General features: G+C 44.0%; 2 protein-coding genes across 2 annotated transcripts; both read right to left on the bottom strand.

Moving 5' to 3' along the window:
* Nucleotides 1–1,287: 1,287 nt before the first annotated feature.
* Nucleotides 1,288–33,562, bottom strand: CD244 (CD244 molecule). Its single transcript, XM_032161241.2, has 9 exons — nucleotides 33,332–33,562; nucleotides 12,889–13,206; nucleotides 12,515–12,790; nucleotides 9,952–10,062; nucleotides 9,463–9,530; nucleotides 7,215–7,280; nucleotides 5,111–5,176; nucleotides 3,622–3,678; nucleotides 1,288–2,540 (listed from the first exon to the last, which is right to left on the bottom strand). Exons 1-9 carry the CDS (start codon nucleotides 33,390–33,392, stop codon nucleotides 2,460–2,462), a joined length of 1,104 nt encoding a protein of 367 aa, XP_032017132.1. The 5' UTR covers nucleotides 33,393–33,562; the 3' UTR covers nucleotides 1,288–2,459.
* A 14,138-nt stretch (nucleotides 33,563–47,700) lies between these two features.
* On the bottom strand, nucleotides 47,701–56,296 carry ITLN1 (intelectin 1). Its single transcript, XM_032161239.2, has 8 exons — nucleotides 56,173–56,296; nucleotides 55,932–55,995; nucleotides 54,545–54,643; nucleotides 53,080–53,327; nucleotides 52,285–52,443; nucleotides 51,717–51,837; nucleotides 50,440–50,543; nucleotides 47,701–47,977 (listed from the first exon to the last, which is right to left on the bottom strand). The coding sequence occupies exons 2-8, from the start codon at nucleotides 55,987–55,989 to the stop codon at nucleotides 47,825–47,827; spliced, it is 942 nt and encodes a 313-aa protein (XP_032017130.1). The 5' UTR covers nucleotides 55,990–55,995; nucleotides 56,173–56,296; the 3' UTR covers nucleotides 47,701–47,824.
* Nucleotides 56,297–60,948: the final 4,652 nt, after the last annotated feature.

The raw sequence follows: 60,948 nt of genomic DNA, 5'->3' as shown, positions 1-60,948 counted from the left end.
AAAGAAAGAAAGAAAGAAAGAAAGAAAGAAAGAGAAAGAAAGAGAAAAAAGAAAATGTAAGTCTACATGCTTACATAGGCATAGAAAAGCTATGGAAAGAAATACAAAAAACATTAGTGGCTGCCTCTGGAGAGGAACTAGGAATCTCAAGTTGGGAAAGAGACATTTTTTACTACACAATTTTTTGTACTGCTGGATTTTTTTAAACCATATGTGTGTATTACTCTTTTGCTATTTTGTAAAGATGCTTAAAATGCCTGTTTCAAATAAGCCTCCCATATTTACCCAAAAGAACTTCCCTCCTTATTGTCCAGTCTGGACACAGAATACCCACAGTATCTCTCCCCAAGACTGTGGCCACAGCCCTCTCCTCTACCTGTAAGATGCACTATACTTGACTTATATTCATGATACTCTGGTGTACATTTCTGTTACCATCACCTTGCAGCCCATCTAGGTCTAATTGCAACCCATCTAGGTTTAATTGTGTGCTGCCTCTGTCATACTCTCCTGCACATGAGCCTGAACTCAGTACGACTTCTGTCACCTGCAGTGGGTACTCCCAGGAGTCCAGGCAGTGCTTCATACACAGCAGGAGCTCAATTACTGCTTGTTCATTGACTGGCTTGTTGCATGAATAATTATCTTTGTGAGGCATTATCATGGAAGCTCAACAATCAGACACATAACATGATGATGTTGTACATCTTTCTTTCTAGAATACAGCATCCTCAAAAGCCCTGACACCATAGGGTCTCTTCTGCTCCTTAAATAAATCTGGCCGGTTCAAGATCTATGCAGGACACATGAAAGGCCAGCAGCCGTCAATGGTCAGAGTCCCTGGTGTTCATCTGGACTATTTCTGAACCCCGTCATTTCCTACTCACTAAACTCCTTGACTCTGCAACTCAACTCCCAGTACCTGCCTTGGACCCCCAGGCTCTTTCTGAATATATTTCCCTGGGTTTTAAGCTTCTCACTTGCTTTAAGCTGTGGTCTGTTCACACTTCTCTCCAGGAGGAAACCAGCCTGGCCAGCAGCACAGTCTCAGGGGAAAGGGATCCTGCAGGGTGTGACCAAGTGTGTGCCTTGGCTCTCCTTCACAAGATGGAATAGCCCCTAGTGTCTGGTTCTCTGCTGTCCCAGTGTGAACAAGGCTGAAGGACCCTGCCAGCTCACCAGGAATTCAGACCCTCTTCAGCAGTATTCAAACAGACATATGTTTATGGATGGCTCACAAGTGCCCTTTGGCTGCTATAGAGAATAAAAATGCAGGGTATGGAGAGGATACATAAATTTAATTCAGGCAAGGAATTCAGACTTCATCTGTGTGATATCACAGTTTTATATGAAACTCCTATGTTAGATACAGGGGAGGACAATTGAAGAACCAGGCTTTGTGCAGTATCACCTGTTGGGGTCTCTGAGTAAGTCCTCTCCCAGTTGACCCTTGTCGCTTTCCTGGGCTCAGCCAGAGTCTCAGCCCTGCTCCCCACGGCCTTGTTGAAATGTCTGGCCTGACGACTCAGGGAACCCAGCATAGTGTCTAGATTCCAACTGCCTCGTTCTCAGCCCTCAGCTGCCTGAGCCCTCCCTTCAATGTGCATCCTGGGGAACCCTCATCAGGTCTCAGAACTTAAATAGAACATGGTTTCTGAGAGGCCTCTTCCTCTGGGAAGCCACTTCTATGAAGAAGCCAGATGGATTTCTAACAATATGTCTTCATCAATCAAACATCATATCATGGACAAAGCTGGTCTCAACACCCAGTTATCAGGTCAGCATGTGCTCTGGGTGATTTTTCTACTCAGAGATGGGCTTGCTTTGCACCATCTACTCTCCCTTCAGCCCACTCCCCCTGGTGGCCAACTGGCCAGAGGCAAAGGTGTGAGATGTAGGGGGAAAGTTTTTTCTCTGCAATTGAGTAAAGCCCAGGCCCTGGCCCCCATCCCTGTGCAGAACCCGCCAGCCAGTTCACAGCCAGACAGTCCAGGCTTCCAGAGGAGGGCTGTTTCTTCTTCCCCTGAGTCACCATTATCATTCCTTCCTCTTGCTTTGGAAGATGGGCCTGGGCCGGGGAGAGTCTAGAAATGCAGTCAACACAGATTGGGGAGAAAAGGAAACAAGTGACAGCTTGAAAATCAGGTGGAGGGAATCTCGATGCTAATAACATCACTTACATAACACTTTCTAGGTTACAAATACTTGGAATGTGGCCTTTTGTGAACAACCTAACCCCTCCACCCACTCATGTCTGATCTGTAAATTGGAAGATATTATTTAACAGCCTTGCTCTTATCATGGTTGTTAGACATCATTTTCAAAACAAAATATAGAACAAGAACAAATTTCCATATCCTCTCCAGACTAGGAACTGTTCTATAGAGACTCCTGTGCCATCATCCACTGTGCCGATTCCCGAAGCAGATGTGCAAGAAAGGTGAGAATTGCTGCAGCAACTAGGAATAAACATCAAAGTTCTCCAGCTCTTTGCGGCTCAATCGAGCAGGGTTCTGGGCTTTAGGTTGACTCTTTCCAATCTGCAAAAGAAAAGGAGAAACTTCAGACCCTTCCACTGGGAGGTCCTTATCACAATCCTGCGAGGTATGACTTGCCATCCCCATTTTACAGATTTCAAAAATGAAGCTCAGAGTGATAAAACAAATTACTCAGGATCCACGACTAGTGTGAAGTGCAGGAGGGACTTGAATCTAGTTCTTCTGGCTCCAATTCCAGTACTCTCTTAACGACATATGCTTTTTCATGACCTCACAAGCTACCTGGGTCTACACAGTGCCCTCTATGACCCTAGGTGGTCCAGTTGGCTTTAATGTTGGGTGATAGCTGAAGTGTCAGGAATTCCAGCAGGCAGCCACCCACCCCTCCCTTGTGACCAATGGCAGCATCTTTATTGGACCACAGGTGGGGAGGCTCAGGTGTAGTATCAGGCTAATGGGTAGGGGGAGAGGTTGGGGGATGCTCTCCATGCCTTAATTTCTCTGAGTATAAATGCAAAGTATAATTATACCTATCTTGTAGCATTCTGTGAGGATTAAATAAAATAATCCATATGGCAGGCTACCTTATCCATAATAAACCCCCAAGAACTGTTGAGTCCCTCCTTTCCAGTCCCTAAATGCTCTGATGGGAATCAATTCAACCACCAGGCTCAGTGGTCATCTTTGAATAGTGTTGACCCCTGCAGAAGATTAAGATCACCTGTGTCCTGGAGTGGCTCCCAAAGACTTGCTAATTTTAGAAAATCATTTAGAGTCCTTTATCTTCCCCTCTCTGATCCCTCCTCCAACCACTCTTGGAAAGGAGAGATGTCCAGTTTGTGGCCCACAGCCTGGGAACTAGCTTGGGGATGGCCCTAATTTAGAACCCAAGCTGCCCAGTAAGTATCATATCTAAACACGCAATATGATCTTGGGTCAGACCCTCACTCTCCTTGGCCTTCGATGTCTTCATCTCTAAAACAAAGACTTGCATTAGAAGATCTCTAAATTCCCTACAACTCTGAGACTGTGTGAATGACCTTTCCCTAAGCGTACCCTTTCGTGGCTAGATTTCAGGGCTATGCCACAGACACTAAACCCATGAGGAGTTCCAGAATCTTACCACTTCATAGATAGTGCTGTTGAAGGAAGAGCTGTGGTTCCTCTTCCTGGATCCAGACTAGAAATTCAGAAGGTAAAGAATGCTTAACTTCGAGATAAGCGCTCTCCCACTCCTAAATGATGTGAGAGGTCCCAAAAGAGACTCAGGGCCCAGAAAAATTCTGAGGCACTCTCAGCCGGAAAACGAATAGAATCTGTCACTCCAGGAGCAAATAATGATGTTTATGGTCTCCGGGGAAGACACAATATATAGAGTATTTGCCTATAATATGATATTTCTGAACCAAAATCAGAATTTACTGTTCCATACCCACATATACCTAAAACCCATACACATATATGTGTATATATATATATATATACACACACACACATACAGATTCCCAGAGCGCACACACACACACACACACATACACATACACATACACATACACACATATCCCTCAGGCAATCCTAATGCAAATACTGCCCCAAACCACATATCTCTTCAACGCATGGCATACACACACCCTTAATGTAAACAATCCAGGCATATAAATAATTGCCAACCCAAGGGCACTAGAATTCAGAGGCACGTTCAGTAGCATATAGAGTTTTCATATACCAAAGCACGTGAACATGGTGCCTGTGAACATCTATATGGCCTTATATTGTAGCGTATAATTAAAAATAAATCTCTCTCATGATGGGATCTAAGTAGGTTGAATGGCTTATTGGAAGGAGGTTGAATGAAAAGTCTGAAAATCTGTCCTAAACCCCTTCAGACCTGTGGTCCCCGACCTGCATGGACTTCCACAGTTGTGTGAACTCCCAGATTCCCATACTACCATGTTAAGGCTTTCTGGCTTCATACTGTGGCTCCAGCCTTGGGAACACCAGTCTTCCCATCCCCTTCCATACAAGAGAAAAACAATGACCACGTGTACCAGGATACCCAACTCTGTTTCCAAGTACACAAGAGAGCTAGAGCTCAGCTTGGAGAAGGATTTCAGTGCACAAGGATGGGTTGCCTCAGTCCGGAGGCCTCCACCAGCAGGTGACTGACTTGCCAGGACCTTTCTCTGGTCTCTGAAGGTCAAGATTGTGTCTCTCTAGATCCAATCTACTCCTCCAGCTCCAGGCAATACGCCCTGCCTTGCAAACCCCTCCAGTATTTCTCACCATAGCCTCAGCTGGCCTACTAAGTACCCCGTAGTCTCTCTGTGCAAAGCACCTCCTTTCTGTCTTTGATTGTCCTTTACCTCCCACAAAAACTCATCTAATCTACTGTTCTCTTAGTCTAGAAGCTGTTATTTTTCTCCAGACAGAACCAGAAAGGCATTTCTCATTGGCCCATTGACATTTAAATACAGTCATTTAACAGAAGCTACTCAGATACGCACAATAAAGAACAACTTGCCAGGATGTGCACACACACTCTCTCTGCAAACACATGCAAAATACACATCTACATCAACAACACCCCACCACCACCACAGGAAGAGGCTCACCTTCCTGGAAGGCTGAATTAATGAATATAATGTATATGCAGGTTCTTGTGACGTGGGAGCAGAAGACTAATGAGAAGAGAAATAAAATCATTTCAGAAGCACAGATCCAGCACAACCCTATGAAGTTTATCTCTTCCATTCCTCCTCCTCAACCCTGCCCAGATGGAAGCTTCAAGTGTTAGTGAAAAGAGCCCTGGACTAGCCAGGAGGTCAGACAACCTGAGTGCTAGTCTCGCCCTGTCATTAATGAAAGCTTCTATTTGTTGAGCATTTATCTTATATTCTTCTCTAACTGTTTTTTGTTTTTGAGAGAGAGTTTCACTCTATTGCCTGGGCTGGAGTGCAATGTCTCGGATCTCAGCTCACTGCAACCTCCGCCTCCTGGGTTCAAGCAATTCTCCTGTCTCAGCCTCCTGAGTAGCTGGCATTACCGGTGCCCGCCATCATGCTCAGCTAATTTTTGTATTTTTAGAGACAGGGTTTCACCATGTGGGCCAGGCTGGTCTCAAACCCCTGACCTCGTGATCCGCCTGCCTTGACCTCCCAAAGCATTGGGATTACAGGCGTGAGCCACCGTGCCTGGCCTCTTCGCTAACTCTTTTAACACTCCTATAAAATAGGAATGATCATAATTTGCCCCATGCCACAAATAAAGCTCCAAAAGGATAAATAGCCCAAGTCAGGCAGTGCATACACAGTAGAAGCAGGGCTCTTTCCTCAACACCTCAATGCCTCCCTTTGGCAACTTGCCTTCCTTCCCTGGACCGGAACCAGGTGTCCTCTAAATCAGGTAACCATTCTCCTTTTCAGATGCTCCAGAGGACGACTCTCATTCTCACCCAACACCATAGTTTGAGGGGAGCTCTTTGTTGCACTGATAGAAATTCCTCTCATTGGAGTTCAATGTGACTAAAACTAGAGAACTGCCAGATATCAACCACTCTTATAATCAGATTTTCTTTGCCCCACAGCTCAGCCACCAAACTGAAGATGGTGCTCAATTTTTTTTTCTTTTTTTAAAGCCATTTTTATCAGAAAGTCTTTTATTACTGGCCACCAAGAGGCAGTGTTTCCCTTGGGAGAGATGTCCCAGCCTGGGTTTTCAATGACATTTTAGCCGTCAATATTAAAGGATGCTTCTCCAGTTTATGAGTGAATTTCTGTAATCCCAGAATATAAGAGGTGGAGTATGAGGAGGTGCAATGGAGACTCAGAAACCCTTTGGCTCAGCTCTGCCACTACCTAGCTATGTAGCCTTGAGATACCAGTTGACCTGAGTCTCGGTTTCCTCATTGTGATATGGAATGTAGACCACCTCTAAAGTATTAGAACTGTTTTCATGAGGCTGTTATGTGAGATTTAGTAAGAAAATACAGCTGGGTGCAGTGGTACACACCTGCAGACCTAGCTACCCAGGAGGCTGAGGTGGGAGGATCCCTTGAGGCTGGGAATTCAAGGCTTCAGTAAGCTGTGATTCTACCATTGCACTCAGCCTGGTAGACAAAATGAGATCCTGTCTCATAATGGGTATACCAAAAATCTCACAAATTACCACTAAAGAACTTACTCATGACCCCAAATGCCACCTGTTCCCAAAAAAAACCTATGGAAATAAAAATAAATAAAGAGACCCTGGGTCTAAACAATAAAATTTTTTTAAAAGAAAAGAAAATGGACATTATTGCTAAGTCATAATAAAATAAAAGAGACCAATGCAGATTCATTCTTTCCTGAAAACGAATATAATAGGGAATAGGGATAAAAAGTGCAAGGGCCCCAAGTATTAGAAGAAGCAGCAGGGCAAGAAAGCAGAAGTTGAGTCCCCTAACCAGGTTTCTGCTCCTGTAGACTTTATCTGGGCCAGACCTTCTGCCAGACATGGAAGAAGAAGGAATGTCCACATCAGGCTTCCCAGCTGTGTTAAGATGCTCTAGAATCACATGGATCTTTTCAAATAATGTGTTAATACAACTGAAGCCAAGCTATCTTCTGGATTCTAGAAGCACCAAGATCTTATTCTGCCATTCAATGGTGTGAGTTTCAGGGGGGCATTAGGAAACCCCAGAGATAGGTATGGAATGGACTAGAGAAACTGGAGAGGTACCTGGGACTGGATCATAGAGTAGATGGTGGTCCCCCCTCCAGGAAAAGTCTGCTCCTGCTCCTGCTCCTGCACAAGAAATGGGGATGGGGTAACATAAGCAACAGTTGGGTCTGTCCAGATTTAGATTGAGTGGGGAAAAACAGCACAAAGAAGAGGGGTTTTCAGGAGCCTGGGAGGGAGGTGGCAGGACTGAGGAGAGTCATTGATCCTCCCAGGATGGGAAGAGACAGGAAGAAGAGCAGTTTGGAGTGGAGCCATTAGTATCAGGAGCAAGGAACCACCCAGGTGTGAGGGATTCCAGCAACCCTGCCCAAAGAGAATGCTGTCACTTTCTTTCCTTTAGTAACTTAGAAACCCTTATTTGCAGAGCTCTGAATAGGGCTGTTATCTGAGCCTTACCTCAGAGCACTGAAATTCAGAAAGTCTAAACATTTCAAAGACCAAACACAGTTAAGCCCTCTCTAGATCATCTTTGAGGCCACCTTGCCCTTGACCTCAAGCCAGCCCCCTGGGCAGCTACAGTGCTGGGTGCAGCCCTGAACCCAAGGGCCAAAGCAGGGAGCAGAGCTTCCTGCTTCCCTTTTCTTGTTCCTGCCCCTTAGGAAATCGGTGGTGGACGTATTTCATGCTACTGGCCACTGAAAGCATATTGCCAGTTTGGGTTTTAATGGGAGCCAGTGGATGCAGCAGGGTTCATTAGGCAAGGTGCAAGCAAAATTCCTGGAAGCAAGAAGAAGCTAAGACAAGCAGAGAACTGTCTCAGCTGTCCTTAGAGGCTGGGGAGTCATGGGCATCTGACAATGTCAACAACTTCATTTGTGTTTTAAAATACTGCAGGAGTTTGTTGCTTTTCTCTCCTGTCCAGACTCATGTGAAGTGTTTCTAGAAAGATTAGAGCTGGGTCTCAAAGTGAGACCACATGAAACTTGAGATTTAGGCCTTCAAATTGGAACCCTGAGACAACAGGGACAGGCCAGAGAGGGCTGAGGCCAGACGGGGAGGAGCTCTTGAGTCAGAAGAAGTAAGCTAATAGGTCTGAATCCCAAAGAGGTTTCCTTTGCTCTAAGTTGTTTTTCCCCCTGTGGTCTCCTAATCTCAAGTCATCTTCTTTTTGGAAAAATAGATTATTTTTAGCAAGCACCCGGGCATCACTGGCTGTGGGTAGATTCACGTGCTCTCAGGAATTTGTACCAGAGTCTGGTAGCAGTGAGAGAAACAAAGTCCCCTTTTATTTTTCACATTCCAATAGCCACTGCTGGGGCAAAAATAAATAAATAAATAAATAAATAATAAATAAATAAAAATTTAAAAACCAGGCATGGGGAGCTGCCCTAACTGCCTCTGAACCCAGAGGCATCTGGGAGAGGATGCTTGCCTGCTCTGCGAGGCTGCACAGGGCCTCACGTATTTGGCCAGCGCGGAAGAGCCCCACCACTTGTGCTTCCTGCGTGCTGCTGGGCCTCCACAGCCAAGCACCAGGGGGCAGTGGAAGGAAGGCACTTCTGCCCCACTTCACCCACCCACCCCACTTCCTGCCAGCAGTTTGCTAGGCTCCATCAGAGCTTTTCCCCTGGGCCTGTCACCACATCTGCCCTAAGCAAGACACAGCAGCGGGGGCATCTTCAGGCCCTCTGCAATTTCCTCCTCTTCTAATTCTTGGATGACAGGCAGAGTTGGCCATTGCCTGCTGCAGAGAGCAAGTGAGAGGCTCTTGGAGGGGCCCACTCAGGCTGGTGGGCTTTGTGCCAGGCTGGTTACTCTCTCTAGTACCTCAGCCACACTCAGGCCTCTTCTCCCAAAAGGCTGTGAATGCAGTCCATTGAGCCAGCTACAAAACTGTTACGCTTTGGTTGGTCACACTTCCCAGCCTGTGTCACCATTAAGGGACTCATGAATGTAAGCCCTGACTCATTAGGAAAAAGAATTTGTGGTCAGACAACAAATACCACAGCAGCACTCTGCCTCTGCCATTGATTTCTGTTGTGCTCCATCCCTTCTCAGCAGGTGCAATCCTGCACCAAGATGCCCCTTCAGCCTCCCTTTCGTCTTCTCTGCTCCTTTTGTTTCCTCTTTTCCTCCACCACCAGAAATAGGAAGCAGGTGGAGAAAAGATAGATGGGGAAGGGCTGAGGGTCACATCAAAAGGACAGTTGTTCAGTCCTTTTTGTCCCTCTGCTCTGAATAACCATCATTGAAAGAGCATTTTCCAAGCCAGTTGAGAGAGACCCCAGCCTCCGGGATGACATACTTGATTTCTCCTGGTTTTCAGATCCTTGACATCTTCATAAATTGTCAAAAATTCCTTGGGATTGGTCTCTGAGGGAGGAAGAAAACAAAGAGCAGAGCTGCAGAAACCTCCAGAAGGGCTTTTGCTTCTAACAGGTCCCACTTCCACCTCAAATGGCCAAACCTTAAAAAAGGTTCTAGAAAGGAGGCAGGTTAGTGCTCTTCCCAAGAACCCCAAAGAGCACAGAGGCAGCAACCAAACTGCCCCTCCCGCACCTCCTCCCAAACCAGCTGTCTACAGGGAAATCTGCGCATTTGGGATCAGAAGGCATGAACTGAGAGAGAGAGCCTAGCAGCCTGCTTTCCCCCCGCCACCACGCACGCACACATACCAAAGCTCGTTGAGGAAAAGGAGATGCTGTGCTCCCAGACACATCCCACTGGACGCAGGACAAAGTCACAGGATCCAAGGCCTCAGGCAGGAGCACCACCCCAAGGACCTTCCACTCACCTGACTGCTTCCCTTTCCTCTTTCTCCTCCATACACAGAAGCAGGCAAGGGTGCCAAGGAACAGTGTGCTTAGAATCACGATGATCACCAAAAATGGCCAAAATCTGAATTCTGAGGAAGACAGAAGGCATGAGAACTGAGCTGTCAGCTCACTCTCTTCTTCCTTCCCACCTGCCTGCTGCAGGGGCTGCCTCAAAACCCACTTTTCTCTGTGGTGTGGCTGATTGCCTCGCACTCTGTGAACTCACGGTCAAAGTTTTCTCTTTGCTCATTTGGTTAACCTCCTCTGAGTGATGCCAAGAGCATGGACATATCAGACAGACCTGGCTCAAATTCTAACTCTGTGAGCTCTGCACTATTTATTTAACCTCTCTGGGCCTCTCAAGTCATCTTATTTTTGGAAGATGCCTCAGAGCCTCTTAGATTTTCTCACCTTAAAAGGGGATAACGTTATCTACCTATAGGGGTTAATTACATGATCTAATACAGTTGCCCTCCAAAGTTTTGAGTTCCACAACATGGATTCAATGAATTGTGGATCCAGAATATTCAGGGAAAAAATTGCTTCTGTATTGAATAGGTAGAGGCTTTTTTCCTTATCATTATTCCCTAAACAATATAGTATAACAACTATTTAAATAGCATTTACATTGCATCAGGCATTATAACTAATTTAGAGATTACTTATGTAAGGTATACAGAAGGATGTGCATAGGTTATATGCAAGTACTGCACCTATTTATGCCAGGGACTTAAACATTTGTGGATCTTGGCATCTGTGGTTGCGGGGTGGGTCCTGGAACCAATTCACCATGGATACTGAGGGACATGTAGCACAACAAATGTTACATTTATCCATTCCTTTGTTTTTAACTCAAAAAATACTCATTGTGGCCGGGCGCGGTGGCTCACGCTTGTAATCCCAGCACTTTGGGAGGCCGAGGAGGGCGGATCACGAGGTCAGGAGATCGAGACCACGGTGAAACCCCATCTCTACTAAAAATACAAAAAAAATTAGCCGGGCGTGGTGGCGGGCGCCTGTAGTCCCAGCTACTCGGAGAGGCTGAGGAGGAGAATGGCGTGAACCCGGGAGGCGGAGCTTGCAGTGAGCCGAGATTGCGCCACCACACTCCAGCCTGGGCAACAGAGCGAGACTCCGTCTCAAAAAAAAAAAAAAAAAAAAAAATACTCATTGCACAGCCAAGTTTTCTACTGTTCCTTCCTTCATGGCTCTTCCTCATTTGAACTTCTACTTAAAAGATTTGTGTCACACATGTAGCCTGATATATAATCCAGCCAACAAGAGGAAGGAAAAGGAATTACGTGTTCCAAGGGCCGACAAGGCTCTTTACAAACATTATCTCATTTACTCTTAACAGCAATCCTGTGAGGTACTTATTATCATCTCCATTTTACTCAAGGGGGGAAGAAAATTGAGGCTCAGAGAGGTTAATGAGCCTGCCAGAAATCACAGAGCTTCTTTTTTTTTTTTTTTTTTTAAATAGAGATGGGATTATGCCATATTGTCCAGGCTGGTCTCAAACACCTGGACTCAAGTGATCCACCTACCTCAGCCTCCCGAAGTGCTAGGATTGCATGTGTGAGCCACCACACCTAACCTCTAAGAGATCACAGAGCTTCTGAATGATAAAGCCAGTGTCCTAGTTCAGTGGCGTGATCTTGACTCACTGCAACCTCCACCTCCCGGGTTCAAGCGATTCTCCTGCCTCAGCCTCCTGAGTAGCTGAGATTACAGGTGCCCGCCAACACGCCCAGCTAATTTTTTGTATTTTTAGTACAGACAGGGTTTCACCATGTTGGCCAGGCTGGTCTCAAACTCCTGACCTTGTGATCCACCCACCTCAGCCTCCCAAAGTGCTGGGATTACAGGCATGAGCCACTGCACCTGGCCTGCCTCAGTCTTGTTTCTTTTTTGTCCACAAGTACTTATTTTTGTTGCCCCTATTTGGCTATAAGTTCCTTATGAATGAGAGCTGTATGGCTTTTTTTCCTATAATGCCCATGCTGCTGGCACATTAAGTCCCTGTTTATGTAATAAAAAGTTGTGGAAAGTTAACTCAGGTAACTCTTAGGATGAGCATAAGCAACAGCCCAAGAACTCATCTAGGTATCCCTGGGATCATCCTGATGCTCCTGCTCCAGGCTACTGCTGCACAGCGTAGTTATCTCTTCAACTATGTGGCTTGGAGAAAGTTATCACTCAAGAGGAGAGGACAGTTCTCCATCAGCCTCTCCCGGAAGAAAATAATGTTCAGGAGCCATTTCAGGACTGTCACTCATCAAACAACTATGCTCTCCCTCTGCAGAAGGAAAGCTTGCGTCTCCCAGAAGGAAATAGGGATAACATTTTTTTCCAGAGTAGGATAGGCCTAGCTTTACAGGAACTGTGTGCCTGGAGGCCAGGGCTACCCTGGGAAGGGCTACAAGGCACTGGGAGAGGAGGCCAAGGGATTTTATCTCATACCACATCTGTCTTGCACATGAGCCTGGTCGTGGGGTCCAAACCTTCAGCGCTTGTTATAGCCCAGTGTGTTCCACTTACCCTGATGGGCATTCTGACAGTCCTGAGTGAGATTCAGAGTGTGGCTTTCCCAGCTAACAGGATTGCTGACATTGCAGGTATATGTGTGCTTGCTATCAATGTCAACTTCCTCCTCCAGGCGGGTGAGGTTCCCTGCTGTCTGGATCAGCTTGCTCCCTCTGTACCAAGCATAGGTCACATTGCCATCCCCGGAGACCGAGCAAGACAGAGCCACTTGGCATCTCCCTCTGTCCAGGATCTTCCCCTGCCCCTGTAGGCAGGGTTTCTCAACTTTATCTGGAAGCAGAGATTCTGATCAGAAAGGCATTGGAAATACAGAAATTAGAGGCCTATAGGAATCAGAGAGGGCAGTATGAACAGTCCTGGAGACTTACCAAATACAAAAACCTGGAACTTGGCTGTGTGAACATTTCCAGATACACTGGTGACCTCCAGGCAGTAGAGGCCACTGTCCTGCTGCTGAGCTGCCTTGATGAGAAGACTCAAGTTCTTGACTGTAAAACTGAATCTATCGTTGGAAGTATTGGAAGGCAAAGAGTCATTCTCCCACTTCAATATCTCATGAAATTCATTTTGTGAGGGCAGCCACATCTTCCATTGAACGCTGTCAACTTTCATCTGTATGCTGTTTGGTTGTAACTGGAGAGGCACTCCCGAGATGCTAACCACATGGTCACCTGTTCCCTGGCATCCTAGGAAAGAGAACCCAAGCTGCAAGTAGCGGGAAGAGTGTCAGGCCTGAGCAATGTGGGCAGCTGGATGTGACTTCCCTTAAGCCAATAGGGTGGGGATGAGTATGAGGAGCCTAGAGCCTAGGAGCACCTTAAAGTGTATCCCCTCCATCTGCCTCCCCTTGTCCCCAAGCTCTATGTCCCTAGTCTGAAGGATCCCATAGACCAATAGCTAAAATCTTGAGTGCTTACTATGTGACAGGCAGGTTTCACACTTTATACGTTTTAACTAAGTTAAAAGGTATGATGAGTTAAAAGAATGATGAGCCTGAAACCTAGTCAGTTTGGTGTTATGTTTTTGTTTTCTTTTGTTTTGTTTTTTAGAGACAGGGTCTTACTCTGTCACCCAGGCTGGAGTGCAGTGGCGCAATCACAGCTCACTGCAGCCTTGAACTCCTGGGCTTGAGGTAATCCTCCCACCTCAACCTCCCTAGTAGCTGGGAGTACAGGTGCATGCCACTGCACCCGGCTTATTTGTTTACTCTTTGTAAAGACAGCAGTTTGGCTTGAGAGGATAAATTCTTAACCACGATGTTATAAATACCACATCTCATGTGACTCCCTCCAAGCAGTGCTGAGGCAACTACTAATGGCAAGTAGTGACTGTCGGAAATTCTGAATGGTCAGGCCCAGGAAGACTAACCCTCCAAGCTGAACTCATGGCCCCTCAACCGTCCTGTCAGAGAGCTGAATACATAATCCTCTCTCGTGGCACTTGGCTCATTGGATTTTGATCATTACTTATTGAGGTTTGCCAGTTTTTCCGTGATCAGAAAGTCTCCACAAAAATTTCTCCCTAGAAAACAATTTTTAAAACAAAACTACACTTTCCAGGCAGATCCCAGCACTTCCTTCTCAAGGGATCAAGATGAAACCTAATGAATATGGGGGTGTGACAACCTAGAGCAATTCAGTGCAGTCAGTGTACAAAACTGCAAGTTCCTACAGCCATTTTTAGTAACAAAGCTATGCGGCACGGCCCAGCAGGTGCAGGAAATTAAAAAGTCTCTCTGGGTGAGTTGGGGAGGGTCAGGGAGGATTTGGAAGAGAGAACAGTAGATGGGGAGAGTTTTACAAGTGGCTCTGTTAAAATGGAGGCTATTAAGAAGAGAGTAATGGAGACAGAGGGGGTTTTAGATGTCCAGTGCATTATGAATGCAATCTCTCCAAGCCACAGATTCACCCTGGCATTTTCTCGAGACTAAGTAAACAATTAAAGGACTTGTAATACTATTTGTTTGATGAAATATGTTTCTTTGATCTTGATGCTTCTAAGACTAAAACACGTAGGTTCCCATTTATATTTATATGACTTGTACTGGCTCTGCCCATTACCAACCCAGAGCTTCTCAAAAGCAGAGACTGTGCTGTGCATCGCTGTGTCTCCCTCTCCCACGATCCTAGCATTATTTATGAGAACAGGTCAACCTACCAAATATTGCACAAAGACCCTGAGAACAAAGGTGAATGGAAAAAATCATTACTAAGCCTACAAGAAGGACATATACTGTCCTCATCAATTATTCAGTCCTTACTGAGTCCACTCTAATCCAGCCCCCGAAGAGGCAGGGCCTCTTCATGTATAAGGCATGATTCCTGACTCCAGAGAGTTTGTGATCTGGAAACAGAACACTTTCATTCTACAGCATCCCCTTAATTGTTGAGATAAATAATCATCTAAGGAATTCTAATTATGTAATGAAAATCCAGGTTAAGACATGCTAACCAATCCTCCCACTAAAAATAACTAGAAGAAAAATGAACAACATGTAAAAGCACATTGTTAAAGTTATCAGAGAGTTTATAAAGCAGTGAAAAATTATGGGGCCAAGATGTGGAAGAAGGAAATTCAGAGAGGTGAGACCAACATTTCTGACTGTTGTTCCCTGGAGGCATCTTCTGATTCCATAAATGGCAGCTAAAAGGCTGAGAAGCTGAGCAGAGCTCACAATAAAACTCAAGGACTAAGAGAACATGAAGTTCAGGTCCCTCCTATTAGAAAGTGGATATACCTAAAATCCATCAGTGTTGAGGTTGGTACCACAGAGGGCTATACACTAAGAGTAAGAGTGAACGAGAAATGAACAGCCCTCACGGGAACCGAAGCTCAGTTTTGAATCAACACAACCCTGGACTGAACTAATGATCTGGAATCTCTAGTAGCCCTAACCTGGGTGCCCACTAGAGGCAAATATAAGTTATGACTAGAGGAAAATAACATCAACCAGAGCATTAAATTATTTCTAGAATGTTTCATACACGATATCCAAAATGAAATGAAGTATAAGAAAAGGAAACATGTCCGAAAACCAAAAGACTAGAGACAATAGAAACCAACAAACAGGGCATCTACATAATAGAGTTGTCAGTCATAAACCTTAATCATGTCTAATATGTTCAAGGAAATAAAACATAAGTTTAAGAATTTCAGCAGAGAACTAGTGTGATAGAATGCAAAAATACCATGTCCTTGCAATGTGACTTTACAGCTCCTTCTGTCATCAAGAAATGGGGTTCATTTCCCTATCTCTTGGAACTGGGCTGGTCTTCATGATGAAATGCAGCAAAAATGATGTTCTGCCAGTTCTAAGCCTAGATCTGAAAAGGCATTGCACATTTCTACTTGTTCTCTTGGAACCTCATCTGGCTGACATGTGAACAAGCTTAAAATAGCCTGCTGGAGAATAAGAGATCACATGATACACAGATAAACCAACACAGCTAAGGCCATTCTAAATCAGCCACCCCTGGCATGGTGCGGTGGCTCATGTCCGTAATTCCAGCACTTTGGGAGGCCAAGGCGGGCAGATCATTCAAGGTCGGGAGTTCGAGACCACCCTGGCCAACATGGTAAAACCTCGTCTCTACTAACAATACAAAAATTAGCCAGGCGTGGTAGCACACGCTTGTAACCCCAGCTACTTGGGAGTCTGAGGCACAAGAACTGCTTGAACCCGGGAGATGGAGGTTGCAGTGAGCCGAGATATCATGCCACTGCACTCTAGCCTGCATGACAGAGCAAGATTTAATCTCAAAAAACAATAAAAAATAAATAAATGAATCAGCCACCCATGGCCAGTTTGGCAGCTGACCACACATGCATGACTGATGCAAGAGGAAACCAAAAGAACCACCTAACTGAGCCCAGCCCAAATTGCCAACTAGCAGAATCACTAACTAAATAGGTAGTTGTTTTAAACTACTGGATTTTGGAGTGGGTCATTATGCAGCAATAGTTATGTGAAATTGGATTTTTTTTAAAGAATTAAATGAAAATTACAGAAATAAAATCTAAAATAACTGTAAAACAAACTCAATTGAAGGGTTAAAAAGGCCATTTAGATGCTATTGTAAAGAGAATTAGAAAACTGTTATAAAATATCCAGAGTGAAGTAAAGAAAAACAAAAGGATAAAAATACACAAGAAGGAGCGTAAGAGATATTTGAGATATAGCAAAAACAAAACAAAACAAAACCCCTAAACTCAGTGTAATCGGAATGCAAGGAGACAGGAGAGGAAAGAGGAACTAAGCAAAAGAGATAACAGATAAGAATTTCCCAAAACTGACAAAAGCCATCAAGATAGATTTGTAAAATGTGTTACAAACCCCAAGCAAGATCAAAACAAACCAACAACCTGGGCACGGTGGCTCACGCCTGTAATCCCAGCACTCTGGAAGGCCCAGGTGGATGGATCACCTGAGGTCAGGAGTTTGAGACCAGCCTGGCCAATATGACAAAACCCTATCTCTGCTAAAAATGCAAAAATTAGCCAGGTATGGTGGTGCACGCCTGTAATCCCAGCTACTTGGGAGGCTGAGGCAGGAGAATCGCTTGAATCCAGGAGGTGGAGGTTGCAGTGAGCCGAGATCGCATCATTGCACTCCAACTTGGGTGACAAGAATGAAACTCTGTCTCAAGAAAACAAACAAACCAATGAACAAAAGACAACCTCTCAATACATCAAAAAAATTATGGAAACCAAACATAAATAGAAAAATCGTAAAATAGCCAGAGTGGGGGAAAACTAAATTCCCTTCACAAAGTAAACAACTTAGCTGACATTTCAGCAAAAATAATAAAAAGCAGAAGATGATGGAATGGTATCTTTTTTTTTTTCCATAGGTTATTGGGGTACAGGTGGTGTTTGGTTACAAGAGAGAGTTCATTAGTAGAGATTTGTGAGTCGGTGCACCCATCACCCGAGCAGTATACACTGCACTGTATTTATAGTCTTTTATCCCTCACTCCCCTCCCACTTTTACCCCAAGTCACCAAAGTCCACTGTGTCATTCTTATGCCTTTGCATCCTCAATAGCTTAACTCCCACATATCAGTGAGAACATACGTTGTTTGGTTTTCCAAGGAATGATATATTTAAAGTGCTAAAAGAAAATAACTGCCTATCTAGAATTTCAGTACTTCAAAGATGAAGGCAGACACAGTGGCTTATGCCTGTAATCCCAGCACTTTGGGAGGCTGAAGCAGGTGAATCAGTTGAGGTCAGGAGTTCAAGACCAGGTTGGCCAACATAGCAAAACCCCATCTCGACTAAAAATACAAAAATTAGCTGGGCACGGTGCCATGCGCCCATAATCCCAGCTACTCAGGAGGCTGAGGCACAAGAATCACTTGAACCTAGGAAGTCAAGGCAGCAGCCAGCCAAGATGGTGCCACTCCCCTCCTGCCTGGGCGACAAAGTGATATTCTGTCTCAAAAAATAGTAATAATTTTTTAAATGAAGCTGAAATAAAGACATTTTTAGAAAAAATAAAAAACTGAAAGAATTTGTCACAAAAAGGCCTGCACTAAAGGAAATGCCAAAGGATGTTCTTTAGATATAAAGAAAATGGAAACTCAGGCACAAGAAGTGAAGAGCAATAGAAACAGATGTAATTTGTGACAATAAAAGTGGGGGAATAGAGCTGTATAGGAGTTTTCTATACTATTGAGGCTGAATTGGTATTAATTCAAACTATATTGTTGAAGGTATTCATTGTAATACCTGTGGTAACCATTGAGAAAATAACAAAATGTACAGAAAAAGAAATGAGAAGGGAATCAAAAAGATGCAGCACAAAAATATCAATTAAATACAAAAGAAGGCAATAACAGAGAAAATGAGGAACAAAAAAGACATAAAATGTATAAAAAATATACAGAACTAGAAGGAAATGTCATCATTATAAAAGAACCAATTAAGTAGGAATAAACAATCATCTTCAGTTTCTATGCATATAACAAGTTTAAAATATATAAAATTTGATAGAACTAAAAGGAGAAGTAAATCCACAATCATAGTTGGAGAGTTTTATTACATCTGTCTCTCTAGCTGATACAAGAAGCACACAAAAAAATCAATAAGGCTATAAGAATTTGAAGATCATTAAACCAATATATATGTTATATGTAAAACAATTCTCCTAACAATTGCAGAATACATATTCTTTTCAAGTGCACATGCAATATTTACCAAAGTATTATCATATGCTATGCATTAAAACATGTCAACAAAGTTCAAAATATTGAAATCATACCAAATATGCCCTCTAAGCACAGTAGAATTAAATTAAAAATCAGTAACAGAAAAATAACCAGAAAATCTCTGAATGTTTAAAACATAAGCAACATATTTCTAAAAACTCATGAGTCAAAGAATAAATCAAATGAAATTTGGGAAATATTTAGAGCTAAGTGATAATGAGTATCAAATGTGCAATATAGCTAAGGCAGTGTTTTGAGGGAAATTTATAGCTTTAAATTTGTATATTGCAAAAAAAAGAAAGTTTGCAAGTCAATAATGCAAGATTCAATCTCAAGAAACCAAAAAAAAAGAAATAGTAATTCAAATAAGGATGACAATGATGATAACCCAGAGAAAGGAGAAAGGAGAAAGTAAAGGTAAGAGCTAACCTCAATAAAATAAAAAGCAAATACACAATAGAGAAAATTAGCAAAGCCAAAAGTAAATTCATTAAATAAAAGTGTTAAAATATATATATGGTGCTTTGGAGGTGCCTTCACCACCTAGAGTCTCTTGCTCTCAGCCGTAGTCAACCCCACCATGTTCATTAATATAGCAGTTGACCATGAACCCTTGGACCGTGTCTCCTTGGAGCTGTTTGCAGATAAAGTTCCAAAGACAGCAGAAAACATTTGTGTTCTGAGCACTAGAGAGAAATGATTTGGTTACAAGAGCTCCTGCTCTCACAGGATTATTGCAGAATTTATGTGCCAGGATGTTGACATCACACACCATAATGGCACTGGTGGCAAGTTCATCTATGGGGTGAAATTTGATGGTGAGAACTTCATCCTGAAGCATACAGGTCTTGGCATCTTGTCCACTGCAAATGCTGGACCCAACACAAATAGTTCCTAATTTTTCATCTACATTGCCGAGACTGAATGGATGGATGGCAAGCGTGTGGTATTTAGCAAGTTGAAAGGGGGCATGAATATTGTAGACACGATGGAGCCCTTTGGGTCCAGGAATGGCAAGACCAGCAAGAAGATCACCATTGCTGAGTGTAGACAACTCTAATCTGATATGAATCAAAAGACCCTCATTCCAGAGAAGTTCCTGCCTCAGATTCTAGAGAAAGAAATGCTACACAGAGAGACCAAGAAGAATCTGAACAGACAGGCCTTGCTGGGTTTCTCCACTCAGCATATTAGTATGGAATCATACCCTTTTTGTCCAGTCACATTTCTACAAGGTTGTCGGTCATGCCTATGAAATGAAGTCTCCATAAAAACCCAAGAAGACTGGGCTTGGAGAGCCTCCAGATAGCTGGAGATTCCTGGCAGGCAGTGTGCCCAGGGAAGGCATGGAAGCTCCGTGTCCCTTCCCCCATACCTTGCCCTATGCCATCTCTTCATCTGTATCCTTTGTAATATCTCTTATAATAGACCAGCAGACATAAATGTTTCCCTGGTTTATGTGAGTCACTCCGGCAAATTAATTGAACCCAAGGAGGGGGTTGTGAGAACCCCAAGAGGAAGCTGGTTGGTCCGAAGTTCTGGAGGCCCAGACTTACAACTGGTATGGTGGAGGGATGGTGTTGGGGAATGAACCCCCAACCTCTGTGGTCTGACACTCTCTCCAGTTAGTGTCTAAACTGAATTGGAGAATACCCAGCTGGTGTCCACTGCAGAATCCATTATTCAGTTTGCTGTGAGGAGAAATCCACCTCCCTGCATTTGGTCACAGAAGTCTTCTATGTTGATGATTGTTGTTATTTTGATGTGGGAGCAGAGGAAAAACATGGTTGGAGAGGTTTGTTCAAAACAACAAACATTCACATTTGTACCCATCTCTCTTTTTTTTTTTTTTTTACTTTAAGTTCTGGGATACGTGCGCAGAACGTGCAGATTTGTTACATAGGTATACATGCGCCATGGTGGTTTGCTGCACCTATCAACCCATCATCTAGGTTTTAAGCCTCACATGCATTAGGTATTTGTCCTCATGCTCTCCCTCCCCTTGCCCCTCACCCACTAACAAGCCCTGGTGTGTGATATTCCACTCCCTGTGCCCATAAGTTCTCATTGTTCAACTCCCACTTTGAGTGAGAACACGCGGTGCTTGGTTTTCTGTTCCTGTGTTAGTTTGCTGAGAACGATGGCTTCCAGCTTCATCCATGTCCCTGCAAACTCAGGAACAAAAAAAGGATTCCATAGTTACCTCTTTTAATCAACATTGTACTGGAGGTCATGGCTAGTTCAACAAAACAAGGAAAATAGTCAAACGGAATAAAAATTAGAAATGAATATGTGAGGCTGGGCGCATGGCTCACGCCTGTAATCCCAGCACTTTGGGAGGCTCACCTGAGGTCAGGAGTTGGAGACCAGCCTGGCCAACATAGTGAAACCCCATCTCTACTGAAAATACAAAAATTAGCCGGGCAGGTGGCAGGCACCTGAAATCTCAGCTACTCAGCTACTCGGGAGGCTAAGGCAGGAGAATCGCTTGAACCTGGGAAGTGGAGTTTGCAGTGAGCCAAGATGGCACCATTGCACTCCAGCCTGGGCAACAAGAGCGAAACTCCGTCTCAAAAAAAAAAATGAATATGTGAAACTGTCATTATTCACAAACTATATACCTGTGTATATAGGAAACCCAGAGGAATATATGAAAAATTATTTGAGTGTAGAAGTCAGTTTCGCAAAATTGCTAGATATAAGGTCAATATACAAAAATCATTTTTATTTCTATATATTAGTACAAACAGATAAAAATGAAATTTTGAAAACAACACTATTTACAGCATCACAAAAAATTAAAATATATAGAAATAATTTCAAGAAGAAATATTTAAGACCTATTGCAACAAAAGATTTCTGAGAAAAAATTAAAGAGCTAAATAAACAGGAGAATATACCATGGTTTTTATTGGAAGACTTAATATTGCTAAGATGTCAGTTCTTCCTAAATTAATTTATAGATTCAATAGAATTCCAATAAAAATTCTTGCGGGTTATTTTTATAGAAATTAACAAGTTGATTCTAAAATTTATATGAAAATGCAAGAGACATAGAATAGCCAAGGCAATCTTGAAGAACAAAGCTAGAAGGTTTTCACTACCTAATATCAAGATGTATTGTAAAACTTCAGAAATTAAGATAGCATTCCAGTATTGCAAGGATTGAAAAGTAGTCGACGGGGCCAGGCATGGTGGCTCACATCTGAAATCCCAGCACTTTGGGAGGCGGAGGCGGGTGGATCACGAGGTCAGGAGATCGAGACCATCCTGGATAACACTGTGAAACCCCGTATCTACTAAAAATACAAAACATTAGCTGGGCTTGGTGGTGGGCGCCTGTAGTACCAGCTACTCGGGAGGCTGAGGCAGGAGAATGGCATGAACCCAGGAGGCAGGGTTTGCAGTGAGCCGAGATTGCGCCACCGCACTCCAGCCTGGGCGACAGAGCGAGACTCTGTCTCAAAATAAATAAATAAATACATACATACATACATACACTGATGACAATAACAACAAAAAAAGCAACAGACTTGGGCAGGCACTTTACAAAAGAGAATAGCCAATAGCCAATAGGCATGCAAAAGGGTGCCCAACATAATTAGTTATCAGAGAACAATGAGATTTCACATTCCCACCAAAATAGCTAACATTTAAAGGTCTGAAGGCTGGAGGAAGTGGCTCAAGCCTGTAATCCCAGCATTTTGGGAGGCTGAGGCGGGCGGATCGCTTGAGGCCAGGAGTTCGAGGCCAGCCTGGCCAACATGGTGAAACCCCATCTCTACTAAAAATGCAAAAATTAGCAGGGCATGGTGGTGGGTGCCTGTAATCCCAACTTCTTGGGAGGCTGAGGCAGAAGAATTGCTTGAACCCAGGAGGCAGAGGTTGCAGTGAGCCAAGATCACGCCACTGCACTCCAGCCTGGGTGACAGACTGAGACTTGGTCTCAAAAATAAATATAAATAAATAAATGAAAATTCCAAGGGTTGACAGAGATGGGAGCAACTGAGATTCTCATTTATTGCTAGTGAGAGTGTAAATTGGTACCAGCACTTTGGAAAACTATTTTACGGTATCTTCTAAAATTAAACTTACATATACCCTTTGATCCAGAAGAATTTATACACAAGAAAATCTGGGCCGGGCATGGTGGCTCATGCCTGTAATCCTACCACTTTGGGAGGTCGAGGCAGGTGGATCACTGAGGTCAGGAGTTTGAGGACAGCCTGGCAAACATGGTGAAACCCCATCTCAAAAAAAAAAAAAAAAATTAGCTGGGCGTGGCAGTGCACACCTGTAATCCCAGCTACTTGGAAGGCTGAGGCAGGAGAATCACTTAAATCTGAGAGGCGGAGGTTGCAGTGACCCAAGATCATGCCATTGCACTCCAGCCTGGGCAACAAGAGTGAAACTCTGTCTCAAAAAAAAAAAAGAAAATCTGGTGTTTATATCCACTAAAAATATGTACAAGAGTGTTAATGGCTTTAGTCATAATAATTCAAAATGAGAAAAAACCCAAATGTCTATCACGATTAGATGAGCAAATAAGTCATGTTATAGTCTTATAAGGAATATTACACAGCAATGAAAAAGAAAAGCTACTTTTCCTGGCAATAATGTGGATGGATCTCACCACAATGATGAGTATTAATGAAGCTAGACTCCAAAGAGTACATAAGTGAATTATTTCATTGATATAAAGTTTAAAATCCGGAAAAACTAATCTATGGTGAGGGAGGTTAGAATGTGATTACCCTTGCAGGAGGGGGGTCATCAACTCGAAGGGCCTAAAAGGAAGGACTGGGTGCTAGAAATGTGTTACATCTTGATGTGGGTAGTGTTAATATGCACTTACACATATAAAAGTTCATCAAGCTGTTGATTTAAATTTTGTGCACACAGCTGTGAGTTATATCTCGATAAAAAAGCAGAAAAGGAGTAATGACTACCTCTCACTGAACTGTTCTGACCATTAACTAAGATGTACTTTGGTAAAAGCAAAGTATGACTTGCCCATTGTGGAAACACTACCATAGCTAGTGAATTTGTAGATTTCCTCACTCATCTCAGCTAAACCCAACTCTTAGCTAAATATCAGAAAAGCCTGGTAGGCAGGGGTTGCAGTGAGCCATGACTGCACCATTGCTGCAATCCAGCCTGGGTGACAGAGCAAGACCCTGCCAAAAAAAAAAAAAAAGTGAAAAGGGAAGATAGACTTAAAACAGCCAACTGAAATGCAATATGGAATGTGCTATGGAGGTGTACCCAGGGTGTGAAGCAAGCACAAGGAAAACATGTTTTCCTCTGCCCTGCAGAGTTAGGAGTGGCTGCCCAGAGGAGATGGGTGGGAGCTGCCATTGAAAGAAAAAGCCAAGGCCTGCCTGGTGTATGCAGAAAGGAACAGGGAAGGGGAGTATTGTGGACACAGCAGTAGCATGGTTAAGGGAACACACAACACACGTGTGGCTTATGGGTCTGGTAAAGATGGAGCAGGTTTGGAGAAGGGGGCGATGGAACATGAGTTTAATTTTTAGGTGTTTTGTGGTGGTTTTATTTTTATCTTTTATAAAATTGTGAGAGGTAGCACAAATATTAAAAGGTACTTAAATATAAATGTAGTGTATAATGAATAATAACATAAACTCCTATATAATCCACCAGTAGATCAGAATGTAGAGCGCTATGTAGAAGAAGGTTGTTCTCTGCTATTATAAAACTGAATAGGAATCACACAGGAAAATGGTTAAGTTATTGTCTAGACTTCTTGTTTGTTTGTTTGTTTTAAGACACAGTCTCGCTCTGTCACCCAGACTGGAGTGCAGTGGCGCGATCTCGGCTCACTGCAATCTCTGCCTCTCAGATTCAAGTGGTTCTCCTGTCTTAGCCTCATGAGTAACTGGGACTACAGATGCCTGCCACCACCCCCAGCTAATTTTTTTTTTTTTTGTATTTTTAGTAGAGACAGAGTTTCGCCATATTGGCCAGGCTGGTCTTGAACTCCTGACCTCAAGTAATCCACCCATCTCAGCCTCCCAAAGTTCTGGCGTGAGCCACCACTCCCAGCCATAGACTTCTAAATACTTAAAGAACGAAGGTGTGATCTACAGTCCTCATGCTATATTGCCTTAGGGGTCTTTTTTTTTTTTTTTTGAGACGGAGTCTCGCTCTGTCGCTCAGGCTGGAGTGCAGTGGCGCGATTTCAGCTCACTGCAAGCTCTGCCTCCCGGGTTCACACCATTCTCCTGCCTCAGCCTCTCCGAGTAGCTGGGACTACAGGCGCCCGCCACCACGCCCGGCTAATTTTTTGTATTTTGTTTAGTAGAGACGGGGTTTCACCATGGTCTCGATCTCCTGACCTTGTGATCCGCCCGCCTCGGCCTCCCAAAGTGCTGGGATTACAAGCATGAGCCACCGCGCCCGGCCAGGGGTCTTTTTAAAAATTATGCCATTATATTTTATTTTTATGTAATATTATATTAGTTTATACATTTAAGACTGGTTTGTCTGCAAATAAAAAGGAGCTAGAGAGAACACCAGGCGTTGTTTTGATTTGTTGGTTTGATTTTTCAACTGGAAGGAAATTGTACTAAAGGTAGGAAGCCCACAGAAAAGGAGCAGCTGAAGAAAGATCAGGGATGTCTTCATAGACAGCAGGTCCCAGATGACTTCTGAAAGAAGCTCTGGTGTCCTGAGCACACAGGGGAGTATTGGTCAAGGACAGGGCAAGAGCACTCTTGCCCTCAGCAGAGGCAAATGTGGCCATTTACAGGAGTAGATGAAGTGCATTGACACTGGAGAATTGTTGGCAAGGTTGGTAGAATCCCTAACTTGTGCTTCTGTTTTCTTAAAGAAGGAGGTTGTTGGTTTGTGGAGGCCAAGATAGTGGAAGAGGGCCTTGAAGAGATGATGAAGGTGTGGAATTCTCCCACCTTTTGGGGAATAGAAGAAGCTGTGGGCCAGAAATGAGGATTCCCAGGACACTGAGAGTCCAGCTGGGGTTGGAGATTACGAATCTGTAGCTGCTGTTTGTTGCTGAATTTTCTCCTGCAGCCCCCAACAGTCCAGTGTGGGAAGGAGGAAGATGGTTAGAATGAGTTCCCACGGACGGCCTTGAAGGGGTGGGTGCCAGGGCAGGGGTGCAGAGCAGATACGGTGAAAAGGCAAGTAGACAAGTCACTATGTCCAGGGTATTGTGACTGATACAAAAAGACCTCAGTTTCTGTCCCAGAGGGGTACACACACCAGATAGGGGAGACGAAATGCTACTATGAAAACATAACTTCAACACAAGTTCTCACACATTTAGTGAGGCATAGAGGAGGACTCAACAAGTGAAAATTGTTTAGAGGAAAGAGGCCACAGTCCAGGAAGGCCCCCGGGCCCCTGCCACTAGCAGCTTTGGGGGCCACTTTCCGGTGGTTAAGAACGGATGAGGTGAACTAGTAACTCTGAAAGGGAGGGTAGAGGGCAGATGATTAACTCCACTGCAGCCTCAGGAAGAACAGAGGATGGTCAAGGAGACAAATACAGAGGATGGTGAAGGAGACAGTCTGATCCAGAAGTGAGTCCCGCTCAGCCCTGAGCCCATGTGCAGAGCTCTGAGTCAGCTCAGCTTCCTCCAACCTGGACCTGCCAGTCGGAGGAAAGTGTGGGGCCTGAGCACCTGGGAGAAGGAGCACGGGAGGGTCTCAGAGCAAGTGGAACTTCCACCAGCCAACAAATAGACGTTAACGTTTTCTCAGTTAGAGCTTGTGCTACCAGGCTTGGGGTGAAGGCATCAAAAGATGTACCTGCTGGGGACTGAGTGAACAGAGTCCAGTGAGATTCCAAAAGTACTGGGGCAATCCAGCTCTAGTCAGGGCAAAATCATAAGATAGATAAAGTAACCTACAGGGCCCACATCCCATTTCTTTCTTCCTCTCTATTTAGCTTCATACTGACCATATTAACTCCCCTCCTCAGGCAATGCAACCCCCTTACCTCTGTCAAAACTCACCTAGCCCAAGTCCCACTCTTTGCATCAGTTACCCAAATGATCTCATATGTCATACTCTTTCTCCATGATAACAAGTGCATCTGCCTTTCCTATTCCCCATCCAAACCCCATGCATCCCCGGCTTTTCTGAGCTGTTTCCTCTGCTTCAATTGTCCTTCTACTTTGTACCTACCTCCTAAACTCTTATTTATTCTTCAAGGCCAGTTCCCCAGTGTTCCTACCTGGAAGGAATCTTCATCTTCTTAGTCCTTTTTTATTCTAAATGTTATTCTAAATGTATCTTGCCTGTTAATGACACATAGCATTTCCATCTTCCCTTATAGTTGTAATTATACACACCTATTTTCCTCTGTCTGAAAGATTCTTAAGGGTAGAATAGACATCTGTTTCATCTTTGTTTCCCCCACGAAACCTTGCGTAGTTCTTGGACCATAATAAGGGCTGGGGAAAGAGTTTATGAATAAGACCTCAAAAGCACAGGCAGCAGAGGCAAAATAAACAAATGGTATTATAGAAAACTAAAAAAAAATCACGTACAGTAAAGGAAACAATTCACAGAGTGAAAAGGCAACCTATAGAATAGGAAAAAAAATTGCAAACTATGAATCCTACAGGCAACTAATATGCAGAATAGACAAGAAATTCAAACATCACAACAGCAAAATGAACAACCCAAGCAAGGGCTTCATGAATCCGTTTAAATTAATTAATTCAATAATGCATCTCACATAACTCCTTTTTTTTTTTTTTTTTTTGAGACAGAGTCTCGCTCTGTCGCCCAGGCTGGAGTGCAGTGGTGCGATCTTGGCTCACTGCAAGCTCCATCTCCCAGGTTCTCTCCATTCTCCTGACTCAGTCTCCCGAGTAGCTGGGACTACAGGCACCTGCCACCACGCCAGGCTAATTTTTTGTATTTTTTAGTAGAGACGGGGTTTCACCATATTAGCCAGGATGGTCTCGATCTCCTGACCTCATGATCCACCCGCCTTGGCCTCCCAACATGCTGGGATTACAGGCGTGAGCCACCGCGCCCGGCCCATAACTCCTAAAAATGACTCTATTGTCAGAATTTCATGCAGAATACCAGAGAAATCACAGAGCTGTAATTCCCTTGCCTTTGGCCTCTTGCCAAGCTCCACATTCCCACAATTTCATTTTCCATCTGCAGACCTTCAGAACCAAAAGCCAGTGGCCCCAAAGCAGCATGGAACTCTCATGCACTATTTGGTTCAACCACTTTGGAAAACAGTTTGACAGCATCTGCTAGAGTTACGTACACATACTCCATGGTTCTGCCCCTAGAGATATACCCAACAGACATGCATGCACAAAAGGCTCATCACAGCATTGTTATAATAGCAAAAACAAAATTGAAAACAACCCAAAAGTTCATCAATAATAGAATAAGTGAATAAACTATGATATAATCATGCAACAAAATACTATACAGCCATGAAAATGATCTGCTACAAATAATAACATGCATAAATCTCATAAGATGTTGAGCAAAAGTAGTCAGACACAAGAGTGCATACCGTTTGATTCCATATATATGGACAAAACTAATCTGTGATGTTAGAAGTCAGAATTGTGGCTATATTTATGGAAGACAGAGGAAGTAATGAATGGGAGAGAACATGTGGTAGACACAAGAGTGTGTTCATTTAACAATAGCTCATTGAGATGTACATTTATAATTTTGTGTACTTTTCTGTATGTTGCACTTCAATAAGAGAGGTTTGTCTGTGAAGACAACGGCCTGGCTGGGTGCAGTGGCCCACATCTGTAATCCCAGTACTTTGGGAGGCCAAGGCAAGAGGATTGCTTGAGCCCAGGAATTCAAGACCAGCCCAGGCAGCATGGCAAAACCCCGTCTCTACACAAAAATTAAAAATAAGCCAAGTGTGGTGATACATGCCTGTAGTCCCAGCTACTAAGGAGGCTGAGGCAGAAGGATTGCTTGAGCCCAGGAGGTCAAGGCTACAGTGAGCTGCGATCACATCACTGCACTCCAGCCTGGGTGATAGAGCAAGACCCTGTCTCACAAAAAAATAAAAATAAATAAATAAAAATAAAAAATAAAACAAGATATGTCCTGGCTCTCCTTGAAGTGATTTCAGTGGATTCCTTTCTGGATGGTGCTGCAGCCCAGGGTACACTGAGATCCAATCTCTCTTCTGTGTCCAGCTACTTAGCCATTCACCCTTTGTTGGAGGGGAGGTGCAATGAGGAAGAGAAGAGCAAAAACGACTCCAGCCCTTCTACAGCTTGCCTGGATCCCAGCCAAAGCAGTCACAGTTAGACACCACTCCCTGAGAAGTGACAGTTCCAACGCAATCTACGCAAACAGCTGGCAACCCTTGGAGCTAATCTATAAGGTGTCACCTGTGCCCTTTTATTGTCCAGCAGATCTCAACTCAGGCTCTAAAGCATCTGGGGATTCATAGCCTCCAGCCTGTGTGTCCTTTGGGGTTTCCTCAGAATAGACAACTGAAACCTGAATTTTGGGTCCAAAATGAACTTCAGGGCCCAGGCCTATTCCTTGGGCAATGATTTGAAGATCCCTCTTTTCCAATATGTCTAACCCAAAAAACATCCCAGGCTGCCCATAAGATGCCTGAAAATAATTCACATGTTTTGAACAACAAACATGTTTTGAACACCTACTGCATTGGCACTGCACCAGGCACAAATCACAACTGTAGTAACAGTGACTCAGGCAATCTAGTGTAAGCTCTCTGAATAAACGGGCCCTGGACTTACTTGCCACTGAATCCTCAATAGCCCTGATTCAGAGCTACTCAAAATATATCCAGAGAAAGAATGGGAACAGAGAGGGGGCTGCTATTGTGAAAATAAGTATCTACTGAGGGTTGACTTGTGCCAGGTACTGCTCTAGATGTTGAGGAGACAACGGTGAGCAAAACAGACAAAAGCCCTGGCCTCAAGGATCTTACAGTCTAGGGGGCTGAAGAGGGGACTGGGAGACAGAAAATGAAAAACATAAGTAAACAGGATGGAACATAAATGGAGATGAGGACTATGGAGAAAAATTAAGTGGAGAGAGAGCTAAGAGGTTGCAGAATGGCAGGCTGACATTTTCAGTGGGGAAGGCATCACTGAAAAGGAGGTATTTGAGCAAAACTCTGAGGGGTTGAGGGAAGAGGCCATGTAGCCAGCGAAGGAGCAGCATCCCAGGCAGAGAAAACTGTGGATACAACAGAGAGTGAGCTCCAGGACCAGCAGGCAGCACGGCTGAAATGCTGTGAGCAAGAGGAGAGACAAAGAGGAGCGGGTCTTGGAAGCCAGGTCACGCACCATTGTAAAATGCATGGCTTTTACTCTGCATGAAAGAAGAAGCCTTTGGGAGAATTTTGCAAAGCTCAAGAGTTATATGCACATCTTACATAAATAGTACTCCTGTTAAATTATTCAGTAAACAAAGTGGTTTTTTAAATTTCACTGTCATCATATGACTCCTGATGGGATGCGCTGAGAAAGACACAGTATCACTTTTGTGGTATTCCTGTCAAAAATGCATATAATATCTGCTGTCAATGGGCACAGAAAAAAAATTTAAAAAAAAAAAAAAATTTTAAAAATTCAAATGATGGCTAGGCATGATGGCTCACACCTGTAGTCCCAGCACTTTGGGAGACTGAGGCAGGTAGATCACCTGAGCTCAGGAGTTCAAGACCACCCTGGGCAACATGGGGAAACCCTGTATCTACCAAAAAAAAAAAAAAATTAGCCAGGCATGGTGGCACAGACCTCTAGTTCCAGCTACTAGGGAGGCTGAGGTGGGAGGATGGCTTGAGCCTGCGAGGTCGAGGCTACAGTGAGCCGTGAGCGTGCCACTGCACTCCAGTCTGGGCGACAGAACCAGATCCTCTCTTGAAAAATAATAATAGGCCAGGCACAGTGGCTCACACCTGGAATCCCAGCACTTTTGAGAGGCGGAGGTGGGCAGATCACTTGAGGTCAGGAGTTTAAGACCAGCCTGGCCAACATGGTGAAACCCTGTCTCCACTAAAAATACAAAAATTAGCCAGCCTTGGTGGCATGCATCTGTAGTCCCAGCTACTCGGGAGGCTCAGGCAGGACAATCACTTGAACCCGGGGGGGCAGAAGTTGCAGTGAGCCGAGATTGGACCACTGTACTCCAGCCCGGGCCACAGAGCGAGACTCCATCTCTAAAAAATAATAATAATGATGACAGAAAATAAATAAAAATGCATATGATAACCTGAATCATATGAGGGAACATCAGACAAACCCAGATTAAGGAACCCTCTACAAAACAACTGGCTTGTCCTCTTCAAGAATGCAATATCATGAAAGATGAAGAAAGGTTAAAGTACGGTCATAGACGGAACATGAGAAGCATAACAACTGAATGTAATACATGATCTTGATTGCATCTTGGGTCAGCAAAAAATAAATAAATAAAGCATATTCTTGGGACAATTGGTAATATGTGAATATGGACAGCATATTCGATGGTATTAATGTTAAATTTACTGAATTTGACAATTGTGCTGTAGTAACATGAGAATGTTCATAGGATATAAGTGGTAAAATATTTAGGAGTAAGGGGACATAATGTCACAACTTGTTCTCGAGTGGTTCAGCAAAAATTATTATACATTTATACACACATATACATACAGCTAGAGAAAGAGAAATAAAGTAAATATGATAAAATGTTAACTGGTGAATCTAGATGAAAGAAATTCAAGAATCCTTTGAACTATTCCTGCAGCTTCCCTGGAATTTCGCAATTATTTCAAACTAAAAAGTTTAAAAATTAAATAAATAGAGCAGCTTCAGTCAACTTACGCCAGGCCAGCCCCACAGACACAGGATGGAGGAGGAAGAAGTTCAGGAAGACCCAAGTCCATCCCTCCCTGTGCCTAACGAGTCACTCACCAGCTTCGCCCTGCAACGGCCAGCATAGCCAAGCCCAGCTAAGGCGCTGAAGCCCTGGGAATGGGGGTGGAGGGAGCATCACCCTCTGTCACACAGTCTCATGACCTCAGGGTCATAACCTCAGTTCTCTGTTACTCTCATCCCCACAGCCAGGCACCAATCCCATCAGTCTTCCTTCAGCTGTCTGAGCTGCTTTCAAGGATCCTTAGACCAGGTTCCAACCTAGCTCTCCTGCCCAGAATCCTGGGCCACTAGGCCCCCCAACCCACCCACAAGAGCTGCAGGCTCCACACCTCCCTCCCTGCTCCCTGTTCCTCATCATGCTCTGTCCTAGGCTGCCTGCATCCTTACAAATGTTGAGTTCACCTGAGCCTTGACTGTGTCTTCCTGAAGGACACAAGAATGCTCAGGGACTCGGTAACTGAATTGAGTACCTGGGCGTAGAACTTTATTGCAGATGGGGCTTCTACCTGGCCCTGAACCCACACAACACTATGCCTCAGTTTCCCCTCTTTGTGCCCAGAGTGTACCCTCCTCTAACTCCACGCTCTCCACCCCCGTGAAGCCCCTGCAGAGTCACTGATCTAAAATGCAGAACCCTGGCTGGGCATGGTGGTTCACACCTGTAATCCCAGCACTTTGGTTGGGGGAGACCAAGGTGGGCAGATCGCCTGAGGTCAGGAGTTCAAGACCAGCCTGGCCGACATGGTGAAACCTGGTCTCTACTAAAAATACAAAAATTAGCCAAGCATGGTGGTGCATGTCTGTAATTTCAGCTACTCGGGAGGCTGAAGCATGAGAATCGCTTGAACCCTGGAGGCAGAAGTTGCAGTGAGCCGAGATCACGCCACTGCACTGCAGCCTGGGTGACAGAAGGAGACTCTGCCTCAAAAAATAAATAAATGAATAAATAAATAAAAATTAAAAATGAAATAAATTAATTAATTCAATTAAATTAAATGCGGGATCCAGGTTTCAGAGCATCCTGGACCCCAGAACTGGAGAAAGAGGGGAGCAGCCCTCAGCTGGGATCCCCAGGAGTAAATGTTAGATGGCTCCATGCCTGGCTGACAGCTTTAGGTTTGCTGTGGAGCTTCCTCATATTGTCTCCTTCTTCTGCCCCAACCCAACGTGTCCCTAATAATTTCCAGGCTCCTGTGGCATCTGTGTGGCTGAAGAAGCCGGAGAAATGAAGGACCATGCCATCCAGCCTCTCCCTGGCGGCTGGCCTCGCCCTCCCCTCCTTGGGCTCAGCTTTCCTGCCTCAGGAGTCCATCCGTCTGTCTCTGAGCTCAAGAACCACCTACTTCCTTGGGACTGCTTCTCTTCTCTCATGCCACAATTGGAGGATGCAGTTGTCTTCATCTTTACAGGCAGCTGGAAGGAGGCTTCTCTCTCCACTACCAGGAAGAGTAAATTGAAGCCAGTGGGAAGGAATCTCCTCACCCAAGACTTCCTGGATTGCTGGTGGCAGGGCCAGATGCCCCTTTCACAGACCTCCCAGTGCACTGCCAGCCTGTCCTGCCTGATTTAGGCTGTCAGAGCTGTCAGGAGCTGCTCGGAGTCAAGTTCCAGATGACTGTGTATGTGGCACAAGCAGAAGCTGTGGCTCTGATCTCCCTGAGGGGCACCGCTCCTAGTCCATCCCCCACCCCACGCCAGGTAGGACCTCCTTACCTTTGCCCTGATACCCCTTGAGGAACAGGAGGAGTATGAGGGTGACCACTTGCCCCAACATTTCCACAGGACAGAGGGGCCAGGCCAGCCCCTCCACCCCACCAGATGCTCTGCCGTGCACGGGCTCAGCAGTTCCCAGTCAGCAAGAGGACGATGGGGAGCAGAACTGCCTTGCAACCTGTCCAGCCACAGTTTCCTCAATTAGAAGCCGTTAACGCCTGCTGTGAGCTGACAAGCCTGCTGAGAAAGCACCAGCGCCTGGAGCTGGTCTGACAGTTCCCACAAGCCAAACTGGTGAAGCTTACCTCAAGGGGGAGGGTGCTTGAAGTTCACAGTGACTCACAAAGCCAGTTTCAAAATTGCATCCCTTTCTCTGCTTCAGCCCAAGAAATGTTCCAATTCTCTGAATCCTATGCGGAGAGACCCACGTGGGGGCCAAACAGCCAGTATCCCCGGCTGTTCCATTCCAACAGATATTGTGGAGGTGGAGTGGAGAGGAGCTGGAGAAGAAGTGGGCTGAGAAGTAGGGCCCTGGATAAGCAGCTAACAGTGTTGAAGGAAAGGCGGAGTAGCTGAGAGAACATAGGAAGAGACCTAAGGGCTGGAGGCACTGGAAAAATCTAACAAGCCTGGGGATTCCATGCAAGTTGACACCAAAGTTTAAGCACATGTAAATTAAATTGGTTTCATAAGAATTTGTTTCGCACGGGCCATGGTGGCTCAGGCCTGTAATCCCAACACTTTGGGAGGCTGAGGCAGGCAGATCACTTGAGGTCAGGAGATCAAGACTAGCCTGGCTAATATGGTGAATCCTCGTCTCTACTAAAAATAGAGAAATTAGCCAGGCTGGGTGGCGTACACCTGTAATCCAAGCTACTGGGGAGGCTGAGGCAGGAGAATCACTTGAGCCCAGGAGGTAGAGGTTCTGGTAAGCCAAGATCACGCCACTGTACTCCAGCCTAGGTGACAGAGCGACGCTCTGTCTCAAAAAAAAAAAAAAAAAAAAAAAGAATTTGTTTTGCTCCACATTTCCCATCTGTATGTCTAGATTCCCTCCCTTCCTCTTTTCTACTTTTCTGTAGTAGTCCTCTCTTCCCTCTTTTGCCTTCTCCCAGAAGTGGCATGGGCCTATTTTTGCTGCCTTCCCATCCATGCTTGGACGCCACCCTCCAGGAAGGCCAGGCAGCTTTGGATCTGCTCAGGCCCCCATGGAGGAGTGAGGACAGTGGCATCCCCCCTTCCCTGGAAGACTGTGCTTCAAGGCCAGACCCCAGGGTTCATGCCTCTTTCTTTCTTCCTTCTGCTTTCCCCTTAACAAATACTTTCAGTTCCCTTCAAGTCTGCTCTTATTCTCTTTTTCCATCCTTTGGTCCATTTCCAGCCACCCTGTCTGAACTGGGCAGGGAGCAGCAGACTGACAGCTTCAGCTGCCAACAGAGGCAGCCGTGGGGCTCTGGACAGACCACTGGATTTAGAGTCAAAGACTTGGACTTCGAGCTCCCATTCAGCAACTTACAACCTATGTGATTCTGGCCATGTTGCTGTCTGAGCCTGTGGGGTCAACAATACATCCTCCCCACCTTCACAAGGTAGTTTTCAGGATCAAATTAAAAATGATACTTGAGAATATGCACACAAAAAACACTGGACATAGATGAAGTTTTTGTGGTTTTGTTTTCATTTTTTTAAGCTCTGAATAGCTTTTTCCAGCTGGTCTAATGGTTATCATCTCTTCTCTCCTTTGTCTCCTCCCAAGGGTCAGCCCTCAACCCTGGGGAATTTCTTCAGAGTTGATCTGGCCATGTCCTTAACCTTGAGAAGTGGTGCACAAGACATGATATAACAAAGAAGGGTAAAATTCCTCACATGCCAGGTGGAAAACAAGATCCAACTTTTGGAACCCACTAATGAATGTGAATTAGGAATCAGCCTCTCCAATCCTGACCCCAGCACCAGCTCCATCCTTCCCACCAGGCATGTGGATGACCTATCATCCCCTGGAAACTGAACTCAGAGCAGCTGTACCACTTAGTGTGTGTCTGTCTTGTGGTCCCTGACAAACTCTATTACACAATATCTGCTATTTGTAGGCTAATCGCAGTGGCTCTTGCCTATAATCCCAGCACTTTGGGAGGCCAATGCAGGCGGCTCACTTGAGGTCAGGAGTTCGATATCAGCCTAGCCAACATGGTGAAACCTCATCTCTACTAAAAATACAAAAATTAGCCAGGCGTGGTGGCGTGTGCCTGTAATCCCAGCTACTCGGGAGGCTGAGGCAGGAGAATCCTTTGAACCCGGGAGGCAGAGGTTGCAGTGAGCCGAGATCATGCCTCTGCACTCCAGCCTGGGAGACAGAGCAAGACTCTGTCGCAAAAAAAAAAAAAAAAAAATACTGGGCGCAGTGGCTCACGCCTGTAATCCCAACACTTTGGGAGGCCAAGGTGGGTGGATTACCTGAGGTTAGGAGTTTGAGACCAGCCTGGCTAACATGGTGAAACCCCATTTCTACTAAAAATACAAAAAATGAGCCGGGTGTGGTGGTGCATGCCTGTAATCCCAGCTACTCAGGAGGCTGAGGCAGGAGAATCATTTGAACCCAGGAGGAGGAGGTTGCAGTGAGCCAAAATCATGCTGTTGCATTCCAGCTTGGGCAACAAGAGCAAAAACAAACAAACAACAATAACAAAAAAAAACCTGCCATTTTTTCTACACACTGACCTCCTCATCCCTGAGCTCTTCAACACAAAGTCTATGCTCTCATTAGCTTAGTGTTTCCAAGCCTCACCCAGTGCCTGGTTCTTCAGAGTTGATTAGTAGATTGTCAAGTGCTGAAGGAATGAATGAATTCCCTAAGGAAGACATTTCTATTTCCCCTGAGATAGACTGGTTAGCTAAGTCACCATGGACCCTGCCCTCGTGGAGTTTTTATTTTGCCCTGCCAAATTTTTGTTCAGAGAGCCCTTCTGTGCAACTCAGCCACTTTAGCGCGAGGACCCGAGACCTACAAAATCAATATAAACCAGAGACTCCCTGAGCTACATTTCCCATACATATTCACGAGGTCTTTATAAGTCTGGGACAGGGGACTCAGACAGGGGCATTTAAAGGTTAGCGGCCATCTGGGAATCAAAGTTTCATAAACCACTGCCCAAACCATGCTTTCATCAAGTTTCAGTGAGTCAAGGTCATTCCAGTAAATCCCACTTCTGATGCCAACTACAAATTTCATGAATCCCCAGGACCACCCATTTCTGAGACAAATTGCAAGTTTGAGGTCCCCGAGACCACCTTCAGTTTTGATAATTAACTAGAATGACTCACAAAACTCACTGAAAGCTGTTTTACAAATGTTTTACTTAAGCCTTCACAAAGAACCCAACTGATCTTACAGGTATAGTCAACCAATCTTGCAAGAATTCAACAAATAACTTCTGTAATATTAGAGTTTATTAAAGCAAAAAATACAGATGAAAATGAGCCAAGGGAAGAGGTACCTAAGGCAAGGTCCAGGAGAGTCCCAAACAAAGGAATCAGTCACAGCACTTCCAGTTCTCTCCCAGTGGAGCTGTGCAGACAGGGCCTACTTCTCCCAGAAACTATGTGTGACAATACACACAGAGAGAGTATTGTTAAGCAGGGAAGCTCTTCCAAGTCTTGGTGTCCAGAGTTTTTATTGGGGCTTGGTCACATAGACGTGGCTGACCATCCATGTGGCTAACCATAGTCTCTGGCCCCTCCAGAAATTGAGTTGACTCTATGTGGCCAGAGTTCCCACCATAAATCACATTATTAGCATTGACAATGCTAACAAGGTCCCCAGTAATGAAGATATTCTTATCAAGCAGGACATTTCAAAGCTTAGAGATTACCTCCCAAGAGCCAAGGGCAAAGGTTGGGCCTCTCTTTGGACAAGGTTAATCCTTTACTGCACCACTGGAAACAAGTTGTTAAAGTTGTCAAAGATGAACCGTTCACAAAGAGCCCAACTGATCTTATAGGTATAGTCAACCAATCTTTCAAGAATTCAATAAATAACTTCTGTAACACCAGACACTAAATGAGAACTCATTGCCTTTATTTCTAACCATCTGAATATTGTCTGTGTTCCTGTTTGAATGAAACCATAATGACACTTTTAATAAGCACAACCTATCTTTTTCTGTCTCTTTTTCTCAGAAGGGCTAGAAAATCACTTTCCCTTCTATGTATATTTATCTTCTGTGGGCTTTCACTTGTTGGAAGAGAAGTATCCAGTTATTGTTTATTTATTGGCTGCGATTACTTTCAGGTTCAGGTTAAAGGTAAGAGATGCAGCAGTCTCATAAAGAAGATGGAAGACAGAGCCTCTCAAAACAATTTATGGGACATCAGATAACGCAGAGAACCCACATCCCCAGGAGCAAGGGCTAAAGAGTGCAATCTATGTCTTAACTCATCTCAGAATTTCAATGTAACAGGAAATTTGCCATTCCCAGATTCAGTGTGAGAAACAGCTTTGACGATGCAGAGAACTGCAGGCTATCTCTCTGACACTAGCAATGTGGTGTGGCAAATGGAATCAATCTCTACTTCCCTGTGTTGGAACAAAATGTTTCTACATGAAAAACGAACAAAAAAGTTTTCCCAAATTGCAAGGGAAATGCACCATAGAATAGCCTCCTATTTAAAGATAATTAAATATAAATTTGTCTTATACATTTGTATCTTTTATTACATTGTATAAATCAGAATCTGATTTAGTATAAAATTATATTCTGAGAGTTTTATGTTTGGCATATTAGTAGACCAAGTGTTTTGCAATTAAAAAAAAAAACATAATGACTTCTAAGTGCCCTACTATCTAGTTTGTGAATTTTATCTAGTTTGTGAATTACAAATACAGAAAATCAAAATTGGGGTTATAATGATAAAGTCATTTGTGCAAGCCAATGTTCTCTTTTAATTTTTTTGTGCGAGGTTGACACCTAAAAAGAAATGAATGTGATCAAAGTTTAGTGGTGTAATCAGATAAACTTATGATATGGTTTGGCTGTGTCCCCACCAAAATCTCAACTTGAATTGTATCTCCCAGAATTCCCACGTGCTGTGGGAGGGACCCAGGGGGAGGTAATTGAATCATAGGGGAGGGTCTTTCCTGTGCTATTCTCGTGATAGTGAATAAGTCTCACAAGATCTGACAGGTTTATCAGGGTTTCTGCTTTGCTCCTTCCTCATTTTCTCTTGCTGCCACCATGTGAGAAGTACCTTTCACCTCCCACCATGATTGTGAGGCCTTCCCGGCCAGGTGTAACTGTAAGTCCAATTAAACTTCTTTTTCTTCCCAGTCTTGGGTCTGTCTTTATCAGCAGTGCGAAAACAGACCAATACAACTTACAACCAAGTTGTTATTTTAATGGTTTGAATATCCATAATTGACCATGAAATTGTTTTGACATGACAAAACTTTACTGTGGAGTATTTTATTCTACATCATATTGCTGTTTTATTCTATTGCTGTTAATCCCTCACGTAGAATCCTCATCAGTGCTGACAGTTTCCCTGATTCTATGTGTCACTGAATCTACCACACAGGTTGCATGGGCCCACACATTCACATATAAGATTATAGAAGATGAAGAACCTAAAACTGGCTTCCCGTTCCTCTAAGAGTTCCTCTTCTTCTTCCCCTATCCATGCCCTATCCAACCTCCCTACATGATTTTCATGTGAAGCTCTCTGGGTTTTTCTGGCATACCCTCTCCTGCTAAGAAGTTGCCTCTGGCCAAGTGCGATGACTCACACCTGTAATCTCAACATTTTGGGAGGCTGAGGTCAAGAATTTAATGGGCAAAAATAAAGAAGTCTGGTAACACCAAGTATTTGAGAGCATATGGATCAATTGGATCAATTATATACAGCTGATGGGAGTGTAAATTGGTACAATTTTGTGGAAATAAATTGGTGTTATCTTGTAAAGTAAAATATTTATAAACTCCAATGATCCAGCAATATAACATCTAGTTATATACCTACATATAAGAGAAAGTTTAGCACATATATACCTGGAGACACATATGGCAATGTGCATAGCAGCATTGTTTTTTATTGGGAAAAATCTGGAAACAAAACAAATGACAATGGGAGAGTGGAAAAACAAGATGTGATCTATTCATAAAATGTAAATTCAATAGCATTGAAAATGAATGTGGGACAGCAAAGGAGAATAGTAGTTACATAATGTCAAAGGAAAAAAATAAGCACCAGAAGACAATATACAATATGATAGTATTTTTATATAGTTTAAAAACAAAAAATTAAACATATTATTTGGGCACGTGCATGATGTTTGGGCATGTGCATGATGTGTGTGCATGATTGTTAAAAAGTAGTTTAAGCAATAGGACCTTAACCACAAATTGAGATAATGGCAACAACTAAGGAAGAAGGGAGGGATGGAGTGACATAGAGGAACACAGAGGTAGGTGTAGATTATTAATAATATTCTAGTTGTTGGGTTGTGTCATCATAAGTGTCCATTGCATTGTGAAGGAAAGGAAGGTGGGAGAGAGGTGGACGGGGGTAGAAGGAGAGTGAGAGAGGGAGCTGACCTAACTGCCATGCGTCTCTGGCTGCTTGTTACAACCATAAAGAAAGACCACTAATACCACCTCATGATGAAACTTTTCAGGTAATCATTAGTGTTGTTCACTCTGATACAATTCTCCTCTTTTGGGGCAGGGTGGCGACACGGAAGGCTGCACTTCTCTTTGAAGTTAAACAGGACCATGTGACTTGCTCTGGCCAAGCAATGTAAGCAGAAAGTGTCACTGTCAGGCTGAAGCCTTCAGGAGAAGCAAGGCACCAGTCAACACACTCCCTTCTCCAGCTTCAGTAAATACCTAAAACACGTAGCATTGGCTTGGTAATAGGCTTACTGGTGATGAAGAAATTAATATTGAAGGTTGGAAAGATGGCACTCCATGTTATGTAAGAAGTGAAAATGTTAAGAGCATTGCCTTTGGTCACTCAAGAAGTGCGTTATATACCTAGAACCCTTGAGCTCTAAGGGAAGACATCACGGAAACAGAATGTAACACTGTGTACCAGCTGCCTTTGGTAATATATTATAAAAGAGAGGCCCAAAGGGAAATCAGATGGTCTGTTTTGCAAGCAGCAATGAAAGAACTAACTGACTCCATGTCTTCAACAGGTAAATGGTAAAGAAAGCTTTCATTGATAAATGATCTTCAATAAAGACACACACAAATACATACACGTGGCTGGGTGTGGAGGCTCACCCCTGTAATCCCAGCACTTTGGGAGGCTGAATCAGGTGGATTGCTTGAGTCCAGGAGTTTGAGACAAGCCTGGGCAATGTAGTGAGACCACAACTCTACAAAAAAAATAAAATTAATTAGCCAGCTATGGTGGCATGCCTGTGGTCTCAGCTACTTGAGAGGCTGAGGTAGGAGGATCTCTTGAGCCAGGGAGGTCAATGCTTCAGTGAGCTGTGCTCATGCCACTGCACTCCAGCCTGGGCAACAGAGTGAGATTCTGTCTCAAAAAAAGAAAAAAAATACACACACACACACAGACACACGCACACTATAAAAATCTTTCTCTCCTTCCTCATTTCCGCACAGCCCCAGGAAACAATCATTCCATTTTTCTGTCTCTATAAATTTGACTATAGGTACTCATAAAGTGAAATCATACAATATTTGTCTTTTTCTGACTGGCTTATTTCACTTAGCATAATGCTCTCAAGATTCATCCATGTTGTAGCTTCAGTCAGAATTTTATTCCTTCTTAAGGTTGAATAATATCCCTGTCTATATCTATATATATATAGATATAGATATGTATACATATATTTGTATATATATGTATATATATATACTACTTTTTGCTTCATCTGTCAGTGGGCACTTAGGTTGCTTCCGCATTTTAGCTATTGTGAATAATGCTGCTATGAACATGGGTGAACAAATATCTCTTCAAGGCCCTGCTTTCAATTATTTTGGGTATACACCCAGAAGTGGAATTGCTGAATCATATGGTAATTCTATGTTTAACCTTTCTTTTTTTTTTTTTTGAGACAGAGTCTCGCTCTGTCCCCTAGGCTGGAGTGCAATGGCACAATCTCAGCTCACTGCAACTTCCACTTCCTGGGTTCAAGTGATTCTCCTGCCTCAGCCTCCCGAGTAGCTGGAATTACAGGCATGCACCACCACACCCAGCTAATTTTCGTATTTTTAGCAGAGACAGGGTTTCACTATGGTGGCCAGGCTGGTCTCAAACTCCCAACTTCAGGTGATCCGCCCACCTCAGCCTCCCAAAGTGCTGGGATCATAGATGTGAAGCACCATGCCCGGCCTGTTTAATCTTCTGAGGAACCTAATACTGTTTTCCACAGATGCTATACCATTTTACACTCTGATATGGTTTGGATCTGTGTCCCTGCCCAAATCTCATGTCCGTTTGTAATCCCCAGTGTTGGATGTGGGGTCTGGTGGGAGGTGATTGGATCATGGGGATGAATTTCTCCCTTTGGTGCTGTTCTCATGATAGAGTTCTCACAAGATCTGGTTGTTTTAAAGTGTGTGGCACCTCCCCACCGTCTCCCTTCCTCCTGCGCCCACCATGTAAGATGTGCCTGCTGCTCCTTCGCCTTCCACCATGATTGTTAAGTTTTGGGGGGGCCTCCTAGAAGCTGAGCAGAAGCCGCTATGCTTCCTGTAAAGCCTGTGGAAACATGAGCCAATTAAACCTCTTTTCCTTATAAATTACCCAGTTTTAGATATTTCTTCATAGCAATGTGAGAACAGACTAAAACACATTCCCACTGTCAGTGCATAAGAGTTTCCATTTCTCCACATCCTCACTAACACTTGTCATTTTCTGTTTTGTTTTGTTTTGTTTATAATAGCCATCCTAATGGGTGTAAGGTGGTATCTCATTGGGATTTTGGTTTGCATTTCTCTAATGATTAGGGATGCTGAGCATTTTTTCATATGCACATTAAGCATTTGTATATCTTGTTTGGAGAAAGGTCTATTCAAGTCCTTTGCCCATTTTTGAATTGGGTTGTTTAGTATTTTGTTGTTGAATTTTGGGAGTTATCTACATAGTCTGGATATTAATTCTTTATAAGATATATGATTTGAAAATATTTTCTCCCATTCTGTGCATTTTTACTTTGTTGATAGTGTCTTTAGGTGCACAACATTTTTAAATTTTCATAAAGCATAATTTGTTCATTTTTTTCTTTTGTTGCCTATGCTTTGTTGTCATAGTCAAGAAATTATCGCCAAATCCAGTGCTGTGATGCTTCTGTCCTATTTTGATCTAAGAGTTTCATAGTTTAGGTCTTACATTTAAGTTATGGGTCTATTTGGGGTTAATTTTTTTTTTTTTTTTGAGATGGAGTCTCACTCTGTCACCCAGGCTGGAGTGCAGTGGCGCAATCTCAGCTCACTGCAACCACTGCCTCCTGGGTTCAAGTGATTCTCCTGCCTCAGCCTCCCGAGTAGCTGGGACTACAGGCATGCGCCACCATACCTGGCTAATTTTTGTGTTTTTAGTAGAGACACGGTTTCACCATGTTGTTCAGGCTGGTCTCAAACTCCTGATCTCATAATCTACCCACCTCGGCCTCCCAAACTGCTGGGATTACAGGCGTGAGCCACCACGCCCAGCCTCAACTTTTATTCTTTTACATGTGGATATTCAGTCTTCTCAGTATCATTTGTTGAAAATACTGCCCTTTCCCCATTGAATGGTCTTGGCAACCTTGTCAAAAATCATTTGGCCATGTACGCTAGGGTTTCTTTCTGGTCTATTCTATTGTATTAGTTTGTATGCCTGATCTTACGCCAGTAGCACACTGCTTTGAATACTGTAACTTTGTAGCAAGTCTTGAAATCTGGATATGTGAGTCTTCAAGCTTAGTTCTTTTTCATGGTGGTTTTGGCTATTTGGAGTCTCTTGAGATTCCATATGACTCTTAAAATGGGTTTTTCTATTTCTGCAAATAAATATCATTGGGATTTTGATAGATATTGCATTGAATCTATAAATCACTTTGGGTAGTATTGACAACTTAACAATATTAAGTCTTTCAATCCATAAACATGAGATGTCTTTCCATTTATTTAAGTCTCGTTTAATGTCTTTCAGAAATGTTTTGCAAGGAGTCTTTCACCTCCTTGACTAAGTTAATTCCTAAGTGTGATATTCTTTTTGGTGCTATTGTAACTGGAATTTTTAATTTACTTTTCATATTGTTCGTTGTTGCTGTATAGAAATGCAAATGATTTTGTTTGTTGACTCTGTATTTTGGTACATTGGTGAATTTATTTATTAGTTCTAACAATATTTTGTGGAATCTTTAGGGTTTTTTTACATATAAAATCATATCATCCATTAACAGAGATAATTTTACTTATTCTTTTCAATTCAGATTACTTTTATTTGTTTTTCTTGACTTATTCCTCTGGCTAGAACTTCCAGTACTATAAATAGAAGTAGCCAAAGTGGGCATTTTTGCCTTGTTCCTGACATAAAAGAAAAGCTTTCACCATTAAGTATGATGTTTGCTGTGGGTTTTTCATATATGTCTTTTATTTTAATGCATTGTAGTTGTTTTCTTCTCTTCCTAGTTTGTTGAGTGTTTTATCACAAAAGAGTGCTGAGTTCTGTCAAATGCTTTTTCTGCATCCAATGAGATGATCATATAGCTATTTTCCTTTATTCTGTTATTGTGATGTGTTACATTGATCAAGTCTCATATATTGAAACATCCTTGCTTTTCAGAAATAAATCCCACTTGGTCATGGTGTAAAATCATTTTAATATGTGGGGGGGTGCTGAGCGTGATGGCTCATGCCTTTAATCCACCACTTTGGGAGACCAAGGCAGGCAGATTGCTTGAGCTTAGGAGTTCAAGACCAGACTGGCCAACATGGTGAAACCCTGTCTCTACTAAAAATACAAAAAAAAAAAATAGTGATATGCATATATATACATGTATTATATATATATATATTTGGTTTGCTAGTATTTTGTCAAAGTTTTTGCATCAGTGTTCACAAGGGATACTGATCTGTGGTTTTCTTTTCTTGTAGTGCCTTCACCTGGCTGTTATTAGGGTAAAGCTGGACTCACAGAATTAGGGAGTTTAGCCTTCTCCTCAGTTTTTTGGAAAAGTTTGAGAAGAATTGATGTTAGTTCTTATTTAAATGTTTCTTCACTGGTAGAATTCACCAGTGAACCATCAGGTCCAGAGCCTTTCTTTATCAAGAGATTTTTTATTACTGATTCAATCACCTTATTAGGTATACATTTATTCAGATTTTCTTTTTTTTTTTTTTTTTTTGAGACGGAGTCTCGCTCTGTCGCCCAGGCTGGAGTGCAGTGGCGCAATCTCGGCTCACTGCAAGCTCCGCCTCCCGGGTTCAAGCCATTCTCCTGCCTCAGCCTCCCAAGTAGCCGGGACTACAGGCGCCCACCACCACGCCCGGCTAATTTTTTGTATTTTTAGTAGAGACGGGGTTTCACTGTGCTAGCCAGGATGGTCTCGATCTCCTGACCTCGTGATCCGCCCACCTCGGCCTCCCAAAGTGCTGGGATTACAGGCGTGAGCCACCGTGCCCGGCCCAGATTTTCTATTTCTTCATGATTTAGTCTTGATAGGTTTTATGTTCCTAAGAATTTGTCCATTTTATCCAGGTTATATAATTTGTTGGTGTAAAATTGTTCATAGGCCGGGCATGGTAGTTCACGCCTGCAATCCCACCACTTTGGGAGGCCGAGGTGGGTGGATCACCTGAGGCCAGGAGCTCGAGACTGACCTGGCCAACATGGCAAAACCCAGTCTCTACTAAATATACAAAAACGAGCCAGGTATGGTGGCATATGCCTGTAATCCCAGCTATTCAGAAAGCTGAGGCACAGGAATCACTTGAACCTGGGAGGCAGAGGTTGCAGTGAGCTGAGCTCGCACTACTGCACTCCAGCCTGGGCAACAAAACAAGGCCCTGTCTCAAAAAATAATAACAATAATTAATATATATCAAGCAGTAACTATAAGCCAGGCACTCCTTTAAAGGCTGTACGTTATTTCGTTTAATATTTATGAAAACCACATGTGAGGACTTTACTACTCTTATCCGTAATTTACAGAAAAGGAAACTGAGATTCTGACAGATGAAAATTTTTTCAAGGGTCAGATTCATTTAGACCTTTAACAACTTCACTCTCTGGATGTGGAGCACAATGAAAACAATGACGGGTGAAAACTTTCCCAGCTCAGAGATCTCTGTGGTCATGCCAAGGTGTCAGGGAGAATTAAGGGAAAGCCACCTTCTCTGAGAGGTCTTCCCTACCATTCCTTTCTGGATTGGGGATCGCTCTCCTGTGTTTCCACAGCTCCCCAGGAAGGTCTCATGGGAGACTTTATCACCTTGCACCTGAAGGGCCCCTGGGCTCCACAACCTGCAGCTTTAGAATTGGGTTCATCTGTCTTCTCTATCACTTCTCTATCACCGTATCCCCAGCACTTAGCCTAGGAACTAGTACACACTCAATGAATATTGTTGGAATTAATTCATAAAGGAATATATAAAAGAGAAAAACTGTTCACCTCTCTCTCCCACCACCGTCTGTGCACTCCCAGCCAACAGTGTCTGGCACACAAAAGGTGAGTCACATACAGGGGACCTCCAACCAGAGATAAAAACATACTCAGATTTGTCTCCTCTAGTTGGAAGAAGGGGATCTGAGAGTGAAGAGGGACAGAGACATCTGTGTTTCAGGACAGAGAATGGGGACAAGGGGTAAGAGAGAAGGCAGGAAAGAACAGATGACAGAAAACAAGTTATTAAAAAGGTAGAAAGAACTAAAGAAAGAAAGGCTCTAGAGAGAATACTAACAATTTCTAACCCAGGTCTAAATAGATCTAGTTTAAACAACAAAGAAAACCCTCCTAAACAATTTTTTTTTTTTTGAGACGGAGTCTTACTGTCACTCAGGCTGGAGTGCAGTGGTGCAATCTCAGCTCACTGCAACCTTCGCCTCCCAGGTTCAAGCGATTCTCCTGCCTCAGCCTCCCGAGTGGCTGGGATTACAGGCACATGCCCCCATGCCCAGCTAATTTTTGTATTTTTAGTAGAGACGGGGTTTCACCATGTTGGCCAGGATGGTCTTGGTCTCCTGACCTCCTGATCTGCCTCCTAAAGTACTGGGATTACAGGCGTGAGTCACTGCACCCCGCCCCTCCCAAACATTTTCTAAGCAAACTTCTTCCCCTTCCTCTTTCCCTTCTTCTTCCCCTTCCTCTTTACCTTCTTCCCCTTCCTCTTCTTTTTTTTTTTATTTTTTTATTTTTTTATTTTTTTTTTGAGACGGAGTCTCACTCTGTGGCCCAGGCTAGAGTGCAGTGGCGCAATCTCGGCTCACTGCAAGCTCTGCCTCCCGGGTTCATGCCATTCTCCTGCCTCAGCCTCTCCGAGTAGCTGGGACTACAGGTGCCTGCCACCACGCCCGGCTAATTTTTTGTATTTTTAGTAGAGACGGGGTTTCACCGTGGTCTTGATCTCCTGACCTTGTGATCCGCCCGCCTCGGCCTCCCAAAGCGCTGGGATTACAAGCGTGAGCCACCGCGCCCGGCCTCCCCCTCCTCTTCTAATTCCTCTAAGGCCTGAGAACTTTAAACTTCATTTTCTAGCCAGAGAAGTAATTGACACTTAGAGTGGGGAAGCATTGGAAGGGCTTGTCATAATCCAATTTGCACTGTAGAGGAAACACAATATTATGCCTAATATTTAGTCATGGATAAGAACTGATGCCATCCCCATCCTATCTGTACCAATAACCCACTGGGGATGATTTGGCCACATGGCTCCTTCTGAACGAGCACCTGCAGATGGGAGCCCAGGAATGGTTAAGCCACTGCACAAGGAGAGTCACCATCATCATAACATGCCAGCCCATTCTTCCTTAAGGAGAATGCCTAGTCACTAAGGTTAGAACATACTAGATATAGATATTGGGTATATCTCCTTCTTCTTTGGGGCAACCCCAGGAAAATGGACTCTTTTCTCCTTTCAAGTGTTCAGGTTGAGGATACAAATTGATCAGTCCATGTGGGTGAGTTAGGAAGGGTTAGGATAAAATGCTTCCTTTCCCCTTGCCCTGTATGCCTCTGGCTATTTTAAGGGCTATCTGAAAGGGAAGTAGAGATGGCATGTTTCTCTATCAGGATTCCTGAGTCCTAACCGTCCAAGCACACACGCAGTTGAAGTACAATCAGCCAGAGCAATACATATGCTTTTGAAATTTCCTATAGTACTTCACCCCTACAGGAAAGGAATTCACAGAAACACCAAGCCTTGAGTCAATATGATTTATTATTTTCTCTTCTGCCATTAACATTCTAGCTACTGGGTAAGTTGTTCTCCATCCTTGGGATCTCATGGTTGGGAGGAGAGGTCTGGGTTCCCTCTCACAAAGCTCTCAACGATAGAATAGAAGCACAGCTGCCTCAGTTATCTCACGGCTGCTGCTGGAACCAACATGAGTTCCATATCCATTCCAATCAAAACCAGAAAAATCTCCACACTGCGAGGGACTAGCCTCTGGGAAGTATCCTCCTCCACCAATGCAGTGCTGGGAAACAAAGACAGGAAGAGGCGATAATGAGAGATCTGCCAGTGAGGCCAATGCCATCTTAACAGCCAAATCTAGTGATTTCTTTGGTCCTCATCAGACTCTCCATTGACAGTGTTGATCTATCCTTCCCATAAAAACCTCTCTTCCTTGGCTCACACCTGTAATCCCAGCAGTTTGGGAGGCCGAAGAGGGTGGATCATTTGAGGCCAGGAGTTCGAGACCAGCCTGGCCAACATGGTGAAACCCCATCTCTACAAAAAATACGAAAATTAGCCAGGTGTGGTGGCAGGCAGCTGTAGTCCCACTACTCAGGAGGCTGAGGCAGGAGAATTGCTTGAACCTGGAAGGTGGAGGTTGCAGTGAGCTTAGATTACGCCATTGCACTGCAGCCTGGGCAACAGAGTAAGACCCCGTCTCAAAAGAAAAAAAAAATCTCTTCCTTTAGACAAGACATTATTGTCTTGACTTTCTTTCAACTTTTCTGAATATTCATGCTCAGAGCCCCTCCCTGTTCTCTTCTTTCATAAATCCTCTAAGCGTTGCTCCATAGTGGAGGACCTATCTCCCTCTCCCTTATAAACTGCATGACCGCTGTGGCCTCAATTACCAAAAATTCACTGATGGCCCCAAAATCTCCATCTCCTGGTGAGATGCTTCTTATGCTGAAGACCTCAAAGTCCATCTTGGATCTCTACACAGGAATCTCAAGCTCCAAATGACCAAAATAGAGTTAATTATATCCCTCATTGACCCAGAACCTATTCATCATCCAGACACTCCGACTTCATAAATGACACTCACTCACCCAAATGAGAACCATTGTTATTCTAGACTTCCCTGCCCACAAAATCTCATGTCGAATTGCAATCCCCAGTGTTGGGGGTGGGGCCTTGTGGGAGGTGATTGGATCATGGGGGTGGTTTCACATGAATGATTTTAGCACCAGCCCCTTGATGCCGTCCTCGTGAGAGTGAGTGACTTCTCATGAGATCTGGACATTTAAAAGTATGTAGCACCATCCGGGCATGGAGGTTCATGCCTGTAATCCTAGCACTATGGGAGGCTGAGGCAGGCAGATCACTTGAGGTCAGGAGTTCAAGACCAGCCTGACCAAAATGGAGAAACCCCATATCTACTAAAACTACAAAATTAGCCCAGTGTGGTGGCTCATGCCTGTAAACCCAGCTACTTGGGAGGCTGAGGCAGGAGAATCGCTTAAACCTGGGAGGTAGAGGTTGCAGCAAGCCTAGATTGTGCCACTGTACTTCAGCCTGGGCAACAAGAGCAAAACTCTGTCTCAAAAAAAAAAAAAAGTGTGTAACACCTCCCCTGCCTTTGCTCCTGCTCCTGCCATGGGAGACACCTCACTCCTTTTTGGCCTTCTGCCATGATTGGCAGCTTCCTGAGGCTTTCCCAGAAGCAGAAGCCGCTATACTTATGGTATAGCTTGCAGAACCATGAGCCAATTAAACTTCGTTTCTTTATAAATTACCCAGTCTCAGATATTTCTTTTTCTTTTTTTTTTTTTTTTTTTTTTTTTTTTTTTTTTTTGAGACAGGGTCTCACTCTGTCACCCAGGTTGGAGTGCAGTGGTGTGTGACCTTGGCTTACTGCAACCTCCACCTCCCAGGCTTAAGCAGATCCTCCCACCTCAGCCTCCCAAGTAGCTGAGACCACAGGCACGTGCCACCACACTTGGCTAATTTTTGTATTTTTTGTAGAGACAAGTTTCGCCATGTTTCCCAGGCTGGTCTCAAACTCCTGAACTCAAGAGATCCAACTGCCTTGCCTCCCGAAATACTGGGATTACAGACGTGAGCCACCGTGCCTGGCCAATATTTCTTTACAGCAGTGAGAGAATGGACTAATACAACTGGTATTCCATTTAAAATCTTTGGAATTTATCAATCCCGCCATTCAGGATTCCTGAGACTTAACATTTCAACCACACAAGGGATGGCCTGAGTGAAGTTTCTAGAAGATGATGTCCAGGACTGTCCCAGCAACTCCCCAGTGCAGTGTGTATCTAGGCAAACCATGGCTAGGGTTGGGGAGGCCCAGGTTTTCTCTGAAATATAAACCTCAGATGAAGGAAAACAACACTTGTGTTTCTCAAGGAATCTCAGCTCTAAAGACTTCTACAGAGTGTTTCAGCACACAAGCCTCACCCCAGCTCCAAGCGATTGAGTGTTTTCTCACAAAGGCTGAGCACCCAGTAATGGTTCTTTTGAAGCCTCACCCCTTGATTTTGGTCTTCAAAGGGACAGGATGTGTATACCTGGACGAAAGGTCCCACAGCCCTGGCCCCTGAAGCCCAGCAATGAGCAAGAGAAGGTCACACTCCCACACACAGACACACACACCCCAGTCATACCACACTCAACACACACACACACACCAACACACACTGACAAACTCGACCCTACTCACACATCCTTGTGGTCCCCACAGAGACTCACGTGCTCAGTGTTACATCCGGTGACCCTCACTCCAGCACACAAGGCGTTGGCTGCTCTCTCGTTATTAAATACCCTGAACTGAACAAATCCCGCAGTGAATTCCTCTGAAAACAAGAGGCAGAAAACAGCATTGAAGGAAGATGCTAGAAATCGCTTTCATTAGGCCAGCCCAGAGGCTCTCAATGCCAAAGCTCAGGCTATGGCCCAACACTCCAGCTGTACTGGTGGAGACCAGCACCCCTGTGGCCAACGGCTGGTGCATCCTTGCCTCAAACTTGGCCAAGAGGGACCTTTTCCCAACCCCAGCGACCAAGAGCTGGTCCTCAGAGAGGGCTCCTCATCTGCCAGAGGCTTGTGAAGAGAAATTCAACTCTGCAGGAAGATCACCACTGAACATCTCCAAGGGCTGAGTTGCAGAAATTAACAGATGTATTCACTCTGTTCCTGTTTACATTTTTCTTTTCTCTTTTATTTTAAAATCTCAACTCCCAAATGTAAATAATAACAGCTTTGAGTTCTATAATATATGCTCAGCCTCTGTGAAGCATACTATGCTACCAACTTTGGCTTCACACAAAATAAACTCACAACAGAAAAAAAAGTCTCGCCATTTTTTTGGTTGTTCTGTGCACATAGACCTGGCCTGGTCCTAACAAGCTCCTGCAGGGCTAAGAGTGGGTTGTTAGGAGTAAAGAGTCTGGAGTCTGGAGCCCGGCCGGGCACGGTGGCTCACACTTGTAATCCCAACACTTTGGGAGCTGAAGGGGGCGGATCGCCTGAGGTCAGGAGTTGGAGATCAGCCTGGCCAACACGGTGAAATCACATCTCTGCTAAAAATACAAAAATCAGCTGGACGTGGTGGTGGGCACCTGTAATCCCAGCTACTTTGTAGGCTGAGACAGGATAATCATTTGAACCTGGAAGGCACAGGTTGCAGTGAGCTGAGACTGCGCCATTGCACTCCAGCCTGGGCAACAAAAGTAAAACTCCATCTCAAAAAAAAAAAAGTCTGGAGCCAAATTTCCTCACCCCAGTTGCTGATTCTTCCACATATGCCTTGTGATCTTCATTAGTTTCTAAACCTCTCAGTGCTTCAGTTTCCTAAAATGAGGTTAATAATAGTTCAGATCTCAAAGGCAGCCATGCAAATCAAGTGAGGCAATACAGGGAACATTACAGAAGAGAACCAGGCTTCAGTCGGATGCATAACTGTTACCTAGCATAGTTGAATGTATTCCCTTTCCTACTAAGAGTTCAGAGGATCATTAAAGACTCACGCTGGCCATAGGGTGAGTAATAAGATGCTGTTTTCTGGGCATTGCCAAAATCATAGACCACAGGGATCGCCGGGCCGTTGTCAGTCCAACACTTTCCTCCTCCATATTTCACTGGATATTTCTACAAAGAACATAGAAAAAGTCATGGAGTAAAGGCAATAGCTTTGCCATTACCAGCATCTCCTGGGATGCTGCCATTCATAGAGGGGAAACAGTGCTTTCTCAGTAACTGAGATTACTTCAAAACCAGTCAAAATAAGAATCTTTCCATGACACTGCTGCCAGTTAGGGGGGAGCTGTGCTTCTGAGGCAGCCTAGACCACTTCATTCTCTCTCTCTCTCCTTCTCCCTGACCCATCCACACTCTTCCTGCCCCAGCTGTCCTCTCCAATAGGTCTTTTCTCTTGCCTGGCTTAGAATTCCTAAGAGAAGAAACAGAAGCCATCAGCAAATCTAGGTTAGAAGAACATGGGAGACAGGCCCATTAAAAAATGACTCCTGCCCAGCCTCTAACACTTGCTTCTCTGTACACCCATGAAAACCAGTCCCAGCCAGCAGCCCTTTGTACCTGGTAGATGCCAAACAGATTATGTCCCAGTCTCTGGAGGAAGCCAGTGTTGGTGCGGTACCTCAGCAGGGCACTTTTTCTCCAATGCTGCATGGGGGACTTATTGGGCACGTGCCAGATGCCCAGGTCCTTGGCCTGGATGTCGTAGTAGCCGGGGTTCTGGAAAGCAACAGACACTGAGCCTGACTGGGCCAGGAGGTCCCAGGAGGCAGAAGGTCCACACATGCAACCTCAGCTGGACTGAGAGCTCTGGACTCCAGGTGAGCAGATGGCCAAGCATACTCAGACACCCCACTCCCAGCCGATGATCCCACCACACCCAGGGCCCTAACAGCCTTGTGAGGAGGAAGTTGTGATTCAAAGTGTAAGTTGGCTGGGCGTGGTGGCTCATGCCTATAATCCCAGCACTTTGGGAGACCAAGGCGGGCAGGTCACTTGAGGTCAGGAGTTTGAGACGAGCCTGGCCAACACGGTGAAACCCCGTCTCTACTAAAAGTACAAAAATTAGCCGAGTATGGTAGTGGGCGCTTGTAGTCCCAGCTACTTTTGAGGCAGAGGATCACTTGAACCCAGGAGGCAAAGGTTGCTATGAGCCGAGATGACACCACTGCACTCCAACCTGGGCAACAGAGTGAGACTCCGTCTCAAGGAAAAAAAAAAAAAAGATGTAAGTATTTCTCTCCTCTTCTCCAGCCCATCCCACATCCCTACCTTCCAGCCATCCCTCCTGCAGGCTTGTGGCCAGCCACACTCCACTCCTCACCCTCACCCGAGTGGGTAAGAAGTGGCACCAACCTTGTAGTCATCGCTCGTGGCCGCCTCTGCAGATCCAAAGGTGTTGTAGTTGGCCCAGTTGCCATCCCCCTCTGGGTAGTCTGCTTTGCTGCCCTGCTGACTGGACCAGCGATCACCCACCGTGCACTTCCCACGCATGTCATTCTCGTGCACGCTGGCCACCAGGGTCCAGCCGCCACCCCCCGAGGTCATGTCACAGAAGGTCTGGTAGATAACACCATTCTCAGTACGGAGAAAATACAAGCCATCTGTAGAGAGAACCAGCCCAGAGCCTCCCTGTCTGAGAGCTGAGGGTTCATCTCAGCCCCGTGACAAGAACGCCCTAGGAACCAGAGACACGGCCTAAAGGCTCCTGTCCTGAGTCACATCACTAAGTGCTCCCAGGGGCGCTGGGGCCTCCCTGAGTTCAGAAGATCATGCTCCTGTAACTGAGACAGAACATAGAATTGTATAAAATCCCAGTGACATTTTTCATAAAGTTAAACATGGAATTATTGTATGACCCAGAAATTCCACTGCAGGTCTATCCCCAAAAGAATTGAAAACAGGGCCTCAAGCTGATGCTTTTACACCACTGTTCATTGCAGCATTAGTCACAAGAGCCAAACTGAAGAAACAATTCGAATATTCACCAACAGGTGAATGAATAAACAAAATATGGTGTGTGCATATATGTATCTACAGTGGATAAAAAGGAATGAAATACCCACGCTACAACATGGACAAACCCTCAAAACACTGTGCTAAGTGAAATAAGCCAGACACCAAAGGACAAATACCATATGACTCCAATTATATGAGGTAACTACACTAGGCAAATCCATGGAGACAGAAAGTAAAATGCAGCTACCAGAGACTGAGGGAAGAGAGTTATTGCTTAATAACTCCATGTTATTTTTTGTTTTGTTTTGTTTTTGTTTGTTTTTGAGATGGAGTCTCACTCTGTTGCCCAGGCTGGAGTGAAGTGGCACTATCTTGGCCCACTGCAACCTCTGCCTCCTGAGTTCAAGCGATCCTCCCACCTCAGCCTCCCAAGTAGCTGGAATTACAAACGTGCACTCCACACCCGATTGATTTTTGTATTTTAGTAGAGACAGGGACTCACCATGTTGGCCAAGCTGGTTTCAAACTCCTGGCCTCAACTGATCCACCCATCTCAGCCTCCTAAAGTGCTGGGATTACAGGCCTGAGCCATCGCACCCGGGCCCTCCATGTTATTAAGTACAGAGTTTCTGTTTGGGGCACTGAAAAAGTTCTGCATATGGATAGCTGTGATGGTTGCACAACCTTGAAGGTAATTAATGCCACTGAATTGCACATTTAATATTGCTTAAAATGACAAATCCTATGTAAATTATAATGTACATATACTTTACCATAATTTTTTAACTAAAAGACAAAAAGACTCCCAGAAGACACAGTCCTGATGCCCTGACTGAGCTCTGTTTGATGTCTCATCACTCACCAAATGCACTAGGACATTTGTCTTTGATTTCCTTGCAGCTTCTGGGCAGAGACGGAGACGAAGAACAGGTCCTTTCCTCGGAGTAAGTTTTAGCCTCATCTAGAGAATACGCAGAGTTTTACTCTCTTTCCTGGTCTGACAAAAAACCTAGCCTCTCCTATCGCCAGTCCCACACTCATTCCACCGCTGTGGCAGAACCTTGCTGCCTGGGTGGTAAGGCCTGAGACAGCCAGTGTCATATCCACTCAGCCCATCAGTGTCACATCCACTCAGCCGATCGGCATCATATCCACTCAGCCCATCCGAACCAACAGCCAGCACAGGCTTAAAGCATGCCTCCCACCACAAGACCTGTCCTTGTGCTGGGTCCTGCCCTAAGCACTGAGTAATCAAAGACATTAAACTTCCCCAGTAAGAGCTTGCCTCTAGAGGGAATTGCTGACAAGTCAACAGAAAATTGTATTGAGAATAAATGGCAGAAGAAAGGCAAACTCAAGAGAACAAAAGAAAGACTCTGAGGTAAGAATGGAGAATGGAAAGGCCAGACAGCGAGCAGGGCAGTTGCCTGGGAGAAGAAGGCAAGAGGGGTTGTCTCATGTCTTAGTCACAGAAGACCTTCCAGTCCAGGTGACATCTTAGCTTATTCTGAGAGAATAAACATGATTTATCGGTAGGAAGAGAATCCAAGGCAGGAAAAACAGCATATCCAAAGGCCTAGAGAAAAAAAAAAATACAGCGTAGTCCAGCTGTAGAACTACAAACTGCTTAATATGGCTGAAACATGGGGTGTGAAGTAGGGAGTGGTGAGACTAATCTCTACTCCAAAAAGTCTGCAAATTATTCGAACAGTCTAGGGGAAAGCTTTGAGGTCAGAGGTGATTGACCTCAGTTTCCTCATACCTAAAACACAGTTAATAAACAGTGCTTTTGCAAATATGAAGTAAGAAGATATTTCCAAACAGCCTTTTCTTTAAAAAAAAATTTTAAACAGTGAAGAAAAATAAAAAATTTTAAATGTCATTGTTATTCTTGTTGTAGAGAGGAAAACTGTGAAGAGAACATTCTCCAGGCACAAAGCAGACCATGTAGTTCCCATGGAAATCCCACGACCAAGGCCACAGGAGTGGGCAGTGGCTGGGAGGTAACACAGTTCTTACCACAGCCCCATCAGGGTCACACAAAAGCACAGAGCCTGGACCCAGGACATGCCTCAAGCAATACCCTCACTGCCACAGGCCAGATCCTGCCAGAGACCAGAAATCAGCACTCAGTCTACATGCAAGCCAGCCTCTGTGCATCTCAAAGACATGCTGTGTGTCCTGGGAGAGACCAGGATCCCAGAAGCCACCCAGCTGAAGGAACTGCTCTCCCTAGCAGCGTGACTCACCTGTACTCCACCCTCTGGTGGCCGCAATGAGAAACAGCAGGAAGCGGAGTTGGTTCATTGCAATCTAAAGAAAGCAAGATGAAGGTCACCATCTTGGCCATCATTTTTCTCTACATCCCTGCCCCACCCCTGTCCAGTCCTACAACGACTCCAAAACCCCTTGCCTTTTGTTTAAACTTCACACATCTCTGAGACCAAAAGCAGACCTAAGCTGAAAACAGGGTTCCCCCAACTCGCAGACCTTGCCTGAGTCTCAGCTGCACTTTCCTTGGGTACAGAGAGCTCCTTCACTCCCTCCCTCCCTCCACCGCGCCCTGGAGCGCAACAGAGTGCAGCTTTCTCCAAAAACGCTCCTGATGTGGAATGAGGCGCTGAAAGCTTTATGGAGGAAGCCCAGTGGGGCCAACCCAGGTTTCCAGCCTCACCCTCCCCTGGCACAATGCCCAGTGCAGGGGAGGCTTCTGGTTATCTCAGGGAGGTTATTTATACAGTGGAATTAACAGGTTCTAAAGAAAAAACCAATCCTAAGAATCACCTGCTAGGGTTGTTCCCGGATCTGGGGGTTTCATGGACCTGTGTCAAGTAGGAAGTAGACGAAGAGACTAACAAGAGTTGGTGTTGGTTTTGGGCTTTTGTGCCTTTCTTTTCTTGCAAAATAAAAACGTTCTCTAAATTAAGCATCTGTTGGCTTGGCAGGTTGGCTCAAATCCCAATACTTTGGGAGGCCAAGGCAGGAGGATCACTTGAACTCAGGAGTTTGAGACCAGCCTGGGCAACATAGGGCAACCTCTTCTCTACTAAAAATAAAAATAAAAAAATTAGCATGGCATGGTGGTACTTGCCTGTAGTTTCAGGTGGGGCTGAGGCAAGGCGAGAGGGTAACTTAAGTCCCAGAGATAGAGGATTCAGTGAAATATGACCATGCCACTGTACTTCAGCTTAGGTATCTCAAAATAAATAAATAAATGAAATTAATCATTGGCCATAATTATCAATTCGTAGAAATAGAAAAAGGAAATTTTAACAAAATGGGAATGTGATCATTTCTGAATAAAATGGTAAAAAGGAATGGAGGGGGAAGAAATACAAAACACACATACACAAAACGAATAAAAAATTTTAAAAAATAAATATAAACCTTTAGTTTGAATAAATTTAGTTTCATACAAAGACTCACTACTTTGTCCTTAATTTTGTCATTTTGCCACAAACTAGGGAAAATTTACTACAGACTTCATTTGAAACTGAATCAATAGGAAACCTCTCTGATGCTTTGAACCCCTGTCTTATTCCTGTTCCTATGCCATGAAGTTCTCAAATGCTACCCTGCAGTTATAATAGAATTGCTCGGTTCTTCCCCAGTGATATCATACACCTAATACATAATGTCATTATAGCATTAATGATACTGTAATCTTTTCTTATGAAGATTGTGAATATCTTTTTTGTTAAGCTAATATTTCCTATTTGTTGGTTCAAAGTACTGATTTGCACAAAATACTCACATATTGATAGAAGAAAATAAAATAGCACCCAAGAAGAAAAACTGCAAAAAAGTTATACTTTTGTAAATTTAAAATCTATTAGAAGCTATTTGCTCTGTGTATGTGGAAAATAATTAAATAAAATTAAATCTATTAGAAACTAAATTAACTCATCAGTATAAGTAATAAAATGAACATACTCAGCTTTCATATTTACAAACAACAACCTCTTAGAAATAGAGGTCTCAGCCAGGCACTGTGGCTTACGCCTGTAATCCCAGCACTTTGGGGGGACGAGGGTGGCCCATCACTTGAGGTCAGGAGTTCAAGACCAGCCTGATCAACATGGCGAAACCCTGTCTCTACTAAAAACATAAAATTAGCTGGGCACGGTGGCAGGCACCTGTAATCCCAGCTACTTGGGAGGCTGAGGCAGGAGAACGGCTTGAACCCGGGAGGCAGAAGTTGCAGTGAGCTGAGATCGCACCATTGTACTCCAGCCTGGGCAACAAGAGTGAAATTTCGTCTCAAAAAAAAAAAAAAAAATAGAGGTCTCTAAGTTTACAGTTCACAAGTGTAAATACATGTATATAAAGTTAACACCGGCCGGGCACGGTGGCTCACGCTTGTAATCCTAGCACTTTGGGAGGCCGAGGCGGGCGGATCACGAGGTCAGGAGATTGAGACTACGGTGAAACCCCGTCTCTACTAAAAATACAAAAAATTAGCCGGGCGTGGTGGCGGGCGCCTGTAGTCCCAGCTACTCGGAGAGGCTAGGAGGAGAATGGCGTGAACCCGGGAGGCGGAGCTTGCAGTGAGCCGAGATTGCGCCACTGCACTCCAGCCTGGGCGACGGAGCGAGACTCCGTCTCAAAAAAAAAAAAAAATTAACACCAAGGGCCCAAGATCTAGAGAAAAAAATTAAACATCCCCTCAGTTGTTCATTACTGTGTGTAACTAACCACCTGAAAACTTAATGGCTTAATAAAACAGTAACATATTTGCAAAAATAATAAAAAAGAAAATTTATACTTATACTACTTTCTTTAGTTGATTCTAAGACACGTTTTTTTGTGTGTTTTGACATCTCTCATATCATTATGCATCTCATCCTTAATGGTACATGATGCCATCTAATAGACTGGGAAAACAGTACATCCATTTTAGGGACATTACCCCTTCTAACCATCATCATCCAATCAGTGATTGCGTCCCATTGAGTCTACCCCTACTTCCTCTTGAATCTGTTCCCCACACAACTTCCTCCAAACCCCACTGCCCTGGACATTCATTTAGTTCAGTCCGGTACCTTTTAGCTGTAACTAATAGAAACCCCATCTCAAAGTGGCTTTTCTAAAAAGTAAATCTATTACCTCATGAAATAGAAAATCGAGAGAGAGGGCAAGATCCAGGCTTGCTTGACAGCAGCTTCTCTTTATTTTATTTTATTTTATTTATTTATTTATGTTGAGACAGGGTCTCACTCTGTTGCCCAGGCTAGATGGAGTGCAGTGGCACAATCTCAGCTTACTGCAGCCTCAATCTCCCAGGCTCAGGTGATCCTCCCACCTCAGCCTCCCAAGTACCTGGGACTACAGGCACACACCACCACACCCTGCTAACTTTTGTATTTTTGGTAGAGACGAGTTCTCACCGTGTTGGCCAGGCTGGTCTCTAACTCCTAGGCACAAACTTTCCTCCTGCCTCAGCCTCCCAAAGTGCCGAGAGTATAGGTATGTATGTGACAGTATGGATGTGCGTGAAGATAGGAGAATGTGGAAGAAAGCCCCTCCCCACCAACTCACTCCAGCCCCACATCTGCATCTCCAAGTGACTTGGAGAAGCTTTATTGTAAAATTACACATACAGAAAAAGATATAAGACATTAAATATGCAGTTTAATAAATTATAAAAAAGGCAAATACCTGTGTAATTATCATCCTAGCTAAGCAATGAAACTTTAGCAGCACCCAGAAGCTTCCCATATGCTGCTTCCAGATAACAGACCTCTCCCTTCCCGAAAGGTAATTAATGGCCTGACTGTGATGGAAATCAGCACTTCCTTGTGCCCATACCTCATTGTTCCAAATATTTTAGATTGATAAAATGTCTTGATATCCAGCAGAGCAAGGCTTCTCACTTTGCTCTTCTTTTTTGGTTATTCTTGGTCCTTTGCCTCTACACATACACACACACACACACACACACACATACATGCACACACCCTTTAGGATTTTATTGGAATTACATTGAATCTATAGATCATTTAGAAATAATTTATGTCTTTAAAATATTGAGTGTGGCCTGTTTCTTCATTTATTTGTGTTTTTATTGCTTTTTCATATCTTATAGCTTCCTTATAGGGATTTTGCGTATGATTTGTTATTTGTTCCTTAGTATTTGACTTTCTTTTTCTTTTTTTAGACAGGGTCTCACCCTGTCACCCAGGCAAGTGATTCTCCCACCTCAGCCTCCTAAGTAGCTGAGAACACAGATACACATCACCATGGCCAACTATGGGATCTCACTGTGTTGCCCTAGCTGGTTTCGAACTCCTGGGCTCAAGCAATCCTCACACCCTTGGCCTTCCAAAGTGCTGGAATTACAGGCATAAGCCACCATGCTGGCAGTGTTTGACAGTTTTGATGCTATTATAAATGTCATATTTTTGAAATTTTATTTTCTAATTGTTTGATGCTTATGTATAGAAATACAACTGATTTCACAAATATATATATATATATTATATATATATCAATGACGGCACAGGAAAGACATAGTCTCAAAATAAATATAAATTTTCAGCTTCAATAAATTTAGTTTTATGAAAAATAATATTTTTTCTTACTTTTCTCATTTTGCTACAAACCAATGAAAACACTCTTGTAGTGGGGGGGTCATTGTAGAGTAGCACTGGCCCCCAGGCTATATTTTGGAATCACTGATCCAGGACAAACTTCCTCTGATGCTTCAACACCTGCTTTGCCATTTCTGTCCCAGTGTCATTCCTCAAGTTCCTGAGCATAAATGTCCCTCATGCCTCTTCCCCCTCAATAATGGAATGGATCACTTCCTCCTCGGTGTTGCCACATCCCTTATGCCCATTATTATCTTAACACAACAACATGACCTTTTCATCGTTTACATGTTTCTCACAGCAGTTCTTAGGAAAGTTTTATGAGGCACCATATTTGTTAAGCTAATACTTTATTTATTTGTGGAGAGAAAATATTGAACTATATATTCTCAGATATATTAACAATAGGAAATAGACTGTATCTAGGTCCAAGACAAATATTCGATTTTTTTTTTTTTTTTTTTTTTTGAGACATGGTCTTGCTCTGTCACCCAGGCTGGAGTGCAGTGGTACAATCATGGCTAATTGCAGCCTTGACCTCCTGGGCTCAAGCAATACTCCCACCTCTGCCTCCTGAGTAGCTGAGACTACAGGCGCATGCCACCACACCCGGATAATTTTCTAATTTTTTGTAGAGATGGAGTCTCACTATGTTGCCCAGGCTGGTCTCTAACTC

This window comes from Hylobates moloch, unplaced genomic scaffold (genome assembly GCF_009828535.3).
Source record: "Hylobates moloch isolate HMO894 unplaced genomic scaffold, HMol_V3 SCAFFOLD_8, whole genome shotgun sequence".
Classification (NCBI taxonomy): domain Eukaryota; kingdom Metazoa; phylum Chordata; class Mammalia; order Primates; family Hylobatidae; genus Hylobates; species Hylobates moloch.
The sequence above is the reverse complement of the archived record's forward strand: the minus strand, read 5'-3'. Positions and strand labels throughout refer to the sequence as shown.

What these genes read in the sequence shown, in the direction of transcription:
- CD244 (XM_032161241.2), bottom strand. Translation starts at nt 33,392, where the DNA reads ATGTTGGGGCAAGTGGTCACCCTCATACTCCTCCTGTTCCTCAAGGGG. An exon ending in GTTCCAGGTTTTTGTATTTG is followed by an intron (nt 12,791 to 12,888) that starts GTAAGTCTCCAG and finishes CTCTGCTTCCAG; the next exon opens with ATAAAGTTGAGAAACCCTGC. An exon ending in ACAGCACTATCTATGAAGTG is followed by an intron (nt 2,541 to 3,621) that starts GTAAGATTCTGG and finishes TTTCTTTTGCAG; the next exon opens with ATTGGAAAGAGTCAACCTAA.
- ITLN1 (XM_032161239.2), bottom strand. Translation starts at nt 55,989, where the DNA reads ATGAACCAACTCCGCTTCCTGCTGTTTCTCATTGCGGCCACCAGAGGG. An exon ending in ATCTGTTTGGCATCTACCAG is followed by an intron (nt 51,838 to 52,284) that starts GTACAAAGGGCT and finishes TGTTCTTTGTAG; the next exon opens with AAATATCCAGTGAAATATGG. An exon ending in TTACTCACCCTATGGCCAGC is followed by an intron (nt 50,544 to 51,716) that starts GTGAGTCTTTAA and finishes TCTTGTTTTCAG; the next exon opens with AGGAATTCACTGCGGGATTT.